Source organism: Coffea arabica, chromosome 5e (genome assembly GCF_036785885.1).
Source record: "Coffea arabica cultivar ET-39 chromosome 5e, Coffea Arabica ET-39 HiFi, whole genome shotgun sequence".
NCBI classification, from domain to species: Eukaryota; Viridiplantae; Streptophyta; class Magnoliopsida; order Gentianales; family Rubiaceae; genus Coffea; species Coffea arabica.
Window position 1 is genome coordinate 2,562,498 of NC_092318.1, and position 72,089 is coordinate 2,634,586.

General features: G+C 35.1%; 3 protein-coding genes, 2 long non-coding RNA genes and 1 other non-coding gene across 7 annotated transcripts; 4 read left to right on the forward strand and 2 right to left on the reverse strand.

Annotated features, from left to right (window-relative positions):
- The first annotated feature begins 3,718 nt into the window (after positions 1 to 3,718).
- On the forward strand, positions 3,719 to 5,859 carry LOC113708031 (uncharacterized). Its single transcript, XR_003452406.2, has 3 exons — positions 3,719 to 4,318; positions 5,301 to 5,422; positions 5,579 to 5,859. It is a non-coding gene; the product is annotated as an uncharacterized lncRNA (long non-coding RNA).
- A 21,912-nt stretch (positions 5,860 to 27,771) lies between these two features.
- Positions 27,772 to 27,878, forward strand: LOC140007123 (small nucleolar RNA R71). Its single transcript, XR_011814680.1, has one exon. It is a non-coding gene; the product is annotated as a small nucleolar RNA R71 (small nucleolar RNA).
- A 3,443-nt stretch (positions 27,879 to 31,321) lies between these two features.
- Positions 31,322 to 32,383, forward strand: LOC140006819 (uncharacterized). The gene has a single exon (XM_072049473.1). The coding sequence runs from the start codon at positions 31,322 to 31,324 to the stop codon at positions 32,381 to 32,383; it is 1,062 nt and encodes a 353-aa protein (XP_071905574.1).
- Positions 32,384 to 34,143: 1,760 nt separating this feature from the next.
- LOC140006426 (probable 2-oxoglutarate-dependent dioxygenase AOP1) lies at positions 34,144 to 36,828 on the forward strand. Its single transcript, XM_072048275.1, has 3 exons — positions 34,144 to 34,858; positions 34,975 to 35,296; positions 36,441 to 36,828. The coding sequence occupies exons 1-3, from the start codon at positions 34,485 to 34,487 to the stop codon at positions 36,678 to 36,680; spliced, it is 936 nt and encodes a 311-aa protein (XP_071904376.1). The 5' UTR covers positions 34,144 to 34,484; the 3' UTR covers positions 36,681 to 36,828.
- Positions 36,829 to 36,937: 109 nt separating this feature from the next.
- Positions 36,938 to 37,557, reverse strand: LOC140006428 (uncharacterized). Its single transcript, XR_011814034.1, has 2 exons — positions 37,483 to 37,557; positions 36,938 to 37,305 (listed from the first exon to the last, which is right to left on the reverse strand). It is a non-coding gene; the product is annotated as an uncharacterized lncRNA (long non-coding RNA).
- A 27,748-nt stretch (positions 37,558 to 65,305) lies between these two features.
- LOC113722633 (caffeic acid 3-O-methyltransferase-like) lies at positions 65,306 to 68,235 on the reverse strand. Of its 2 annotated transcripts, none has more exons than XM_072048277.1 (4): positions 67,672 to 68,235; positions 67,169 to 67,479; positions 66,743 to 66,819; positions 65,306 to 65,784 (listed from the first exon to the last, which is right to left on the reverse strand). In XM_072048277.1, exons 1-4 carry the CDS (start codon positions 68,124 to 68,126, stop codon positions 65,488 to 65,490), a joined length of 1,140 nt encoding a protein of 379 aa, XP_071904378.1. In that variant the 5' UTR covers positions 68,127 to 68,235; the 3' UTR covers positions 65,306 to 65,487. The 2 variants fall into 2 exon arrangements, with proteins under 2 accessions (XP_071904378.1, XP_071904379.1); XM_072048278.1 differs by having other exon boundaries at positions 65,321 to 65,784; positions 66,743 to 66,807; positions 67,672 to 68,219.
- Between the last annotated feature and the right edge of the window lie 3,854 nt (positions 68,236 to 72,089).

Consider the following 72,089-nt stretch of genomic DNA (forward strand, 5'->3'; position numbering starts at 1 on the left):
CATTAGCTAGTACCATTTTATGCACCATTTATTTATTTCTTTGTTGCCAAAAAATAATTATTCTAACTTTTTTTGTGTTAAATGTGTTGAGCACCAATTGTTTCAATGAGTTTTAGATAATAGAAAAAGAATGTTTAACAGTTGGAAATGGCTACACATAGAGAATACAAGGCTGAATTTATTTTTACTTGCTTGCTTCTTTAAAAAGCTTTTTGATTGATAAATTGTGTCCTAATTACTCCCTCTGTTCCATTTTGGTAGTATTTTTTTGTACATAGTTTAAGTAAAGCTGCTTAACTTTTAAAAGAATAAATCTAATCTACTATTTTCTTAAAATACCATTAAACCAATATCAGAAGTTTGACTAATCACCATACCTTTCTCTCTTTCTCTCTCAACATCTCTCCCTCTCTTGCTTATTTTGAATTCTAGGGTTAGCCATGGCTGCCCTTCATCCTTCGGGTGAAGGGCAACCTATGCATCCATTACCATCAAAATATTCCTTCACAGATATAGGGCCTGTTTGACAAATAAATTTTCGGCTAAGTTTGTCTGCTACAAATTTTTTAATAACTTTAGTTATAGTAATTTCAAAAAACTTCTCAAAGTTTTTAAAATATGTATTTCAAACTATCCAAAATTTACACACTTCAAAAAAAAATTTCACAATTTTTTTTACAGTAAAATTTTAAACAAACAATCGAAAAACTCATTTGCCAAACAGAGCCATAATCTCCTTTTCTTCTCCTACCTTAACGCCAACTCCTTGTCTCAAACCTAGTGAACTTTACAGGGAGGAACCAACATTATCCTTTTCGGGGGAAGATGTTCGGCTCCTCGCTGCTCCTTTCAAGTTTGTGCTCTTTGGAAAATTTTCCAAAGGTCGGCCGTCCATGGAAGGGCTCAGAAAAGAATTCTTGGCTCTCGGCTTTAAGGGTCCTATATCCTTAGGACTTCTTGACCCTCAACACATCTTAATCAGATTCGAGTTGGAAGATGATTTCGATAGGTGTTGGCTTCATGGATTCTAGTCTTTTCAAGGATTTGGCATGAGGGTTTTTAAGTGGTCTCCAACCTTTCGCTGGACATGGAATCGTCGATTGTCCCAATCTAGATCCGGTTGTTGTGCCTTCTAGTACATCTTTTTAACAAGGGACCCTTTTTTTCCCTAGCTAAATTGGTCTGTGAACCCTTAAGGCTGGACGCATCGACAACAATGCTTGCTAGGCCGGCAGTGGCAAGGATTTTTGTTGACATGGATCTACCAGGGCCCCTTCCTGAACGTGTTTGGATCTGGAATCTGTCCAATGGTTTTTGGCAGCGAGTTGAGTACGAGAATTTACATGATTATTGTGTGAACTGTAAGAAACTTGGACACCATAGTAGCGCTTGTAGACAATTTAGTAGTTCAAGGAAGCAACCTGATAATAAGGACTGGAATATTGGGGGGGGCGATGGGACAGCAGAAATTTGGATCCCAAAGGATGGTCACAATCACTCAGAGGAACGAAATCACACTTTGTCAGATAGCAACTAGCATCTTCAAATTTGGACAATCAATTGTGGAGGAGCAAACGATGCTGAAGGACTTAGTCCCGGACAATCAGTTGACACTAATGGTACAACATAATAGTCACAACCCTAGCTCGCAACAACCAACGAGTGACCAGCAATCAATGGATTTGAATCATAGCCAGAGCGCTTCCAAAAAATTAGTCTCAGTGGTGCAACGGCAGCACCAGACCAAAACCTTGGAAACTCCAATGGAGCAACCACAGAATAAAGTTGTGCACTGGCAGGTAATTCCATTGGAGCTGGGGCAGAGTGAAGTTTTGCATCAGCAGGCATCAACAGTGTTGTAGTGTGAGACATTGTAGTAGCCATTAGAACCACAAACAAAATCGCTACCACAACTCCCCTTGATAGATCACAACACCTTCGCTAGCTCTATTATAGATTACCAGAAGCTTTATTCTAAATGAAGAGGAAACCTAGACTCACTCTCGGATGTTGAGAGGCAGCAACATCAAAGTAAACCTCGTGAAATGCTGGTGGAGGACTTTATTCAATTCAAGAAAAAAGTAGACCACCTCGTTCCAATACCCCAGAAGAAGATGCAATTAGCCAAACGTGGGCGATGAAGGCGATTTCTAAACTTACCAAAGACTGTTGTAACCAGGCAATTTTCAAAGGTATCCATAGAATCTTCCTCCCAATTTTAATTATGACGAGTATTTTCGTGTGGAATATAAGGGGCATATTTGGTTGTGCCTCTTCGCGTCGTTTAAAGAAGTTAATAAGGTTACATTCAGTGTCGTTTTTAGTAATCTTAGAGCCTATGGTTGAGCCGGAACAATTAGAAGGTTTTACAGCCAAGTTTGGCTTCCATCTTGGTGTTAGTAACTTTTCCAATAAAATATGGGTCATGTGGAAGACAGGTTTTGCAGTAGATGTAGTAATTAATGCAGATCAATTTATTCATTTGGCTGTTGCTCAGGAGTCATGGATTTTGTTTCTTATTGTTCCTTTATATATGCTAAATGTTCACAAATTGAAAAAAGATCTTTATCGTCGGACTTAGTTTCTTTGTCGGGTGGCTTGGTTTCTAAGCCGTGGCTGATAGGTGGTGACTTTAATGTTGCTGCGTCCATTGATGAATACTTGGGCCGAGCACTACAGAACTTGAATGCAATGGTGAAATTTGCTGATTGTATTTCAATCTATGGTCTGAAACATATTACTTTGTCTGAAAGTTGTTACACTTGGACTGGCGTTCGTCATGGTAGGCGAGTGTGGAAGAGATTGGATAAGTTCCTAATAAATCTAGAATGGCAGCGCCTCTTTCTTAACTCAAAAGTACAACACCTTAATCGTGTAACTTCAGATCAAGTCCATTATTGTTGTAACTCCAGCCATGCTTGAGCTTGGGAACGCGATCATTTAGGTTTCAATATATGTGGGTTAATAACCCCAGCTTTCTCACTGTGGTTCGATGCAGTTGGGATCAGCCAGCTTTAGGCTACGGTATGGCGAGGTTTGTCATAAAATTGAAGAGACTTAAGTAGGTTTTGTGTGAATGGAATAAGGTGTCCTTTAGGAACATTTTTGATAACATAGCTAAAGCTCAAGAAGAAGTTAAACAAAAGGAATTACAACTAGAAGAAGAGGAAATAGAAGCAATGCATCTGCAATGGAGTCAGGCAAATGCTGCTCTGCTAAAGCATTTGGCGGCCAAAGAAGTTTCTTGGAAATAGAAAGCCAGAGTAAGGTGGTTAAAAGATGCTGATTCGAACACAAGATATTTTCACTCTGCACTTTTAGATAAGTGAGTTTGGCTTTCTATGTAGAAAATTAAAAGCTTGGAGGAGGTCTACATTGAGGGAGATGACAACATTGGTGCATCGGCTGTGGATTTCTTCAAGTCCTTGTTAGCAGATTCTTCATTGTTAAACAGACAGGCAACCTTGGAGCTATGAAACAATGTTCCTACCCTTGTAACACCTCTACAGAACGACCAACTGATAGAGGAAGTCACTCTAGAGGAAGTTGAAAGGGCAGTGTTTGAATTGGATGGGCAAAGTGTAGCTGACAGCGATGGATTTGCAGGTTGCTTTTATACTCATTGTTGGGAGATCATTGCAGAAGATGTCTTCTGAGCTGTTCGAGAATTCATGTGTGGAGGAGTAAATTCTTAAGTTGTGATGAAAAAATAAAGTTATTCTACAAGAGGTGTAATTTTTGAAGTTAATTCCAAAAGTGTGATCTTCGCATTTGTGAAATGCGAGTTCAGATACTTCGCATTTCACAAATGCGAGGTCAGTCTTTTACGAAAAAAAGAAAAATAAGCTCGCATTCTACTCAGTCTGAGCACAAAGCCAGAGCTCCCAATCGCCATTCAAATCTGTCTCACTCTCTCCATCCAGCTCACTCCTCACTCTCTCCTCTTTTGTTGAGCTTCCATCTTTCTCGTCAGGCGAAATCTTGGTCACAGCTTGGTCGTCGGAATCTCGCGGCCTTCTCGTCGGAAGCTCTTCTCTTTTGTAGAGCTGTAGCCGTTCTCATCAGGCGAAATCTGGGCACAGCTTTCTCGTCGGAAGCGTCGGAAGATCTCGGCCATTGTAGAGCTTGGACCCTTCTTCGGAACCCATCTCTGCTAGGCAGTTGCGCCTCTCTCCCCCCTCCCAATTTGCCACTTTTACAACCACAACAGGACTCCCCAACCAATTTTGTGTCCCATTTGCACTGCACATTTTCTTTTCACTTGGCAAATGGCTTTCAAATTCGTGACTGTGCTCTGTTACTTAGAAACAGCATAAGGGTATGAAATTTTTTTTTCTGATTTTCTTTTATTTTTCTGGGGTTTTTCTTTTCTGAATTGAATTGGCTTTTCTGATTTGGCAATTTATTGGGTGTTGTTGTTGTTTTGGCTTGTTGTATTTGCTTTTCTGATTTGGCAATTTTTCGGTTTGTCTCTTATTCGTGGCCGTTGGTGTAATTTGTTGATGCATTTGGTCTCCTGTTTGAGGACTGTTGCGGCTGCATCCACATACTTTTTCTTTTATTTTGATTAATTTTGCTGGAGGTTAGCAGTTAGCTATTGCTTTCATGTGGAGGCAGCATGGGATTAATGTGGATCAATATTGTACTGCAGAAACATGAAAGAGAAAAAAAGGAAAAGCAGCAATCAATATTGCATTGTAGAAACATGAAAGAGAAAAAAAAGAAAAAGCAGCAATCTAAGAACCATAGCTAGTTAATGCCAAGTTCTAAGTAGCTAGCTAGCCTACCAAAAAAATAAAATCTTTAAGAAGCCATGCCGAAGCTGCAAAGAAACTTTGTCCTGGCTTTCTTAGTTTTTAGTCTAAAACACCCTGCCTCAAAGATATTAGTTGTCGCATGTGGTGATTGCAGTATATGTTAGGACTGTTGATATGTGTAAATTGCTTAATTGGTTTATAGGTTTGGACTTAGTTAAAGTTTTCCTTAAGCATTTGGTCTGATAGGCTTCATGAAGTTGCCCAGTTCTTTTTACAGAAATGGAGCAGAGGATCTGCCTAATTGCTGGGCTATCATGCTATTACAATGTCTACACATTTGACTGCTATGTGTTTTATCATAGTCTACGGTATTTGAGTAACTTCTGGTATAATTTCTACTTTTACTGCTACTAGGGACATCTGTACTTGGAAGTACTGGCACCCTCATGCTATCCATGCTAACTTTAGGATCCATCACACTTTCCTGCAAACTCTGATATGTATGTATTAAATGGTAAAAAGGATTCTCTTAAACATGTTCAGGGCTGGGGCTGGAATTCAACTGCATGAACCATGGAAATCAATGCATCTGCTCTTGTTGAATGTGAGTGGGTTATGATATTAAACAACAATGTTCGAGATCATCTCATGCTGGTCTGATAGAGGTATTATTTCATTCTGGAGTAGTTCTACTTGTTTCTCATTTTCATTGACTCAGATGTTGCAATTATTGGTTTTTTTGTGGAGTATGGCTAATTTTGAAAATGGTAGTTCTACTTGTACCATAGTCTTGTGCTACTAATTTTAATTTATTTTTCCAGTTGCAGAGGATGGACACTCGCTTGGCACGTATCGAGGATCATTTAAGCATTACTCCACCTCAGGGTGGAGCTGCAGATGAAGATGACGATTGAAGCTGCACCATTACGATCACTATATTATTTGTGCATGGATTTGCTTGCATTTTGTTCTTAATCTGTGGAATGTTGGATGTTTAACTTGATTTTACTTTTTCTGTTTTTTAATTTACTAAAGACTTGTGCTTTTGCAGTGGTTTGTGATTATTGGCTGACAAGTTGTTGGAAATATTGCTTGGATTAAATGTTGTCTATTTTGGGTTTGCTAACAGGGAGTTTAGTCCACTTTTAAGAGGAGACTCTATCAAAATTTTTTCAAAAAAAATTTATATATATATATTTAATCATAATAAATTACAATAAACAAATAAAATGTTTTTCAAATATCCTAGTGAAATAAATATATGTGGTTTGGGAATTTTTTTCTCATTTAATTTGAAAATGATTATTATGTGATTATAATTTTTATATTTATAGGAAAGTATATCTTTTAATCTATAAGATACATTTATATTTATACATTTATATTAATTATACATTTATAAATATATTTATATTATGTATTATATGTAATATAATATATTTATACATTTACATATTCTTCTATAAATATATAAATATATTTATTTATAAATATTCATAAATGTATTATAAATATAAAAATTATAAATTATAGAAATACGCAAAAATATGTTTTAGAAATACGTGAACAAAATAATCCAAAAAACATCTACAGCAAATTTTTTTATATAGTTTTTCAAAAACAACCCCAAAAACAATTAATCCAAACGGACTTGTATTTGAAAAACAAAATGCTACAGTGCTATTTTTTGAAAAACAACCCCGAAAATAGTTAATCCAACGGGGGCCAATGTCATTTAAGAAATTTAACTTTTCCAATATATAATAGCAAATTTGAGAAATTGATTAATCAATTATTAGTAGTATCAATAACAAAAAAATAAAATACTATTCTTGTTCATTCTTATTTTTAATTTCACTGCAAATAATAATTGCTAACTTTTCTTTTTTATGTGGTATATAATATGTTACTTTTAATATAAGGAATTAAGTAGCTACGAATTCTCAATTAGTTTATAGATACTTAAATTATTGAATTACTAGATTAATACACTTTACAAAAATTGTTGACTTACTACATTAATACACTTTACAACATCAGCTACATATATTTTTTAATAACAAAGAGTTTATGATAAATTATTAAGAATGAATTTAACAAATAAACAAATTAAAAAAGTAATTTAAAAAATATTGAAATTTTTTGATGCAATTTTCTAGGAATTCGTATTTATCGGATGCAAGATACAGTCCAACCAAAAAGCTTGCTAGTTTGGTTACGATTTATTGCCCCAAATTATTATCAACTATTGATGTCAATATTAAGGGATCTTTTTTTTCCCAGTTGTGATGAATTTAGAGCCTTAAGTAGTAAAATTTGTAGAAATTTGCATTGCAAATTGTAAATCATTTTATAATTTGCAGTGAAATAATAAAGCAAGGGAAAATGGCATTACAATTGAAGCAAAAACAAAAATTTTTTAGGCAAAATCTAGAAGCCAATGTTGGAAAGAACCTTAAGATGGTACATAGTGAATACTTGTTCACTAGTTTTATCACTCGCATGATGAAGCACGCACGGCTTGTTACTTATGATTATTGTTTGAGCAATAATCATAAGTGTAAAATTGCAGCTTGCTCGCTCACTGGACAAGGAAGCTTCTTTGGTCATTGCTGGGCGGTTACTTACCTCGCATTTATGAAATGCGAGGTCTGCTTTTGTTTTTTTTTTTTTTTTTGTTTTTAATTTCGGTGGTAGAATAATTTAGGGAGACTTCACATTTAGCAAATGCGAGCTCAAAAAACTCGCATTTGCTGAATGCGAAGACCTCAAAAACAGACAACCATACACAAAATACTCCCTTTGTAGAATTTTTTTAAAAATCATCATAATTTTAGAAATTTCTCTGTGTGGAGTTCCACTACCTAAGGGTATTGCAAATACTCTGGTGGTATTAATTCCAAAGAAGGAGGTGCCTACGACATTTGCAGACTTCAGGCCAATTAGTCTTTGTACCTTTATCAATAAGGTCTTCACTAAAATTCTTAGTAATTGAATTAAAATCGTTCTTCCCACTCTCATCTCACTAGAACAATTCAATTTTGTCAGTGGAAGAGAGATCTCAGATAGTATCTTACTTGCACAGGAGATGGTTAACTCAATTGATAAAAAGGTCAGGGGGCACAATGTAATACTCAAGGTTGATATGATAAAGGCATTTGATCGTGTCTCATGGCGTTTTTTGTCCCAATTGTTGGGCTATTTTGGCTTCCATCCTTATTTTTTCTCTCTGGTTATGAATAGCCTCTCTTCCACCTGGTTTTCAATCCTTGTCAACAGGAAGCCATATGGATTTTTCCAAACAAGTCATTGAAACAAAGGGATCACCTTTCTCCTTTTCTTTTTATATGGTGTTAGAGGCGCTTAGTAGAGGCTTGAAGAGCTTAATCTTGATGGGAACGGTGCAACCATATGCTCTTGGCTGTGGCTGCATGCCAGTGTCACACGTAGCATTTACGGATGATGTTGTAATTTTTTCAAGAGGAGACCGTCGTTCGGTTAGCTAGGAAACGACTAATGGCTCGGTAGACGGGGTTTCAGTAGATGGATCTCCCCTTTGTTGATTAGGAGCAAGCTTTTCAAAGGTAAAGGTAAGAAAGAACACTTTCAGCAGTTAGTTGAGAAGATGAGACAAAAGTTGGCGGGCTGGAAGAACAAGTTGCGGTCAGCTGGTGGCCAGATAATTTTAATCAAAAATGTTCTGACTGCTATACCATTATATGCTTTTACAGTTTTACAGCCACCTAAGAGTGTGTTGGGCTAGTTGGAGAGGATTATGTCCTCTTTTTTCTGGGGGGAAGCAGATGGACTGGATAAAAGACATCGGATTAAATGGAGAAATCTGTGCAAGCCAACACAGGAAAATGGTTTGGGGTTGTGCCAACTGGAAGACAGTGTGAACGCTTTTGGGTGCAAACTATGGTGGAAGTTGCGGTCTACTGAAACTTTATTAGCTCGGTTCATTCACTCTAAATATGCTATTGCTGAGAAGGTTTGTCACAGGTCCGAGGTTTGGTGGAAGAAAACTTGCAAGTATTAATAAGGGATGGTAGCTCCTCATTCTGGTACGATAATTGGTTTGGCTCCGGTCCTCTTGCTAGCCAAAAGGTTCAAGTGCCATTGCCAAATGTTCGTGTTCGAGATTTGTTGCAAGATAACGACTGGAACTTAGGCCAAGTAGAGTTGGTTCTCACACATGAAGAAAAAAATGCAGAATTTACGGTCTCATACGTAGCTCTCCCAGGGTAAGAATCTGATGGTCTAGTGTCCATCTGCAAATGGTACGTTTTAGGTATCCTTAGCAATGGAAATGCTTCAGCAACCTTCAAGCTCAATGATATGCAGGAGGATGAGCAGGCGAATGCCATCAAAGGTATCGGTCTTTATGTAGAGACTGATTAATTTCATCCTGCCATTTCCAGATATCCTACAACAATTTGGTTTTAATCTCCCCTCGAAGTTTGCATTCTGTGATAATTAGGACAATTTCGCCCACTGCTTACTTGGATGTCAACTGGCAGTGCAGGTGTGGAAGAGAATAGAGTAGAAATTGGGTATGAAAGTACCACCATCAAAGGATATTATGCTTCATTTGCAGAATTGGTGGATGCACTCTTCGGGGAGGTCAACAATGGCTGAGCTGACGCAGATAGTCCCCTTATTAATCTACTGGGAGCTGTGGAAAGCAAGGAACAAAGCCATTTTTTATGATTATAAAATGATAGTTGGTCAAGTCTTTCATCATGTGCTTGAGTTGTTACATTTTATTTCCTTGGCTCACCTCTTTGTCTTGGAAAATTGCAGTGGAAAGGGTCTTCAGCAGCTGGGGTTGTAGCTTTCCTTCACAGTTTCTAAACCCAAAAATGCTTAACTCTAGTTTGGTCCTTGCCATCACACCCTCATGCAAAACTAAATATAGACGGCTCGTTGCTAGGGAGTCTGGGAGACTTGAGGGAGATAATATCACTCGTTGGCGTCCCTCCCCGTGTGCAAGGAATAACAGTACTATAAAAATTATACTATTCAAACTATGAATCTAAGCAATTAATGAATAAAGTAGATTATACTCATTGATAATAAGTACATTAAATAAAATATTCTTAGAGAAATTAAAATTTAATTAATTTTTAATTGAAAAGTGGGTCCTAGGTTGGGCTCAGGAATGAGCTAATAAACGAGCTCCTTAGTAGCAAACATCATTGGTTCGATGTTTCGGGTGAAACCAATTCACTAATAAAAAGCATTTTCTAAGTGAAGATCTGCACGAATTGAAGTGAGACTATATTTTAAAATGAATGAAAAACAGACTATTAAAATGGGACGAATAGATTACTTTGTATTGATATTAATAAATGAATGGTGTAATAAAAGATTCCATGAATTTTGTTCCAAATTTATAAATTTTGTTCCACATATTTCTATTTATATTAAAAGAAAAATAAAATGGCCTCTTGATTAGACCTTGACATAATTGATATGTACTAACTGACGTAAACAATTGCTATAATAACAAAACTCTGTTAGAATATTAAACAGAGTTAGTTATAGTGAGTTATAATTTGTTTAAAAGGTTGTACACTATTCAAGCTCTCCCTTATCAATAGCCATTCCGCATTTGTTCTTGGCCATTCTTAATACCTTTTTTTTCAAAAAAAAAAAAAATTTATGGAGGAGGAGAGCGGGATAGTAAAACGTCTCTGCAACTGTGTTTTAAAACTTGTACTAAATAGTCCAGTCTGACTAGTTGAACCAAAAACTAGCTAGGCTTCCTATTCGTGTCTCTTTTAAAAATTGCACCTCAAAAACTCTGTAAATCCCAATTTTACTAATCTTGTCATTTTTTCTATATTTTTTTCATTACTAATTTCTTTTTTTTTCTTGTATTTTCTTCATCTCTAAAGCCTAATTTCATCTCTCCAACAATCAGGTGATAACATATGCAAAATCACGAGGGAAAAGTTTCAAGAAAATAGCAAGAAAGAAAATGGGAAAATAGATTTATAAATCTATGCATTGCTATCTTTTTTTTTTTTTTGGCAAGAGAAAGTTGCTTTTATTGATATGTACAATATAACCTTACAAAGGGATAAACCTCCTACATCAACAAAACTTCTAGTGCAATATCAGCACTGTACAGAATAGGTAAAAAAGCTAACAACATTAAAAGCTAAACCTATTAATCAATCTTAGTCCAAACCCCACTCAAGCATCAATTGCCAATTAGTCTTAGTCCTTGGGGCTTTGGATCAAGAAAGCGCAGACAGCCAAATCACTCTAGTAATATTCTCCATAAATTTCAATGTTCCTACAGATGAATGCTGAAATATCCTCTTGTTTCTTTCTTGCCATATATGCCAAACAGTGGTTGCAAAAACATGAGGCCTGATTTTAGACACAAAGGAGCTTGAGCTAGCATGTTGAGACCATCACGTTACTTCTTCATCCCATGGTAAAGAGCATCTATATACCAAACAAAGTCTCTGTAGTTTTTCCAATATGCAACCAGAAAAAGTCCATTGGAAGAATAGATGCTCAATCGTCTCATTTTCTTGATTGCACAGAACACAAATTGGAGAGACATTTGCTACTCCCCATCTAGCAAGTCTACCCTTAGAAGTTTATGTTGTACTGCTAACCACAGTACAAACGCAAATTTTGGTATATGGACACTCCTCCAGATAAGCTTGAATCAAGATACCTTAGTTCCTGTGTGAATCAATTTTTCGTTAGTAGACTTAACAGAAAGTACTCCATTTGCTGTTGCTGTCCACCTTACGCAGTCCTACATATGGGATTGCAGTAATATTGGAGCACAGTCTTTAAGCTCTCGCACCTTAGCATTAAAATGTCTTCCAATAGCCCAGATCTATTCACTACTCATAACCAAATCAACCACTTTTAGATAGCTTAGATAGCTTTAGGTCTCTAAGCAAAGATTCAGGAAATTTCAGGTAGAGGGGTCCCAAAGAGAGCCAATTATCAAACCAGAAAGGAGTGCCCTTTCCAGCGCCAATATCAACACTGATCAGAAGCTTAGCAGTGTTTCTGATTTTAAGAATCTTCCTCCAAATCGAGGAACATTCAGTAGGTATTTTGATTTCCCAGAGGCTGCATTTATTCAGCTTAACCGAGTGGATCCACCTCACCCATAAAGTGTCTTTTTTGTTTGTACATATATTCGAAATCAATTTGAGCATCAAACATGTATTACACTGAACAATATTTCTAATCCCCAAACCTGTTTCTTCCTTTGGTCTACAAACATCTAACCACTGATCGACAAATTCTTGCAAGCGCATAGGGTCAATCGTAGTAATAATTTACCTGAAATATTTTAAGGTCGAACCCACAGAAACGAGTTAATTTTCTACTTTAATTATTCTAACAAAATTCAAATTTAAGGAGTGTATTTTCTACTTAAGCAATAAAAGAAACAATCAATTTAAATAAAGTAGTGGTGAGAAAACAATAGACGTGAGTGTAGGGTTTCAGATTTTAATTCAAAATTTGAATCAATTATCTAGTTAATTTCTTACCAAGTTATGAATGCATCACATATCTATATTTTAGACCACCTCTCGATGCATCTAAAGTATGTTTAATTAAATCCTACGCCTCTCTTAATGATCATAAGATTTCAATTAAACCCATTAAAATTCTCAGTGATATAGGTGCGTCACACATACTCTAACCTGCTCTCGTGATTAGTCTATCTGTGTTTATCTATCTAGCGCACAGTTGTATCTCCTTTCTCAAGATAAATAAATCATAGTAAAAAGCAAGAAATTAAACTAGAAAAATTAATCAAATTCCTTCATTAAAACCCTAACCCTAGAAACAATTTATTTCAACATGATTTAGAAGTTACAACCACGAATTTAAAAAGTTGCTACAAAGATAAGAGAAAGAGTAAGAAAACTTTTCAGTTGTTTGCTCCAATCTTCTCCTTGCGTGCTCCTTGATTCGCCTCCGTTTGATCTTGATCTCTCAAGAATAAATTATGAAAAGATGTTAAAACTAGACTAGACTAATGTTTTCCACCTAAAAACCCCTATTTATAGTTTCTTGAAGGTATATCCTAAATAGGGTAGGAATAGACTCAATTGGATTCAAAAAATCGTGTTTTCGCACATTTATCCAATGAAGACCAGCCCAATGTCTAGTGCCTGTCATTGGACTGAGCTCAAAGCATAAAAGGATCTGGAGATGTTCAGCGTGAAGCCATTTGCGAAGTCTAGCACCGATCATGGATTTGACCACGGATCAATGCGGATCCACACGTGGATCACTTTGAAACCTCAAAACACCATCAAATAGGCCAAATCAGTTCTTGCTCAAAACATAAATTGTAAACCTTTAATAAGCTTTCTAACGCCACAAGAATCATGTCATTTGGAGATCTGGACGCTGAGATATGCCTAAAAAACTAATACCTGGTCATAAGAGCATTGCAGCACAATTGTACTTCAGTAATTTGGACTTTTGATTATAAAAATGTGAGAACCAAACTTTGAGGTCTTCATAAAAGTTGTAGAGAATTCTCTTAACTTAAAATTAAATCAAGAATCATCTTAATATGATTTCTGTAACTCAAGTTATCACCAAAATACTGAAATATGTCATTCCTGCGAAACCTCTATCCCTTGACTTTGTCCTCTTTCATTGCTACTGCACACCTTGTTTTTAGTCCATTTTCTCAGTAATTGAGCTTTTCACCTATTAGAATAATATATGTGAGGACCCGAAAAATTTTTTTTTTCTTGTTTTATCGAATATTATTGGTTTATTTAAATATTTATTCACCCGTTTTCTCCGAATAATTTATTCCCCCTATTTATAGTTTCTTGAAGGTATATCCTAAATAGGGTAGGAATAGACTCAATTGGATTCAAAAAATCGTGTTTTCGCATGGAACAATGTCTCTCTTACTGATCAAAGCATAAAAGGATCTGGAGATGTTCAGCGTGAAGCCATTTGCGAAGTCTAGCACCGATCATGGATTTGACCACGGATCAATGCGGATCCACACGTGGATCACTTTGAAACCTCAAAACACCATCAAATAGGCCAAATCAGTTCTTGCTCAAAACATAAATTGTAAACCTTTAATAAGCTTTCTAACGCCACAAGAATCATGTCATTTGGAGATCTGGACGCTGAGATATGCCTAAAAAACTAATACCTGGTCATAAGAGCATTGCAGCACAATTGTACTTCAGTAATTTGGACTTTTGATTATAAAAATGTGAGAACCAAACTTTGAGGTCTTCATAAAAGTTGTAGAGAATTCTCTTAACTTAAAATTAAATCAAGAATCATCTTAATATGATTTCTGTAACTCAAGTTATCACCAAAATACTGAAATATGTCATTCCTGCGAAACCTCTATCCCTTGACTTTGTCCTCTTTCATTGCTACTGCACACCTTGTTTTTAGTCCATTTTCTCAGTAATTGAGCTTTTCACCTATTAGAATAATATATGTGAGGACCCGAAAAATTTTTTTTTTCTTGTTTTATCGAATATTATTGGTTTATTTAAATATTTATTCACCCGTTTTCTCCGAATAATTTATTCCAATCATTTTAAGTCCATTCGTATGGAACAATGTCTCTCTTATATTTTTAAAATGTCCTGTTAGCAAATTTGATTTTCGGAAGTTTGTTTAAGTGAAGAATAACGAGTATACGTGTTTCGAGGCGATATTTTAACCGAGAGTACAATTACCTTGGAGAATTAAGAATGATCAATAGTAGATTGAGAAAACTTAATTGAGGAAGTAGAAGTGAATGGATTCTAATTAAGTTACCCCGTGATCGCGTCGAAGGTTTTCGAAAATCACACCGCGCGGCAAATTGGAGACTTAAGGAATCAATGTGTGAGTACTCATGGTTTATTTCTAAGATAACTATTTTTATGATTAATTACCCTAATATTAGTTACTTCTATTATCGTTACACAAATTTCTTTTAAATTTCACTTTATCGTGCGCGAATTGGAAATTCGCGTAAATTGAGCCGGAGCGGCTAAGTGGAGATTTAAGAAACTTAATCTAGACTACTAAGAGCGAATAATTATAATGTTTAAGGAAGTGCATTAGAGGTTTAGTGCACAAGTGAAACAAACTTGAGAGAAAACAGAGACGAAACGCGCGCGTACGCGTACTATTGGAGAGTTGACTTTTGTGCACAAAAGCCACCAACCACCAAGCTTTTCCAAGAAGCTTCCCATATCAGATTTTCACTCCATCTCACTCTGTCAAAGCAGCCGGCCACCCCAAGGAGAAGAAGAACCAAAAACCTTCATCATCTCACTTCAATTTCTTGCACCATTTCACTTCAAATTTACCATACAAACTCAAAACGACTTGGAGACTGTCTTGGACTAGGAAGAGGGCTTCATTCTCACGGTTTTCTTGGAGCTTCAAGGTGACCAAAATTTCTCAGTTTCATCAACCAAGAGGTAGTAAATCATCCAACATTTGAAACTTGATTCTAGCGGGTTAGATTGCACTTGGAAGCTTGTAATTTCATGTGGGTAACTTTGGTTGGTTGAAAATCATGTGAGTGGGCTCTATGAAATCCCACAATGAAAATGGTGGACTGATATGATGATTTTGAATGTTATTTATGTTGATTAAGTGTTAAATTAGTGGATATAAGTTGAAAAAGTAGAAGGAAAACAAAAGGAAACCAAAGGAAGGAAAGAGCCGATTCTGCCCTGTTGTGGCAGAGGTCTTGGTTCGATTTTTTGTAATTAAATGACCTTGATTATGATGTAAATATGTTGTATAGGTTGTGTGGAAAGTTTCCACCAAAAATCACTTGATTTGGTTGGGTAAAATTTGCATTTTCGAAAATCCTTCAAACCTGGAAACGGTGTACAGAGGTACTCTGGCAGCGAACTTTGAACAAACATAACTCTTTGCTCCGACGTCAAAATCGAGTACTGTTTGTGGTATTTAAAACTAGACACTTCTAGTTTTCTAACAGTATAAAATGTATCCCCTGATTCAACTTGAGTGAACCGTACTAGCTTTTCAAAATTACCTGTTCTGTTTTACGGCTGTGTTGGAGAGACAGTGAGATGCTGGAACTTGTTGCTTGAATTTGAGTTAGCTATGGACTGAATCTTAAAATGTTTCCTTCTGAGAAATTGTAGCCCTATGAATGTAGTTTCCAACTCCATCAACCATGCAAAATTCCAAGTTGAATTGACTGAGTTACGGCCAAATAACTGACTTGCACCAGAGAAAAAAAACCATAATTTTGGGCTAGCCGATGGCTTAGCTTGAATTGGGGCTTGTTATTTTGAAAATTTTGGTGTAAATCACCTACCAAATGTATTTTGGATGTTTCTTAGACCTTTTTTTCATAAATGAACCAGATTTGAGTAGATTTCATTGGCCAAATGTTCGGGAAAGGAAAACGGAAGCATAAGGCAGATTTGCCATGGAAATTCTGGAAAACTTAGTGGTCTTGTTAATTGACCTTCCGAACGAATTTTTACATGAAATTTGACAGAGGAATAGCCTTTATATAGTAGTGTAATGATACCAAATTTGGTGCCATTCCAAGTTTATTTTGATGCCCAACTGAAGTCCCAAAACTTATGCTTCAAATCTGGAAATTTTTGTGCAGTAAGAAATTTTGAACCAATTTTGAGCTGCTACATCTTCGAGCTCAAAACTCTGTTTCTTGTTCTGTTTGTTGTGTTTTAAACTTGGATTGTAACTCTAATTGAATTTCAAATTCGAGAGGCTATTTCACATTCTGTGAATTTTGCTGAATTTCCAAAATTTGCCAAAAACCAACCCCGAATCCGTCTTGGAAGTACAAGTCAGCAACTTCAAGCCAAAATTTGAATGTCTTCCACTTAGAATCATGGAAAAGTTCCTTCTAAAAAATTTTAGCATTTCGGAACTAGTTTCCAACGGTACCAAGTTTTCTAATTTTGGACCTACGAAGAGTGAGATATGATTTTTCAAAAAATGCACCTCAAATCTGAAATTTTCAAACTTGACGGGAATTGAGTTTTTGGAGACTCTTCCCTATCCTCCAATACTAATTGACCATTTTGGACTTGTCTTCATGAAGGAAATCAGTGTTTCCTTGTGTTATTAAACACCACTTTCGAACCTTGAATTTTGAGCAATTAAGGCTCATTTTCATAATATTCTCTAAGATTGTACAAGTATGCAATATTCTTTGATAATTGGGGGTTCTAAATGATAGTGTGTAATAGATAACTATTGTTTGTTCAGGCATTCAAGAGGACCTCACAACAGACGCTTAAGTATTTGAATCATGCCACACACTCTCCTTTTAACTAAGTGAGTGTCAAGTGTATATGAACTTGTTACGTGCTTAATTGTTATTAGTAATTAGAGATTTTGAAAATGTTGAGTCGAGTGTGTATTTTACCGCACTTGTTCTCATTTGAATGAATAATGATTGAATTGATTGAAATGAAATGAATTGATTGAAATGTATTGAATGGATTGAATGAAATGAAATGGTATGCTATGGCTGCATACATCGCTGGAGTGAATCTTCTCGACTCATAAATGTTAAATGGGGGACGCTCAAACTCATAGGCCGACCTTGGACTCGAGCCGGCATGGGTTTGGTCGGGAAGCTTGGTGAGCCGTGGGAATGAAATGATAAACTTGATCTATTGGAGAGATCTTGCTTGGCCTACTCGTGCAGTAGCACCTTTAACGCAGTCCGGGCCCGGTAGGGGGTTGTAAGGTGGAAGGACCTGTGAAGTAAAGTAGAGTTCTACGGAATTAAAAATGTCGACTCGGGTAACGGAGTGTCATCATGGGAAGGTATTCAATCGAGGTTGGCGAATCAAGTGAAAATTAACTCTTGAGAGCTACCATATCCTTGAATTGTTTCTATTTAAATTTCACTTGAATTGTTAATTACTCGAATATTATTGTTTTACTTGTTGAATAGGATTGCTACTTGGACAACGTGCTTGCATGTGTGTTTTTGGCCTCACGAGCAATCACTCACCCCGTAGATTTGTTTTCCTTAATAGGAACGGACTTGGAGTGAAACTCGAAGAAACCCTTGGGATGTACTTTTGTGTTAGGGTTTCAAATGTAATCGATTAGACATCTTCTGGCAGTGGTATATTTTGGGAAATTAATGTATTTTGAAGTTGTGGTGTAAGATTGAATATTTATATATGGAAGCATCTGCATTTTCTTACTTTGTCTTGTCGTTTTAGTTATCATTGTATTAAGCTTGAAGGAGAATTGTACCGAGTCCTGGCAAGAGTTGGACAGGTGTCCCGCCGATACCCTTTGGTTCGCTTTAAAGAGAAGTGGGGGCATCACAGTTGGTATCAGAGTTTAGGTTTCAGATCTTTGTAGTGTATCTTAGGCTTAAAAGTTTAGAATACCGGACTGTGGAACTAGTTTGAAAATTTAGTGACAGCCTGTAGGGATGAAAATCGGAGCCTAGGTTTAAAGAATTATTTGGGGAGATATTTGAGAGACTTTACTCTCGAGAATAGTGACTGGATAACTTAGTTATTCCTTAAGTGATATTGAGCGAGTTAGCAGGTTTAAGTTTCTAATCCGAAAATTGTGGTTGTTTTGCAGGGATGGAGAATGGAAACGGGAACCCTGCTACTAATGGGAATGGTCATGCCAATGGTCATGTAGAGCCTCCTAGGTTTATTTACTACCAAGCTCTTGGTGGAGGAGCACGTGTGCGTTACTCGCCCGCTGATAAGTATCCTCGTTGTCCGTGTAGGTTGACATTTGCATACCCGAACCACCTTGTACTAGCTCTCGACGACGAGCGTCGTCAGTTGGTGAACACCAACCGAGACTTACTTCAGGAGATGGACGAGCTAAGACAGATGGTGAGTGCTCAGGGTGAGAGGATTGCTGAGTTTGAGGAGGTATTGGCTGGCGAGATGGCTACTGCTGAGGTCACTCGCGAGGAGCTCCAGAGGACTAGGGTTTGACTTACTAGGTTAAGTGAGAAAGTTCGAGATCGGGCTTCTGGGATCCTAGCAGACACTAGTATGTTGGTTGATAAGGTGATGGACCTTATTCAGAGTTCGGCTCAGAAGGAGGATCCTGAGGAGGAGATTCCACCTGGTAGCCCTATTGTGAACTAGATCCAGAGTGATAGACTCTTTTGGCTGATATAGTTAGACTTAGCTGGGGTGATGCTAGTGCTAAGGCCATTGTATTTTGTATAACTGTGTTGCCTACTTTTGAGACACTTGACTTTACTTTAGTCATATGTGACTAAAAGTACTTTTGTGGCACCTGTGTGTTATATTTTTGTAATTTCTCCATGACTTGCTAATTGTATGAACTTTGAAGTGTTAATGAATATAAATTATTGTTATTTCCAATGTTTCTTGATTGGCTCTTGTTTTGAGTATTTTCTCGCGTGATCACTTTTATTTCTTGCACTAGGTACCATTAGAATTATGGACGGACGAAGGAGTGGTCGGGGTCGTGGGTGAGGGTTTAGACAAGCCCAACCTCAAGGGAATGACCAGGGATCGGCAATTAGACCGACCCAGGGACAGGAGAATGTAGAGGGTAATCAAGTGGCTACTATCATCAATAGGATGACTGATATCCTTGAACGCTTAGTTGAGAGACAGGACCCAAGACCACTTAACCAACCTGTAGAACAGGATAGAGGGGAAGATAGAGCCTTGGAGAGGTTCCTGAAATTTAACCAGCCTAAATTCACTGGTGAACCTGATCCTGAGGTAGCGGAGAATTGGCTGGAGAGGATGACCAATATATTCGCCGCCTTAGACTATACCGAAGATAGGCGAGTGAATTTTGCTGCTTTCCAATTTGAGAGAGTAGCACGTGCTTGGTGGGACGTGATAAAGGGAAAGTGGGAGAGAGCCCAAACCCCTTGGACTTGGGAGAATTTCACAAGGGAATTTAATGAGAAATGTTTTCCTCCTCTGATTCAAGAGAAGCGAGAGGATGAGTTTATAAAATTGAGACAAGGAACTCTTAGTGTCACGGAGTATGAGGGGAAGTTTACTAAACTTTCTAAGTACGCTCCCGAATTGGTGATTAACGAGCGGAAAAGGATAAGACGTTTCGTACAAGGGTTTAATGTAGAAATCCAGGAGGGCTTGGCCGCAACCCAAATCTCTACATTTTCTGAGGCACTAGAGAATGCGCAGAGAGTCGAGAGTGCATGAATGCAAGTTAGGGACTTCCACAATAAGAAAAGGAACTTTTCTAGTCCTACTTCTGGACAGGATAGTAAGAGTACCTCACCTTCTAAAAGGGAAAAAGGAATGGAAGGAGTGGAGATACCTAGTACAAAAAGGGGGACTCAAAATAGAGAAGGTCCTAATGGACGGGGTCAACTGAGAGGAACACTTTCTAGTGGTTCGGCAATGACATCTCAAGTTAACTGTGGTTACTATGGTAAATCAAATCACTCGGAGAATGACTGTTGGAAAAAGTTTAGGAAGTGTTTGTTCTGTGGTAGTACCGAGCACCAGCTCGCGACTTGTCCAAATAAGCTGAAGGTAGGAGGTAGCACCCAAAGACCAGAAAAGTCAACCTCTAAGCAGACCAGTGCTGGGGGAAGTCGACCTAAGGTACCTGCTTGGGTTTACGCACTGGACCATCAACAGATACCCAATGTGACTGAGGTGGTTGAAGGTGCGATCCCTATTTTTCCACCGTTTAGCTAAGGTCTTAATTAATTAGGGTGCAACACATTCTTTTGTAAACTCTAATTTCATGGGTGGATAGACTTGAAACCAATTAAATTACCATATGATTTGGAGGTTAAGACGCCTACGGGGGAATGAAAGTTCGATTGCTAATTGGATAAATAGAAATTGTGAAATATGGATCGGAGAGTGTAAGTTAGTGATTGATTTGAAGAGCATAACTATTAAGGGAATGATATTATTTTAGATGTGAATTTCGAAATTCTTTTAAGGAGGGGAGGATGTGAGGACCCGGAAAAAAAAAATTTCTTATTTTATCAAATATTATTGGTTTATTTAAAATTTATTCACCTGTTTTCTCCGAATAATTTATTCCAACCATTTTAAATCCATTCGTATGGAACAATGTCTCTCTTATATTTTTAAAATGTCCCGTTAGCAAATTTAATTTTTAGAAGTTCGTTTAAGTGAAGAATAACGAGTATACGTGTTTCGAGGCGATATTTTAACCGAGAGCACAATTACCTTGGAGAATTAAGAATGATCAATAGTAGATTTAGAAAAGTTAATTGAGGAAGTAGAAGTGAATGAGTTCTAATTAAGTTACCCCGTGTTCGTGTCGAATGTTTTCGAAAATCACACCGCGCGGCAAATTGGAGACTCGAGGAATCAATGTGTGAGAACTCATGGTTTATTTCTAAGATAACTATTTTTTATGATTAATTACCCTAATATTAGTTACTTCTATTATCGTTACACAAATTTCTTTTAAATTTCACTTTATCGTGCGCGAATTGAAAATTCGCGTAAATCAAGCCGGAGTGGCTAAGTGGAGATTTAAGAAACTTAATCTAGACTACTAAGAGTGAATAATTATAATGTTTAAGGAAGCGCATTAGAGGATTAGTGCACAAGTGAAACAAACTCGAGAGGAAACGGCCACGAAACGCGCGCGTACGCGCACTATTAGAGAGTTGACTTTTGTGCACAAAAGCCACCAGCCACCAAACTTCTCCGAGAAGCTTCCTATATCAGATTTTCACTCCATCTCACTCTCTCAAAGCAGCCGGCCACCCCAAGGAGAAGAAGAACCAAAAACCTTCATCATCTCACTTCAATTTCTTGCACTATTTCACTTCAAATTTACAGTACAAACTCAAAACAACTTGGAGACTATCTTGGACTAGGAAGAGGGCTTCATTCTCATGGTTTTCTTGGAGCTTCGAGGTGACCAGAATTTCTGAGTTTCATCAACCAAGAGGTAGTAAATCATCCAACCTTTGAAACTTGATTCTAGTGGGTTAGATTGCACTTGGAAGCTTGTAGTTTCATGTGGGTAACTTTGGTTGGTTGAAAATCATGTGAGTGGGCTCTATGAAATCCCACAATGAAAATGTTGGACTGATATGATGGTTTTGGATGTTATTTATGTTGATTAAGTGTTAAACTAGTGGATATAAGTTGAAAAAGTAGAAGGAAAACAAAAGGAAACCAATGGGAGGAAAGAGTTGATTCTGCCCTGTTGTTGCAGAGGTCTTGTGGTTAAATGACCTTGATTATGATGTAAATATGTTGTATAGGTTGTGTGGAAAGTTTCCACCAAAAATCACTTGATTTGGTCGGGTAAAAGTTGTATTTTCGAAAATCCTTCAAACCTAGAAACCGTGTACAGAGGTACTCTGGCAGCGAATTTTGAACAAACATAACTCTTTGCTCCGACATCGAAATCGAGTGCCATTTGTGGCATTTGAAACTAGAAATTTCCAGTTTTCTAAAAATGTAAAATATATCCCCTGATTCGATTTAAGTGAACCATACTAGCTTTTCAAAATTACCTATTCTGTTTTACGGCTGTGTTGGAGAGATAGTGAGGTGCTGGAAATTGTTGCTTGAATTTGAGCTAGCTATGGACTGAATCTTAAAATGTTTTCTCTGAGAAATTGTATCCCTATGAATGTAGTTTCCAACGCCACTAACCATGCCCAATTCCAATTTGAATTGACTGAGTTACGGCCAAAATACAGACTTGCACCAGAGAAAGAAAACCCTAATTTTGCGCTAGCCGATGGCTTAGCTCGAATTGGGACTTGTTATTTTGAAACTTTTGGTGTAAATCATTTACCAAATGTATGTTGGATATTTCTTAGACCTTTGTTTCATAAATGAACCAGATTTGAGTAGATTGCATTGGCCAAATGTTCGGAAAAAGAAAACGGAAGCATAAGGCACATTTGCCTTGGAAATTCTTGAAATCTTAGTGGTCTTGTCAACTGACCTTCCGAACGAATTTTTTCATGAAATTTGACAAAGGAATAGCCTTTATATAGTAGTGTTATGATACTAATTTGGTTCCATTCCAAGTTTATTTCGATGCCCAACTGAAGTCCCAAAGCTTATGCTTCAAATCTGGAAATTCTTGTGCAGTAAGAAATTTTGAACCAACTTTGAGCTGCTACATCTTCGAGCTCAAAACTCCGTTTCTTGTTCCGTTTATTGTGTTTTAAAATTTGATTATAACTCTAATTGAGTTTCAAATTTGAGAGACTATTTCACATTCTGTGAATTTTGCCAAATTTCCAAAATTTGCCAAAAACCAACCCCGAATCCGTCTTGGAAATACAAGTCAGCAATTTCAAGCCAAAATTTGAATGTCTTCCACTTAGAATCATGGAAAAGTGTCTTCTAGAAACTTTTAGTACTTCAGAACTAGTTTCCAACGGTACCAAGTTTTCCAATTTTGGACCTACGAAGAGTGAGATATGATTTTTCAAAAAATGCATCTCAAATCTGAAATTTTCAAACTTGACGGGAATTGAGTTTTTGGAGATTCTTCCCCATCCTCCAATACTAATTGACCATTTTGGACTTGTCTTCATGAAGGAAATCAGTTTTTCCTTGTGTTATTAAACACCACTTACGAACCTTGAATTTTGAGCAATTAAGGCTCATTTTCATGATATTCTCTAAGATTGTACAAGTATGCAATCTTCTTTGATAATTGGGGGTTCTAAGTGATAGTGTGTAATAGATAACTATTGTTTGTTCAGGCATTCAAGAGAACCTCACAATAGATGCTTAAGTACTTGAATCGTGCCACACACTCTCCTTTTGACTAGGTGAGTGTCAAGTGTACGTGAACTTGTTACGTGCTTAATTGTTATTAGTAATTGGAGATTTTGAAAATGTTGAGTCGAGTGTGTACTTTACCGCATGGGTTGAATTGATTGAAATGTATTGAATGGATTGAATGAAATGAAATGGTATGCTATGGCTGCATACGTCGTTGGAGTGAATCTCCTCGACTCATAAATGTTAAATGGGGGACGCCCAAACTCATAGGCAGACCTTGAACTCGAGGCGGCATGGGCTTAGTCGAGAAGCTTGGTGAGTCGTGGGAATGAAATGATAAGCTTGATCTATTGGAGAGATCTTGCTTGGCCTATTCGTGCAGTAGCACCTTTAACGCAGTTCGGGCCCGGTGGGGGGTTATATGATGGAAGGACCTGTGAAGTAAAGTGGAGTTCTACGGACTTAAAAATACCAACTCGGGTGACGGAGTGTCATCGTGGGAAGGTATTCAATCGAGGTTGGCGAAGCAAGTGGAAATTAGCTCCTGAGAGCTATTATATCCTTGAATTGTTTTTGTTTAAATTTTACTTGAATTGTTAATTACTCGAATATTATTGTTTTACTTGTTGAATGGGATTGCTACTTGGACAACGTGCTTGCATGTGTGTTCTTGGCCTCACGAGCAATCGCTCACCCCGTAGATTTGTTTTCCTTAACAGGAACGGACTTGAAGTGAAACTCGAAGAAACTCTTGGGATGTACTTTTGTATTAGGGTTTCAAATGTAATCGATTAGACATCTTCTGGTAGTGGTATATTTTGGGAAATTAATATATTTTGAAGTTGTGATGTAAGACTGAATATTTATATATGGAAGCATCTGCATTTTCTTACTTTGTCTTGTCGTTTTAGTTATCATTGCGTTAAGCTTGAAGGAGAATTGTACCGAGTCCTGGCGAGAATTGGGCAGCCGTCCCGCCGATACCCTTTGGTTCACATTAGGGAGAAGTGGGGGCGTCACAATATAAGAGCAAAATTAAGTAGTTTCTACTCAAAATAAAGCTCAAAATAACGTGGTTATCTAGCAACTTATGCATTTAAATGTACTATGATTTATACCCTATCAAATTCTCCCGCACTTAGTCTGTGCTTGTTCTCAAGTACAAGAATAAAACGAATTAAATACAAATAATGGCTATATTCAAGGTTATCATTACTAAAGCAACCATTCTATGCAAGTGTCGAAGTACTAATAGTAAAAACTAAAGAGACACTTCTTCGGTTAGCTTTTAACACCATCGACCCTTTCAAGTCCAGCTAACTAAATTAGGAATAAAAATATTTAACAAGCATTTCCTTGCAAATGGCCCAAGTATTAAGCAAAATATTAAACTTTTACCCACATGGATCCACATGCCAATCTTATTATCCACATATTTTTGTTTCTTTCTTTTCATATTTTTCTCTTTATTTTTCTTCAAATTCTCCCACACTTAAGCTTTTTCACATTTTAACAAAGGGAATACACTTAATTATTAGCCGTTTAAGCCTTTTGATGCGAATTCCAACATCTCCCAAATGGAAGAGCCTGGTTACTTAGCTTCCACCGCTAAAGAATCACATACTCATAACAATCATCACTTTTTGATGTAAAAGCCAACACTTTTAGGCGAAAATTCCCGGTTATTGGGCAACGACAACCAACGGAGTGCAGCCAAATTAATAAAATAAGCATTTAAATACAAATAAGAACACAAAAATCTGCTTCATATCCCAATAATATGGAGAACAAAGATTAATAATTAGGCCAAATTCAGAAGAAAAATGCTAGAAAAATATTTACAATACCTAGAAAAATTAGCCAAAAATTGAAAAGGTCTCAAACTTTCAAATATTCACCAAAGAAGTACTCTAAAGCAACACCATGTAACACTTAATAATTCATACACATATCACTTTAACAATAATAATACTCAAAATATAAGCCATTGCCTATCAGGGAATCAATAATAAAACTTTGAAAAATTTTAGCCCAAAATTTTAAAAATTTCACTTCACCCATTTATTCCTTCCCCCACATTTAAGACAACATTATCCTCAATGTTGGGGATAAAATAAAGAAATAATAACAAGAAAAGAAATGAAAGTGAAACTTCCCTGATAACGAATGGAGTGCCAAAGACCAAATGGGGTGAGAGAAATTACTAATTACCATCCAATAGTCAAGCTCAGGAAGCATCCTACCAACCTATGAAAAGACAAGAAAACACTACAAATAAGAGTTAAATACACCACCAAATAACTCAAACTAGAAAGCAATAAAATTTTAAGGAAATAAACACCACCATTAATGTTAAACAAAAGAAAAATATTAAATAAAATTAAAAAGAAAATCGGGTTGCCTCCCGAGAAGCGATAAGTTTAACTTCTTCAGCCAGATAGGGTCACATATGATTGTGGTGGATAAAATGGTTCGGATGATTTCACAGTTTCCTTAGCATGTGCTTGCAATTTTGCATAATTTTTTCGCATCTCCATTGCACTTTCAAACGATTGAAGAAGAATATGTACGATAATTTTGCAAGGGGATGACCTCTACATCCTGCTCTAATACATATTTTTCACTATACAAATCGTTAGAAGTAGTAATATAGGAACAAAACTCCTCGTACGAAGGCTATTTTAAGAGTTCAAAGACATTAAATTTTTCTTTCTCTTTACCAATACTTAAAATCAATTTTCCTTCAAGTAAGTCTATATTAGCCTCTTCTATAGCTAAAACCTCTCTACCAAGGATAATTGGCATACAAATATCCTCCTCCATGTCAAGAACAAGAAGATCAGTAGGAAAATAAAATTTACCAACTTTAACTAATAGATCGTCAACAATACCAATAGGATAACACACTGAACGATCAGCCAGTTGTAGAATCACTTGAATAGGCCCCAAATTGGCAAACTTTAATTTCCTGAAAAATGATAGAGATATCAAATTAACACAATATCCATGGTCACACAAACATTTATCAACAATAATATGTTCAAATTGACAAGGTACATTAAAACTCTCTGGATCTTTCATCTTGATAGGAAAACCATTTTGTAGCATTGCACTGCATTCCTCAGTAAGAGACACCTCTACAAAGTCTTCTAACTTCTTTTTATTAGACACTATTTCTTTCAAGAACTTTACACAAGCAGGTATATCAGCAAGAATTTAAAAAAAAAAACATGTTCACTTGAAGTTTCTTGAGCAAATCCACACTTTTGATATTGCTCGTCAATTGCCTTTTTCTTAAGCCTTTGGAGAAAAGGGATGGGCGGCACATAAGCTTTCACCTCAAGCACCTTCATACGTTGATTATCTTCCCCTTGATTTTTTCACATGAACCATTCCCCGAATCCCCAGTTTCTTCACTTTTAATAGCAATTCCGCTCCTCCTATGCTTTGCACTTGGTTTAGTCTTGGATTTAATGACAAGATCATCCAATACTTTGCCTGAACGAAGAGTCACAACCATAGTAGTTTCTTTTGGGTTCACCTCAGTGCTACTAGGCAATTTCCCTGGTGCCCTTTTAGTTACTACCTTTACTAGTTGACCAACTTGCCTTTTAAGATTTTGAATGGAGGCTTGTTGAGATTGAGCAAGTTTGTCAAACTGGTCCATCTTTTGGTCCACCTTTTGCATGTATTGCAGCATCATTTCTTCAAGGTTGGACTTTTTCTCCTATGCAGGTTGAAAAGGATATTGAGAAAGTTGCTGCAAATTTTGAAACCCAGGTGGTCCCATAGGTCTAATCCATAGATCCTTTCATGAAAAGTTAGGATGGTTTTTCCATCCTTCATATATGTGGTGGAAAAAGGATCATTCCTTGGCTTCAACTTCTGCCCCCCATGGAATTAACATCTTCTACCATGGAGAGAGGATCTCTATTATAGTAACTAGCACCAGAATACCTATACATGTGAGAATAAGCACATGATTCTTGAGATTGAGCTACCCAATTAAAGAGTTATTGCATTTGATGACTCAATTCAACTACCTGCCCAAATCCCATGGCACATTCACTTCATGCACTCCTACTCTCTTATCCCGAATTGGTTTTTGTTGAGAATTGCTAGTTAACAATTCATAGAGACTAACAAATTCCTCCAAGGTTTTGTCACCAATATACCTTCCTGCTGCAATATCCACCATATTCAGGGTTATTAAGGTCAACCCATCATAGAAAAATTACACTTGCAATGCCAATGAATAGTGGTGGTGAGGACATTGAGAATGTAGTAGCTTAAAGCGCTCCCATGCTTCATGTATTAGCTCTCCTTCCATCTGAGAAAATATGCAAATCTTGTTCCTTAAATCGATGGTCTTCTGAGAAGAGCAGTACTTGGTCATAAAGATGTTATTAACATCTTCCCATGTCCTCAAAGATCCTTCAAGGAGATGAAGTAACCAAGACTTTGCACGATCCTTGAAATAATAAGAGAAGCACCTTATTCGTAAGTCATCTTCTGAAACTCCACTAACAAAGAAACAACTCTAGATATGCCCATAGAATTTAATTTCTTGATTGCATTAAAAACTAGAAAAGCCCTATTCTAATCAATAAACACACTACCAGGGTTTATTTAAATTAGATCATATATTTCCCTAATATGAAACCAATCACGCTAGTCGCCACTAATTTAAGAGAATTAAACAATTACGGATTTAACTATCTTAACTAATACTAGATTGTTAGGTTGAATTAAATATCAAACCCTTGCTATTCAAATAACAAAACAAGTATGCGAAATTAAATCATGCGAATACTAACGAATAAAAGAAACAGATAAAAATAATTAGATCTGATAGTAGTAGAGAACAAAATTCTTGGTTAACCCTTGACTAGAATAAGAAATTAGCCACTCATCGTTGGGAGGCAATCCGCACAATTTCATTGAAGGAAATCGCATACGCGCCTGACAAAAGAAAAAAAACTAAAGAAAATACGAAAAGCAAAGCGCTCCGTTGTTCTTGCTTGCTGCTAAGACTAGTAGTATCCCCTCTCTTGGGACCACGGACGAACTTTTAAAGTCAAGAAAAGCAAAGTCCCTTCTCCTCACGTTACTACTTTTCCAAATAAGTACTACTACTACTACTAGTACTTCTAATTTCCTATGAAAGAAATATTCCCTAAATTGATAAAAGATAAATCAAATCGTTTTCCAATACAATTTGGAAATATGCCTTTTTAGGTTTTCAACTTGAATTAGGAAACTATCATGCCTAAATCCCAACTTCTCTGGACTTGCAGGCTAGCTTTAGGCACGACTAGAGCAAGGGATGACAAGTTAACCTTTGATTGTTTAACTAGAGGGAGGTCTAGTTCACTGCAAATTCGAATAAATCAAACGAATGACTAGTTATTCTTTTGGGTAATTTATGCCCATGGTCCAAAAAAAAATATGCCGGTGCCCAAAAACTTTGTCTCTATTATCCCCAGGCCCCCGGAACTAAGAAAAAATCTTGCCTCTATGCCTTTTATTATGTCTGAACTGAGGACTTCCATTTTCTCTGTTCGTACTAGTGAACACTACTAGAAAATAGTGTAAACGTGGCACCAAAAAAGTGCTGTAAATATGGGGGAATAATTTCTTTGGCTTGGATGTTTTGAGTTATAGAGTTCTAACCATTCGAATGTATTTTGGAGTAGTGAAGTTGATAAACAGAAGATGATGTGGTCTCAATATGAATCAGCAGTGAAGTACGGGCGCTTATAAAAATTTGTCAATTTGTAATGGCTTTTTTAATTTTAATTAACCACATAAAAATGATTCATCCATGCAAAAGCGTCACAACAATTACAACATATTATTTGATCAATGGCCGCCCTAAACGACTGTAGATTATTAAAAAAATCTATGGAGATAAGATAATTGAGAGTGTCCCATGCATCGAAATTGATCTGATAATAAAGATTAATATTATCATTTTTTAATATTATTTTAGTGGAATCTTATAAGTCGGAGAGATCACGTCGTGTACGTAATCTGGTAAGGGACACCATTGGAATAAAAAAAAATTACGGAGCACTAAGACAAATAATTAGGTTACAACTTGACAAATCTTTTTCATAAACTATGATACAACCAATGAATGATGTGCAAGTAACAGAAAGCTTGAATACTTATCTTCACCCACTGCAATGTTTAATTGCTTGTTTAGAATGTGCATTTGGACGAAATCTAATCCAATCCTTTCACACTCCCCATTTTCTTAGTATCAATCACTAGTTGTCGTTTTTCTCCTTTGGTGCAAGTAAATTGACAACACTGAAAATTTAAAAACTTGCGTTGCAAGCTACCTTTCGTGGCTTTACAATTGGCATATTTCTAGTAATTTAGGTACTGTTTTTAGAAGTGATTGGAATGACATTACGTTCCAGCTACCTTTCGTGGCTTCTGGTTCTTTTAAAGTGCCGTCTGCTGTATAGATGTTGTGTTACTTTAGATTACTTTTAAAGTGTCCCCCGGAATTGAGGAAAAGTGTCTTCATAACCCTAAAAAGCAATAACAAAGCAAAAAATAAATAAAGAAAAGAGACACCACTATATTTATGTGATTCAAGAAAGTACAAAAAACTCAAGAAACTGTTCTAGAACCAAAAGAACTTAATACTAAAATATAGTGTCCTAAAATATCAGTATATTTATAATTACTAAAAATTATAATCTTAGAGTTTCAAATATATTGGTAAAAATGGCAATCATTTTTTTGAAAATACAGAAGAAATTAATAATTTAGATTGTAAAAGAATTTGTGTATCCCCTCTATAAAACTGGCCTTTTTCTTTTTTCTTTTTTTTTTTTTTGATTGTAAACGAATATATCAGTTTATCAAGATAGCTATAATAATGAATCTGTCCTCTGTTAAAAACTTTACAACCCAAATTTATAAATGCAATTTGGAACCTATGAGGGTCACTAGATTTGTAAAATTATATTTAGATCATCAAAATTTTGTGAATCTAATTCCACATCATAAAACTAAAAGATACCTTGATCATTGATTTTGAGTTCAAATTCTTATATTTCACTGATAAGTTTTGGGATGACTTGAACTTTATGCTATTAGCATATAATGCTAGAAATAAGTAAGTATCTTGATCGTAGACCATTGGTGTGTTTGGATACATAATTTATTTTAAATATTAAATTTGTTGCATCATAAACACATTCTCCAACCTTTTTTATATTTTCAACCATCTTCTTTTTTCGCATTAATCACAACACAAAAAAAGTAGTATGGTAATTATTAAAGTATTTTTTAAATAATTTTATAAGTCAGGTTTTTTAATGTTTTCATTGCATTTCCTTTTGTTTCTGCAGAAACTGGAACATGGGCTGCTGGGGCTTTTATACCTATGGTAGGTAAGATTAAACTAAAATTGAACAGGAGAGGTCCTGTCTTTTACACCTATGGTAGGTCAGTTTTTCACTTTTCTTCTATCCCATTTAATAATGCTAGAAATTATTAAGTATTTTGGTTGTAGACCATTGGTGTGTTTGGGTACATAATTTTTTTCGAATATTATTTTTATTGCATCATAAACATGTTCAACACAAAAAAAAATGTAGTACGGTAATTATTAAAATAATTTTTTCAACTGTGTTAGTAAATGGAAAGATGTACCAAACACCAAAGAAAATTGGAAAATTAGTGTCACCTGAAATCTCCTTCAAAGCATCCTTGAAGCTAGTGGGTGTTTTATGGGAGATTAGTGATATTACAAAGGGTGAGATTAGGCAGACCCGACCCACGTCTATGGTATTTGCTTCCATTTGGCACCCTCTGATACCTTTGAAAGTTTCATTTTTCATGTTGAGACTACTTCTGAGGAGAATACCGACACCGGATAAGCTTCGTAAATTTGGTTTCCATTTGCCGTCAAAGTGCTTTTGCTGTACTGAGCCTTCCGAGGAGTCTATTGAGCATTTATTCTCCAATGGACACATTGCGTCATTCCTTTGGAATTATTTTGGAGGGTTATGTGGAATAAAATTCTCAGGATCTTTTCTACGAGCACGCATAGTAGATTGGTGGTTGAATTCACAGGATTCCGAGTTACGAAGGATTATTTGCCGTATTCTTCCTAGTGTAATTTGCTGGCAGATTTGGAAGGCAAGGAACAAAGCAATGTTTGAGGGTGTCCAGATGCAATCATCGGCCATTCGCCAAGCCATCTTCTCAGAAATCCAATCCATGGTAGGAATACATTTTAAACAATTGATAAGACTACAATCCTTTTGTCAATTGTATGATTGGTCAAAGGCACCTGGGGGTACGGTTGTATATCAAGGTATCCGCTGGGAAACCAAAGAGACAGGGAGGTATACTCTTAACACGGATGGATGTGCTAAGGGTAATCCAGGAATAGGGGGAGGTGGGGGCATACTCCGGGATTCCACTGGATTACCAATGATTGGTTTTTCGGCATATCTGGGAGAAACTACATGTCTCCGTGCAGAGGCTTGTGCCCTTCTTATTGGTCTTCAGATCTGTATACATAACGGTTTTGGAAACATATGTGTACAATCAGATTCATTGGTTTTAATTGGGATCATTCAACGTCGTACTCAGTGTCCGTGGACAATTCGAAGATACGTCAACCAGATTTGGCAGTTATTAGATGATCCACCTAGATTCACGCACTGCTATCGGGAGGCTAACACAGTTGCTGATGCTTTATCTAATGTGGGTATATCTCATCCAGATAAACAAATTGAGGTTTACGATACTTTCAGTAAATTCCCAAGGTTGGCTCGTGGGGCAATCCGTTTGGACAGAATAGGGATACCTTCAATCAGAAAAATGAGGATTATGTAAGAGGAATATTTGGTTATATTTTTCATGAATAAAAAAAAAAAAAAAAGTATTTTACAACTATCAAAAAAAAAAAAAAAAAAAAACAAAGGGTGAGATTATTACAAACGTGTATGAAAATCCCCTGGTGGCCAATTGTGGCGTCTAAAACACCAGACGCATCGATTTTTAAAATTCCGACCATGCAGCTGGAAATCAATCCGGAACAAGATGAATGATGCAAAATCTTGAACAAATGGATTGATTAACTTGTTTAGTTAATTGAAGTCATGTGCACCTTTTGTCCAATAACATTTTCTTCTTTTTTTTCTTTTTCCCTAAGGCGCGGTGCATCAAGGCATTTGCTTTCAGCAAAACTCAGATGAACATCATGCATGTTCTATTTATCAAAAAAAAAAAAAAAGAATTGTATTTGGATAGTTGATTATTTGGAATAATTTTCTGAAAAAAATATTGTAGTACTTTTTTAATGTGCTGTATGTGAAATAAAAGATAATTAAAAAATATGTTGATGAAACAAACAAATAAATTTTGACAAATAATCTACTATACAAACAAAAGTATTTGGAGGTTGTGGCAACAGACGGGATATTTTTTTTTCCCCATTACAATCTCAGTTGGGAATAGTTCAGCATAAATTATCCAAACTGACCAACTACTTCCTGCAACAAGAAAATGCGATTTAATCATGTGATACAGACGTTAATCACTAAGCAAGATTAGCATGCTTGAGGGCCTTGAAAATGTCTACTTGTTCAGTGGTCTTCTATAAAAACCAACCGTGATGAGATAATTATCAAACTGCTAGTGCTGATTAATGTACATTTACCTTGTTGAAAAAGAAAGAATTATACCTACTTTGCTTGAATTTACATCTGACAAATGTGTAACGTAATTGAAAAAGAAATTCACTAATTTTCCTTTCAACTTCAATTGTATAAGTTGAAATGTATAGAACTTTAGTAATATTTTTATAGTTTATTTTTTCACCAATAAATTTTTTCCCTAATCATGTAAAATAAGCGGGATGTTTTTCTCTATCTAAAAATATGTAATTGTGGAGATAAAATTTAACAAGACTTGTAAAATGAAATTAATTCTTCTATTAATATTTACATATTTATTATATATTTTTCTAAGTATATAATAATTAGTATCTAAAAGTACTTTATTAAATTAATACACACAGGTTCAACTAGTGACCCAATTCCTGTGCTGGACTCCTTATCATGTCAAGTTTAATAATTATGCATTCTCCAACTAGAAAATACAACTTAATCATGAAATACTCATGTTCATCACTGAATAAGATTTGTATCCTTGTGAGCTCTCAAAATATCTACTTATTTTGTGGCCTTAGGTAAAAAGCCCATTGTGACGAGACAATTGTCAAACTGCTCATTATTATACTTTTTTTATATGATAGATTTTATACTATAATTATTTGTACTCTACATTAAGAAATACGACACAAGTTTAGTATCCTTGTGAGCTCTCAAAATATCTACTTATTTTGTGACCTTAAGTAAAAAGCCAATTGTGACGAGACAATTGTCAAACTGCTCATTATTGTACTTTTTTTTATATGATAGATTTTATACTATAATTATTTGTACTCTACGTTAAGAGGAGGGGATCTAAAAAGATCAAAGGAAACTCGTCGACCCTGATGAGTGCATAGGCACCCACTAGCAAAATATTTCTAATAAAATTTGGATATTAGAATGTAAACCAAGAATTTGATCCTTAACCTACAATCAAATAAAACTTTCTTGACGGCCAACTACTCTGTTACTCTAGCAGCAGAGTAGTTGGTTTGTTGATTAGTGTTATTGACGTACTCTGTAATTAGTACTAATTAATGTACACTTCCCTTGTTGAAATTTGAAAAAGAAAGAAGAAAGAAGGAGACCTAGCTCACTTGAATTTACATCTATAAATATACTACGTAATTGGAAAAGAACTTAGCTAGTTTGCCATATTATTCTGAATTGTTTAACCTCTTGGCTCTTCAAATACCAGCATTGGCTACCCCTTATTGCTAATTGATCAGGCTAAATTGAGCTACGGGAAGTGCGTATAAGGAAAGAGGCTGCCTAAAACCATGGAATGCGCTTCAAATATCAGGCTTCCGGTCATAAATTTAACGGAGGAAATCCTAAGATCCGGAAAAGATTCTTGGACTGAAGCGCGAAACATTGTCACACGGGCATTTGAAGAGTATGGCTGTTTCATAGCTGTTCATGATAAGTATCCTTCAGAGGTTAGTGATTCCTTATTCTCTGAGCTGCAAGATTTATTTAACCTGCCGTTGGAGATTAAAGTCCAAAACACTTCTCAAACTCCCCTCTCTGGTTATGCTCGGCCAAGACCCAACGTGAACCTCTACGAAAGCATGTGCATTGAAGATGCAACAAATCTTGAAGCAGTCGAGAAGTTCGCAAATCAGATGTGGCCCTCCAAAAATAACCATTTCTGGTAAACTTGTTTCCATTAATATGTAATTCTTCTTATAGTTTATTGCTACTATGCATTATTCACATCCGAAATGCTTACCTTTTTTTTTTTTTTTTAATATGCCCTCCCATGACTAGTGAACTGTTTCATTGCTATGCAAATCAAGTAGCAGAATTAGATAAAATGGTGAGCAAATTGGTGTTTGAAAGCTATGGTGTGGAGAAGTACCACGAATCTCATGTGGGATCAGTGACTTATAATGTTAGATTCATAAGGTACAGGGTACCCGAACAGAATGAGATGAATGTCGGCGTTCCTCCTCATACTGACAAGAACTTCATAACCATACTTCAACAGAATGAAACTGATGGTTTAGAAGTTCAGTTGAAGAATGGAAGCTGGATTCCTATTGATTTTCCTCCTTCCTCCGTAGTAATCATGGCTGGAGATGTATTCTCGGTGAGATATTTTCTTTTTTTGTCATTAAATGTGCAAGCCTGGATCATATTAAACTTGATTAGTTACAACATTGCAATCCTCTAAAAATCCATGTTTTAAAATTCCATTTTCCTTTTCAAATCATTTCCCTTTGTCATGAATATACCGGGACAATTGTTATGTGTTTTTCACCTGAAACTAAAATGAAAACAAATATGCAAAAGAAAGATTAGACAATAACAATATATTAATACTCAAGTGTGGAGGGTTGAGACACGGATATTTTTGTTTCTCTTTAAAGTGATTCAAGCCTCTATAAAAGAATCAACTCTAATGCAATAGGTTTTCTAACTTGTCATTTCCAAGATACACCATTTCAACCATAATTACTAACACTCTCTTTAGACTACACAACTAGGAGAGTATACCTTTATAAATGCCTTATTAATTTCTTGTCTAACTATGATACAGAAAATAATGAATTTAGACTCAAAAGACATAAACTGTAGCAGTAGAACTTTTCTATCTCAACTATGCATATATATATATATATATATATATATATATATATATATATATATAAACATAACCTATATTCCTAATAAAGTACTAAGTAAATGCTGAAATTATTGGCCATTCAAAACACATTCAATTTTATATTGTAGGTTACAAAAAACTTATTGTAATTGAAACATCATAATTTCACATTCTTTGGTCAATACCCATTCAATCCAAATTTGAATTGTAAGTTACAATACCTCGAAGTAATTGAAAAGTCATAATTTCATATAATAAATCTTCAGGAAAAACCATTCAAACACCTATAAATTTCAGAAAATTTCAATAATTTATTTCCCTTGTAACATGCACATTTAATTATTTTATTAAAATACTACAACATTATGTAAAAAGCAAAAAACAAAGTTAAAAAACTTTGGTTCAATTAGAAAACTTGATTCAATAATGGCTTCGCCATACATTATCTAAGTTGGATGTGTTATGGTCAAATTAGAACGAAAAGGAAAAAGGCCTCACAGATGTTACTACCTTAATCATCTAGAATATTGGCATGGCATTTGTGCCATAACTTTCAGTATTTTTGTTGTAAATGCTGACTTCTCTAGTGGATATTAATACATTGATTGTATACATTTTTGAAATGCAGGCGTGGAGCAACGGTAGAGTGCATTCCCCATTTCATAGAGTAACTATGAAGGGAAAAGAAAGGCATTCGATTGCACAGTTTGCCTATTGCAAGAAATTGGTAGAGACACCAACAGAGCTGGTTGATGATGAACACCCCTTATTATATAAGCCATTGGACAATTTTGGTTATCTCCGATTCTTGAGCACAGATGATAATTTGAATACTCCAAATCCACTGAAGGCCTATTGTGGCGTCTAAAACACCAGACGCATCGATTTTTATGGATGAAAAGCTTTTTCTTCTTTTAAGTCGATGTTTATTCTCCTCCCCTATTGTGCCCACTTTTTCTTGAAAATGTTAGGGGAGTAGCTTTCTCCAGGATTAATCTACGAAATAATTTATTTTAGTGTGCTATCTGTTTTGTACCTGGAAGAAATAAATAAGGGAAAAGAAAGAAATTGGAGGGATACAAATAAATAAAATTTGGCAAGTAATCTACTGTTCAATCAAAATGATTTGGAGGTTGACGCATCTGATGAGATATTTTTTTTCTTCCCATTTCAATCTCAGTTGGACATAGTTCAGCATAAATTATCTAAACTGACTAATTACTTCCTCCAACTGACAAATACAACTTAATCACGTGATACACATGTTAATCACTAAGCAAGATTACCGTACTCGGGGGCCCTCAAAATATCTGCTGATTTGGTGGCCTTTTGTAAAAAGCCAATTGTGATGAGACAATTGTCACACTGCTAATTAAGGTGGAAAGTTCATTCAAATAATACCCTATCCCAAATAATACCCTATTTCAAATCACATTACTTTTCTGGCCACGGCAGCAGCAGCAATGCAAGGAGGTCAACTGTGTTCTGTGGGGCTGCACAAAGACAAACAGCAAAATGATGCACTGAGCACCGGAGAAAGCCGATTTTGAGTGGATGAAATAATGCAATACACTTTAAAATTATAATAAAAACCCTCTTAAAAATGTGTTCATCGTCTAATGGGGAAAGAACTTAGCAGCATGAAAATACCAGCGGTGGCTAGGCCTTACTGTTAAATTGATCCCCCGGGAAGTGCATACAGGGAAAGAGGCTAAATTGAGGTCGGACCCTCGTCCTGCAGCTCTTCTCCGCTGACAAACTAATAACTTTTTGTTGTCCACAGTCTTATCTTTATTTTATTGGCTGCCGACAGTTTATCTTCTTTCTCATTGGTCTGATTGAATTCTCCTTATCTTCTTGGAATCTGTCTTTTGTATTATCCGAGACACCTTTTGAATTATACTCCATTTCATTAGGTCTTGTGCAAATGGTCCATCAAACGGTGCTGCTGTGTCTGCGTCCTTTTGTCTTGTTTTGAGAAAGTTTACGTACTGTTGAACCATCTCCGGATCCTTCAACGTGCTCTTGAAAAAATCATTTACAGTACCAAATTTTGTAGATATATTTATTTAGCTGTTGGAAGATTCTTTTTTTTTTTTTTACTTGCTATTGAAAGATTCTTTGAAAGGTCCTTTTGAAACCTCTTTAATATGTCATTTTAACTTTTCTCCGGATTGAAGAAATTTTAGGGATAATTTCACTCAACTCTCCTGAAATTTTAATAATTACGGAGACCTTTCTTGATCCAATCAAATGACTAAAATGTCCTTCATATAATATTTAATTCATAAAAAAACATTTAAAGTCAAAAAATACTTCTTATTATTCTATTTGTCATTTCCTAATCTCAAAGAACAATTTTCATTAATTTTCTCGAGTCATATGCTCTAAAGTCTAAATCCACATTCCACGCCCTCAACGGGAGCAAACGAGATCGTATTCTCAATACACTAAGCATCGAGCTACGCTGCAAATTCCGTCTAGTTCAATTTCTTCACGGGCCTACACAAGTTTTTGCCGTATGCTATAAATCCACATCCTACACCCTTGATGGGAGCAGATGAGATTGTAGTCTTCTCAATACACTAAAAATGCATCGAGCTAGCGCTGCAAAATCCGTCCAGTTCGATTTCATGGATAACCCAAAGTTGCAAAAACTTCCTGTCATCAATTCCATGGTAAAGGGTTTCATGTGAATTTATACTACTTGAAAGATCGATAGTGTTAGTAATTGAACCAAATTAGCCTGCATGTATTAAACGTGCAAAGTGTTTAAAGTAAAATTTCACCTCACGGAAAGTGTCTTTGTAAATTTAAGGGTCAAGAGTCTACTTGTCATACGGTGGGAGCAAATGCTCGTAATAGGAAAAGAAAATGCTTACAATTGGCTTTGAATCTGTTTCGAATTACAGTTTGTTCTCCCACTGAATTGTGAAACAATTCTTAGCATCATGGCTGTTATACCAGTTTGGTGAAAAAAATAAATAGATGAAAAGAATCAACTATGGAGCAATTCTAACATCATTATTAAGTTGCAAATTGACTTTATTTGGCCCACAACATTTTTTACCTATCATTTGAGTAACTTATATTTAGAAGTATTTGCTTAGAGAGATTTTTTGGGTTGCCCCAACTGAAAAATATTTTTAGCTCATTGTCTAAAACAAGGTGAATATTTTTGGGTTGGGAGCAAAATTAAATAAATTGAAGAAACATTAAAAATGCAAGGTGAAAAACCGTTCTTATTATAATAAACAAAACAGTTGCACACCACAAGAAAGAGGAAAAATAAAACAAGAATAAGTATGCCCTCTAGAAAGCGTCCTTATTTTTTAAAACAAAAATCTAGATAATCAAGCTTTTTTTTTGCAGGCATGGAGCAACAGCAGAATACAACCTTGTTTTCATCGAGTTTTAACGAACGCGAATGCAAAAGGATTGTCATTGGGGGATGTTGCTGCGATATGTTTAGGAATCAGAGAAGAGGTGTGGAAAGTTGCTGCGGTATGATTGTGACCACAAATGATAGGAGAAGTGTGGGTGATGGACACCTGTAAAGGGCTTCTTTACCTGCAACCTGGAGGGCTGTTGGGTGTTGGGGGATTACAACTGCAAATGTAAAATGTGGAGTGCCTAAATTAGGCAACTTCCAAAGTGAAGGGGTCGTACGCTGAAGTAAGGGCAGGGAAAAAAGGCGCGAACCTTGGCGGATAAACTAAACACAGTATGCATAGTAGTAAGGAAGAAGCGCGAAATCGGACGAAAGCATTGAAAAGTGGGGTTCTTTTAATAAACACCGATGTGTTTATTTTGTATGCTTTCCGATAAATGAAGTACCCAATTTAAGAAAATTGGGTACTCCTGACCGTATGATGGACGAAAGCCATAAAGAGCTGGTCGTTTATAAGACAACGGGTTTAACTATACTTTTTTTTCCGATAAATACATTTCTATTTAAGGCACCTTGCTACTCTGTTCGTGTAACGGTCCAAAAGACATAAAGAGCTGGTCTTTTATTCAACAACGGGATTATTTTCATTTTATCTGATAAAGACATAAAGGTGTCTTTAAGGCACCTTGGGTATTATGTTGTTGTAAGAGAGAAAAGCCATAAAGAGTTGAAAATTTTAAATTGAAACACACGTTTGAATATATGAATGGGCCTCTACGGAAAATGGGTTTAATCTTTACTTATAATGGGGGAAAGCCATATAGAACTGGTTTTATTATCGAAAAATGCATTTCAATATAATGTTGTCAGATAAATAAATATTTATTTAAGGAAAATGGGTACTCCATTCTTATAATTTTTTTCGATAAATACTTTTATACATTTCTATTTATTAGTAAGAATTACTATTTATGTATAAAAACTTACTATTATTTGAACTAAACTTACTCTTTTAAAAGTAAGTTTGGGATATAAAGTAGTAATCTACTTATTTAAAAATTAAGTTTAATATTTATTCCAATTTACCTTTTGAGGTATAAAAGTTACTAATCTATTAGGCTTAAGGGTTTGTTTGGATTGCGATTTATTTGTCAAAATATATTTGCTTACATTATCATTACAATTTTCAACACACCTTTTTATCTTTCCAATTACCTTTTTATCTCACATACATCACATCACAAAAAGTGCTACAGTAAAAATATCTCTAATAATTCACAATCCAAACAAACCCTTCCATAATTTTAGGTATTATTCTATTTAGGTGAATAGGTCCAACAATAAATCAAATGATCGCTAAAAGTGCAACAACATGTTATATTAGGTAAACACTATTTCGCTACCATAACTATCATTTAGTATATCTATATGTATTGCTGAGGGGGTTTTGGATAGGGAGCTTCCAAAATTGTCAAAAGTTTGAATGCTATTTTAATAGAATTTTACATTTTTATAATTAAAAAATATTTATCTCTTAACTAATCATGTAACCGCTCCTACAAATCCTATAATTATGCTCATATTTTTCCCACATTTCCCGCACGTTTTTTTCACTACCCCGTAAAATTCGAACTCCTAAACTTTAACTAACAGATAATAACCACCCCTATAACATGATATCTGCAAATTTCAATTCACATCTCACATTTATTACTAACACTTATCATATCACTGATAGTAATAACTAACCGTTAATTTAAGAAATTCGCAACTACGAAAGTCAAATATCCAAAATTTAGTAGCCTGTTTAAATTACAATTTTCACAATTCAACGTATCTTATTGTCATAATATATTTTACTCTCACAATCATTCACAAATTATAAAGGGATTAAAAAATAAATAATTTTTAATAAAAAATTAATTCAAAGGTAGTTAATTCACACATACACACACACACGCATACATATATATACATATATATATTTTTTTCATAATATAAACTAAAATTATAAAAAATTAGGAGGGCTAACTTTTTTTTACACAAATATTTACACAATATGAATTAAAATTTTTAAAACTTTGAAAAGAAGGGACCTATGGCCCCGATTAGCCCCTATTAGTTTGGGAGTGTTTGGATAGCAGATTTTTTCAAATAATATTTTACTTATATTATAAACACATTTTTCAATCCATTTTTTTATCTCACATACATCATATCACAAAAAGTGCTATCATAATTATTTCAAATAATATTTTAAATAACACTCTATCCAAACAAATTTCAATAGCGTCTTAGTTCCAAACCTGCAAGATTACAAAAGAGAAAATAACTTATCACAAAATGAATTTTACACTATGGTGATCCCACCCAAATGTAGTTATTTCACGCACACACGTACATATATATACTTATATATTCTCATAATATAAACTAAAATTATAATAAATTTGGAGGACCAGTTTTATTTTACACAAATATTTATATAATTTAAAATTTTTAAAACTTGGGGAGGAGGGCTATGACCTCCATTAGCCCCCATTGGTTCCATTATTGATTTCAACAGCATCTTAATTTCAAACCTGTAAGATTACAAAGAAAAAAAATAACTAATCACAAAGCGAATCCCACACCATAGTGATCCCAATGAAATATTTTAAAAAGATTCAGCAAGTTCACTTCAAAAAAATACAAGTCTTGCTGAACTTTTTTTGTAGTACGAATTCTTCAAAATTCAATAGAATTAATTAAACCACCAATATTAATTTTCATACTAAAAGTTGATTGGTGTAAAAAATATTCGCACCTTTGTACAAGATTATCAAATCGAATGCATAATATTGGTAAGTATTTCATTTTAAAATCAAATAAAACATGCAATTACATTTATTTCTATCCAAATATCATTCATTTTCTAATATAAATTATTATTATCATTTTAGGATTCATCTTTCGCAAAAACACAATTCTTGAATGATTTACAGTTTTTGTCATATTTTGAACTATTGTTAGTCAAATCTTAAATTTTAATTATGTTGGTATAATTTTTTTAACTTTTTTCAAATTAAAATGGTATAATCTTTTAATTTATTTTAATAATGTAAGCGCCGTGCGTAGTATGGATATTCACACTAGTTGTCCTCGTATGACCGAGCCTGAGAGTTTGAGCATGTTTTGGTTGAATGTTATAATTCAAAATTGGGGGTTTGGAGGGAATATGTTATATCCATTGTAATCAAAATTCAAACAAATGTGGGAATAAATCTGGTTGTTACAACGAACTATATAAAGTGAATTTTTTTATTTATTTGCACAATGCTACCTTATTTTTACATGCATCAAAATGGATTGATTACAAGTTGCATTTGCTTGCCTTTTGCTAGAATTTTGGCTAATTAACAAATTATACTAATTGTAGAAAAGTAAGTTTGTAATCATTTTCAATTTTTAAAAAGTTTGAAAGTTTGGATAACAATAACAACAAATCTTCCTAGTTACATGTAGAATATCACTTGTTTCTATATCACAATTTTTATAGTTTAACACCTATGAATATAATAAGATAAAATTATTATTTTATAATACGATAAAATTTTATTATTTTCTAAGGTTATGTGAATGGTCAAAATATTTTTCACAGAATATTTTAAAATATATAAGTATAAAAGAATATTAAATTATACATATAATCATATATTATACAAGTATGTTACGAGTACTTACTAACTAATGTACTAAGTTTTAATCATTTATAAAATATTTTATTGTTATTTCAAATAAGCTTCCTAGTATTGATTTAGTATAAGTCATAAAAGATTGAGTGATTTGAGTCAGCTACTTCTGTGTTAATTTTGACTGTGGTTAACAAACTCAATGATTTAGTCCGTCTAACTTAGGTTAGTGGGAAAATGGGTCACAGTTGGCTAGAATAAAATTATAATAAATCCGTTTTTCAATAAAAAAAATGAACTCTTTATGACTTTCTTCCATTATAAGAACAGAGTACCCATTTTTCTAAAAAAAATTATTTATTGGATAAAATAAAAATAAACCCTTTTTTCAATAAAATCCTAACTCTTTATGCCTTTCCTCTATTATAAGAACCGTGTACCTACTTTGCCATAAATAAATTTATTTATCAGATAAAAAATTATTTATCGAAAAAATAAAAATGAACCCGTTTCTCAATAAAACATCAGTTCTTTATAGCTTTCCTTCCTTATAAGAAAAGAGTATCCATTTTGCCATAAATAAATTTGTTTATCGAATAAAATAAAAATAAACTCTTTTTTTCAATAAAAATCAGTTCTTTATGACTTTCCTCCATGATAAGAATATAGTACCCATTTTTCTAAAAAAAATATTATTTATCGAAAAAAATAAAAATGAACCCGTTTTTCAATAAAATACCAACTCTTTATAGTTTTTCTCTATTATAAGAACAGAGTACCCATTTTTTCATAAATAAATTTATTTATCGGATGAAAAAAAATATATTTTTCAATAAAACACCAGTTCTTTATAACTTTCCTCCGTTTACTAAAACAAAAAGAGTATTAACGACAACAACTTTAGCAAGAAGTAGAAAGCTTGACACTATTAAGAGACTTATAGCAAGGAAAAGGACAATAATACCTCATCAAAAATTGGAGCCAAAATGAGTGCGGGAAAGCTTCCCTCCAAATGCTGATTCGAGTGGGCCAAAGTTTCATGTTATTGGTGGAAAATCATGGGTGCTTTTTTGTGAAAATTTCAAAATTTTGGTCCCTTTCAATTTTTAGCAGAGTCGCGCATTGAAAATTTTTTAACCATTCTCGGCACAGCACTTGTCAAGCGTAGCACCACATGAATTCCAAGCCTTCCATACTTGCAAGGCTACTTTTTCAAATATTGTTCTCAGATCAGAGCCCTCGAAAGTTCAATCGCAACCTCCTCCGCACCTTTCTCCTTCTATTTCTCTTTCCCTTTCTATCAATTTTCAGTTTTCCGTAGACATATGGTTCCCCTCTTCCTCTCTAGCACCCAGATCTAAATTTATACAATCATGGACACACTTTAAAGACCCTTCCGATGCAATGGCAGACTTCAAGGAAAAGCGATGGTGTAGGTTTTTTAAGTAGATATGTTATTTTCATCTCTGTTTTGTCAATTGCCTTTTTCTTGCATTTTTGGTCAATTTAACAATCGCAAGATAAACTTTTTGAAATTGTAAGCATCTACTTCAGTGGATTAGAATGAATGGGCATCTCGGTTGGAGTAGAGAAATGGGTCTTACTGGAAGGCAAAATGAAAACTGCCCGTCAAAATTTCAGATCTAAGATTTCATGTAGTCTCCAACATATTTTCATACTAGAATTCTTCCTTCCACGATTTGATTTTTCCCTACTTTGTCGTATTGTTCAATCTCCTCTCTTTACCACTCTCGCTTCCATTCCTCCGAACCTCTCGTTGCCCAGCCCTAATTGTCCCCTTTTATTGTCCCAAACCCCCTGTATCTTACACAATTTTTGAATGCTAAACACTGATTATGACATGTTCTAAGATTGAAGCCTTATTTATTCAGTGACTTAACTGAAATTTTGGATGATTTTCTACTCCGATTGGTGATTAGGATTGATGGTATAGGTGATTTTGCTTGTCTTTGGACTGGTTTGTAGTGCTTCATCATTATCTATTGTTTTATGTTTCAGTGTTGTAGGACCATTCGTGAAGCATATTTTTTCCCTTCCTTTGGGTTAATTCTAATGCTTTTATTGCGCTGCATGTGATTCTCTTAGGTGATAACTTCTCCTCCTCCTGAATGTTTGTGCAAGTTTTAATGCATTTGATTTTTTTGCTATTTGATGATTTAATTTTATTGTTTATTTCTTAACTAAAGATCTAGAAAATAGAATATAGTTTTCTTTTAAGTGAACATACTGGACAAAAATATAAAGATTAGAAAAAAGGATCTCATTGGCTATTTGCACCTCAGAAGCCTTTTTGGCAGTAAAATGTAATTCCTTTTTTCAAGTTCATTTCATGCTTTCTAAGTTCGAATGTTACGCTTGCTTAGCTACTTCTCAATTTTGAATGAACTGCAATGGGTGAATGCATTTACGATTTTTGTGTTAAAGGAAACAGTCTTGGCGTTACTTTGCAATTGATTTCATGTTAATTAGGGTCATAATGATTTCTTCATCTTAAGTACATGCTACCAACTTGTAGTTTGAAATTCAGTTCACATTTTGTACTTGTGGTTAATAAAAGTGATCCTTAGCATTTTTTTAAAGTCCCTCATTTTCATTTCTTTTCATGCAACAATATAAGGATCAATGTCCTAGTTGATATATTAGGCTAATGCAGGTTTAATTTATCTAACTATCAATGTAAATTTCTGTTTAATACTTTTTTTTTCATTGGACTCTGTAGGTTGATGGTGGATTGTAGTAAACCTGGCTATGAAACTCTTACAAGCTACTTCGATTATGGATTTCGCCAATTAATGCAAACATGATACTCATTGTATATCGGCACATGGTCTATCTTAGCATTTGTTATTCCTGACAATTTTGGTTGTACATATTAAAGCCTAATTAGGATTTGATTTGAGTATCTTTGTGCTTTGTACTGTTGATAGTATTGATTGTAATATATTGTTGCTCGTTTTGTATTTATAATGACAAATTGGTTTCTTATTTCGTATAAAATTTTTGTTATATCTCAATATTGACATTAATGATACCTCTTGCTAAAAAAATGGTTGAAAAAAAGTAGCAACTACAGTCACAAAACTGTTTTTGGCAACTTTCTTGCAAGAAAATCATCTAACTGCATTTGATCGTCTTTAGTAAGGGGTCGATGGTTTCCAATAAAACACCAGCTCTTTGTGGCTTTTCTCCATAAAGTTTTTATTTTTTTAACGGAAGTAATTTATTACTTGGATAAAATCAGAAACTCCATTATAAGAAAAGGTTTGGAGGGAATAAGTTGTAAGCGATCCATGACAATTACCGTCCCTACACATATGTGAAGGAGCAAGGGCCATGACAATTTGCTACATAAATTTATTTATGATAAAATGGACACTCTTTTCTTATATGGAGAAAGGTCATAAAGAGTTGGTGTTTTATTGAAAAATGAGTTTATTTTTATTTTATCCGATAAACAAATTCCTTTTTACCTTCAAAATGAGTACTCTGTTCTTATAATGGAGGAAAATCATAAAGAACTGGTCTTTTATTAAAAAATTGGTTTATTTTTATTTTATCTGATAAATAAATTTGTTTATGAAAAAATTGGTACTCTGATCTTAAAATGAAAAAAAGTCATAAAGAGTTCGTCTTTTATTAAAAAAATGAATTTATTTTTATTTTATCTGATAAATAAATTTGTTTATGAGAAAATGGGTACTCTGTTCTTATAATGGAGGAAAGCCATAAAGAGCTGGTCTTTTATTAGAAAATGGATTTATTTTTATTTTATTTCATAAATAAATTTAGTTATAAAAAATTGGGTACTCTGTTCCTATAATGGAGAAAAGCCATAAAGAGCTGGTCTTTTATGAAAAAGTGATACTTTACAGAAAGTGACCGCGATTTGGTTTTTGAAATAATCCCAAATAAAAATTTAGAATGAATTTATTTGTTTTGAAAGTTATATAACGGTCGTTAAAACTCCAGAGATTGACAAAAAAATTTTGGGGTTGCAGAAAGGCAGAGGGAAGAAGGAGAAGAATTGAGCTTTTTGTCCGTTGCAATTGTTCCATTAAAAATGACTCCATTCGATTTTACCCATTTTTTGTTGGGTAAAATCGTTGGTTCTAACGATCAATTTTTCATTTCCCGTCAATTGTCCTTAATTGACCAAAATTACGAAACTTTGATGATGCAATATGTTTGGGGTGAAACTTTGAGAATGAAATTGGTCAACCATCCAAATTTTGAGGATGAAAAATGCATTTTTTCCTATAAGATATTTAATCAAATATTATTTCTTGTCTTAATTTTAGTTATGACTATACTACATATTTATTAAATAGACATACCTTTATAATTAAAGTTAATATTTGGTATTTTAGGATGCCATATATTTAAATAGATGAAAATTATTTTGAACATAACATATTAAAATAATTTTATTTGTCAATCATTTTGGCCCTTCCTCCAAGGAAAAAATATTGGTTTCGTCATTGCCTAGGAGAAAATTGGAGTCTATTGCTAACAAAAGATTGTGAAAATTTACCTTTATATCCTAATTATTTGAAAAAATCCAATAAAAAAATTTTGTAAAAGAAACCTTGTTTCTTACCAACAAATTAAGTAACTAATAAAATCACCTTTAATATTACTTTAACATATTTAATTTATGTTAAATACAAATTTTACCTGTTTCTCTTTTGTAAAAATATAGGTGTAACACTTTTTCAATTTTAGTTACAAACATTTATGTAGTTTACATAAATATAGTGATTCAGAGTAAAATGCCCATAAATAGCTTGTATTTTGTTCATGTAATGCTTAAAATTTTCATAAAGTGCCGGTACATTATGGGCGCAATCTTTTTTACTTTCACATATTTAAAATTTGTAAAATGCAAAATCTACCAGTTTCCCTTTCGTAAAAATCTAAGTATAATACTGTTTCAATTTTAGTTACAGACATTTATGTATTTTACCTAAATATAATGATTCACAGTAAAATATCCATAAATAGTTAATATTTTGTTGATGTAATGCAAAAAATTCATAAAGAGCTGGTATGTTATGGGCAAAAACTTTTGTACTTTCACATATTTAAAATTTGGTAAATACAAAATTTACTAGTTTCTCTTTTGTAAAAATATTAGTGTAATACTTTTTCAATTTTAATTACAAACATTTATGTATTTTACATAAATGTAGTGATTCGGAGTGGAATGCTCATAAATAGCTAGCCTTTTGTTCATGTAATGCAAAACAATCATAAAGAGCAGGTATGTTATGGGCAATATGCTTTTTACTTTCACAAAAATCAGTTTATGTTTAATACAGAACAATCAATTTTTCTTTCGTAAAAATATTAGTGTAACAGTTTTTCAATTTTAGTTACAAATATTTATGTATTTTACATAAATGTTATGCTTCAGAGTAAAATGCCCATAAATAAAAAGTATTTTGTTGATGTAATGCCCATAAGTAGATAGTACTGCTTACGCTTCCTTTTCGGTGTTTTATTCGTAGGCCCATTATATTTATGTTAATTCCGTCACACTCCCATACATTTCGAACTTCTGCAGTACGCTATTCACATTTCCAAACCACGGTTATAGGTCACCACTTGCCTTTTTACAAATATTCATTCATTGTCCGTACCTGTCAGGTTGCTACGTGCCAGCTTCTTTCCCATATATTTTACTTTCCACACCTGTCTTTGAATTATGTGAATACACTACAGAATTTACCTGTCATTGGGGTTGTTCTCTTGCAATAGTGGGGTCATACACATCCTCAGGAGTTGATTGATGATGAACATCCACAGCGCTTTAAGTCATTTGATAGCCTGGAATTGCTCGATTTCTTTCTCGAAGAAATGCGAATGGGCCTGCCAACTGATTCTACCACCAAGAAATATTGTGGTCTTTGACTTTTAAAATCTCTCTCAAAATCTCACACACACACACATACATACACACACTAGTGAGTAGGCCGCATATCGATCAAGCTGGCAAGCATCAGCATTTTCAACCAGCTGGTCATAGAGTCTCTGAAGTTCTCTCACAGCGCCTAACTACAAATCCATTTCAGAAGGTGTTTGACTTTTAAAAGACAACATAGAAGACTCTGACCATACGCTTCTCACATAGCACTGAAATGATTTGCTTAAACATCATCCAAAATTTCTTTCTTTAAAAACCTATGTTCTTTTGAAAGCTATATCTATTTGGATTGCTATTTTTAAAATTTTTTTATATATAAAAAAATATTATAGTGATTTGATGTATGTGAAATAAAAAAGTGATTGAAAAATTTATTTACGAAAAATAAAAAATAAAAAAATTGTCTGATAGAAAATCCCAATCCAAACAAGGCCACGAAATAAAAGTACAAGTAGCAAAATTTTTACCTAACATCTATTTAACTATTCAAATTATATGTAGCCAGTACGTCTGAAAAATGCAGCACATTTACACATGATATGAGCAAGCTAAGATATCATTTCTAGTTTGCCATTATTGTTACAAGCTAACCAGAAAGAATCTTTTGAAAGGAGAGTAGCTCAACCAGGTGTAGATGCAACAAACTTAACAAGAGTACAAGCGATAGGATTACTATTCTTAAAAGAGCAAATTATCCGGATGACCACTAAACTTATGTAATCGTCGAGTTTTAGTCACTAAACTATTAAAAGTCTGGTTTTAGCCACTCAAATGTATAAAGTTATGATTCAAAACCATTCCGTTAGATTTAGTCATTAAGTTCAAGAGGGAACGTTATTCAAGGGACAATTTAGGAAGTTCATCAGCAAGAACAGCTTCGTAGACAAATCCATTGTTCCCCCTACGAAGCACATTGAACTCCTTGAAACCATTGGTGGCATCCTTCAGTTCTAAAAGCCGAAACACTTGGGCAATCCCAGGACATTGGACCACACACGGAGGAGGATTTGGATCACATTGGACCACACCCAATGGCTACATTGTCAACCGAGCCCGAACTTCCAAACGACACCGTTTCAGTGGCGAATTCTCCCATAATACTAGAGTTATCTCCCTACGGCGCTTCATACGTACACGGGTCAGCGTTGCAATTTTGGTTTGTGCCCAGGGAAGTACTCCTGCGATGCACAGGATAAAGGACTATAAGATGAAGACCCAGATGGCTCAAAGATCGGGTCGGATTAGTTAAAGCATGCATCGTAGGGCTGGCATTGGAGCTAGTTGATTTGGCTACCCGTATCTGATACCAGGTAGAATTCTTTCACGGGTTGGCCCACTCCGATCCGAGCTAAGCACTCTCCCTCAGAATGAGTCAGTGGAGTTTCCAGGTCCTCAGATTTGGATAACCATTGGACCACAAATCTTAAGATCTTTTCGAACACACAAGTTGGTCAGATCTGGCTCATTGAGAATGCTGGTGTCGAAGGCCAATTTTCCTTCACCACAAGTAGCAAGGCTGCATGCCACTGGGCCTTTGGTCCAGTGGTCATCCCAAGCCTTCTTAGACTTGGTGGTGCGGGAGGTCAAGAGTTCGAACTTTGCCTCCCACAAAATTTGTCACAATATGTGACGGTCTTCATTGACCAGTTTCGATGGAGTTTCTACTCACATCGAGTCCCCTCCCCCTCCCCCCTAGAATAGGCTAGTTTAGGTTATAAGAATTCTATCGTATCGACAAAAAAAAAGTAGCAAGGCTGCATAATCCGGGACTGCATAACTGCAATGGAGGATCATAATCTAAAGGTGAAGGACCATTTACGAACCAACAATCAAGTACTAGATCAGCCTCCCTGATGCCATAGGTAACAAAATATATGGAAGCAAGGGCAAGAAAACCAGAACTCTTTGGAACCAAAGACGAATTAAAGTTCCCCCAACTTTCAACTCCGTGATCATCTTCTCGAATCCCACAAAAATGTTTTTCTCCAGCTACCACCAAAACGAAGCAAATCTAGTAGAATGCCAAAAGAATCATTATTACCCAACAAATGTCTCCCTGATTTGCCCCTTTCTTTTGTCTTGGGAATCGCATGGGCACTCAGATCTGACGTATTTAACGACTAAATCTAACGAAATAACCTTTAGTCTTAACTTTACATATTTCAATGGTCAAAACCAAACTTTTAATAGTTTAGTGACCAAAACTCGACGTTGCAAAAGTTTAGTGACCATTTGAATAATTTGCTCTTCTTAAAATCCTTGCCTTGTGTGTTTAAAACTACTAATCATTATGCATTCTATTACCTTCAAAGGAATTAAATCATAGTGTGGTAATTCCGTTAACCAACCTAGCAAATATCTCCATCCACAAGTTCACCAGAGGCGATTCTTCGCTAGTATTCTACAAGGGGCCCTGCTCCGTCTATTTCTGCAGTTGAACCAAAATAATCCAATAAACAACAAAAACTAAAACTTCATGTCCATTAAAAATGCCACTAGAAGAATTGCGAACCATAAATCACCAATAAGGTATCAACCTCCATTAGCTACTCTTGCAGCATCAGCATGCAAACCTCTGGAGAACAGGTAAGATGGATGGTAACATCTGCAAATATCTGCATATCGGTGTAGACTTTAGGTTGCCTTTCACTCGTATTGACCCAAAAATGCTGTCATTTTGGAAATCCGATAGAGACAGTATCTGCTCTGTACCGAGAGGCTGATTTGAATTGCTTGATGGACCTAAGAACTACTCTCATCTCCAAATCAGAACTCAAGTAAAGCAAAAAGGGGATAGCTGCCAATCCAGTTTTGCCAAGGAAAGAGTAAAAAACCCCTGAATTTCGCCTCAGAGCTGAATCAAGTTGCTGTGAGAGAAATGATACGTTGCAATCAGAATATTCCCATTTTAAAGGATCATAAAAAGACAGACTTTTGACTGTAGCATCTACTTTACTCAATACAAAAACAGCATTTCCCTACCATGAAGTTCGATAACATTAATCCATCAAGTAACACTAACATTGTGCAAAAACCATCGACTTCAATCATTAACCACTCATAATAGGCACAAAGAAATCTCAGATTCTTCAGACAATAAAACAGAAAGAATATTGAAAGCATCAACAATCTCATCGTCCTATTAACATATTACATCCAATATCAAATTAGAGGCTGAAAAAGACAAGAATCACGTCTTTTGCATACAATCCTCCCTGGTCAAAAAGATTGAAGAGATTAAGAGAAAAGGTCAAGGAACACACCTGATTAGATAAAATGAACAAAACCCAGGTGTAAAAACCTATGAAGTCAAAGGCTGGATTATTGTTAGGCTTTTTAAAAAAATAATGCACCTTCTTGTAAATTGGATTTCATCTAAAAATTTTTCTAAGGCTTGTACATAAAATTAACAAAATTGATTAAGCAAACAGGCTGCAAGGCTTTGTCAAGTTTTTTTCTTTTTTTTTTTAAGTACCTCGCAAACAGCCCGGCAGCCTTTGAGAAAAGTTTCCAGCCTAAGCCCGGCAACTTAACATTTAAAAAAAATATATTCAAGCAGGTTGTCAGGCTAACAATCTTAGCAGCCTTTTAGAAAAATTCCTAGCTGGCTGCTGAAAAATTTTTTTTGCCTTGCCTATCGAGCTAATTAGCACGGCAGGCATAGTTCTGTATCATTTTCCTGTGAAATCAATATTCATGATTTTTTTTTCAACAATAAACAAAGGAATTAGTGGATATAACGTACTTATAAATAGTAGAAATGCATATTATTCTATCCGTTTTTTCAACACTTGATACAAAGGGAAAAAAATCGTGGCACAACAATTATTATTATTATTATTTTCAATGCGATTCTTGATCTTTGATCTCTCTCTCTCTCTTAGTGTTTTGAAAATCAGATTGGACCGGCCGGTTCGATCAGTTGAACCGTGAATCAGCCATAGTACCGGTCCGGTTCTATACTAGAGTTTACTTTATCAGAAAACCGATCAAAATCAGTCAAACCCGTTAAAACCGGTGAACCGGCGGTTTCCAGTTTTCAACATTCCTCTCTTTTTTTTATTTAAAGTTTTGCAAAATACAACTACCAAGGTTCGAACCACCTTTGTGATAGAAGACAATGTAGTAACCATTGTACCACCACATTCTATTAGTCTTTTTTGATAACTTATTTATATAGAACAAACATCCATCTTTCTTTTCTCCATTTTTCTTACAAAATCTCATCCTCTCATGACTCTTTCTTTTTAATCTTCAACTCTAATATCGGTTTTCTTTGAATTTGTCTGTTTGTCTCTAAATCATTCAAGACATATAATGTTTAAACATATCAATGTCCCTAACATAATAATACAAATGGTTGTACACTTAAGAATACAAATCCTGTTAAATTTTATCTCCATAACTACATTTTTTCAGATAGAGAAAAACATTCCTCTTATTTTACATGATAAGAGGAAAAAATAAAAATTATTAGTGAAAAATAACTATAAAAATATTACCAAAGTTCTATACATTTCAACTTATACAATTGAAGTTGAAAGGAAAACTAGTGAAGTTGAAAGGAAAACTGCCGGACTTAGTCAAGTTGAAAAAAAAAAAAAAAAAAAAAAAACCTACCTGGCAAGTTGTGGGGCTGACAGCCCGTTAGCCTTTTACAAAAGTTCCCAACCTAAGTCGGCAGCCCAACATTGGCTGACAGCCCGGCAACATTTTAGAAAAATTCCCAACTCTTGGCAGCCCAACATTAAAAAAAAAAAAAAAAAATTGCCTTGCCTAGCAGTCATAGTTCTATACCACTCTCGTATCAGGTTAATATTCTCGATTTTTTTCTGCAATAAACAAAAGAATTAGCTCAATATAACGTTCTTATAAATAGTAGAAATGCATATTATTCTATTCCCTCTTTCAATACTTAATATAAAGGGAAAAATTTGTGGCACAACAATTTTTTTTGTTTTGAACGCGATTCTTGATTTTTTATTTGTCTCTCTCTCTCTCTCTCTCTCTCTCTCTCTCTCAATATAATTAAGCTAATAAATCCTGAATGTGTTTCATTTCTCTTTAAATTATTAAAATGTATGTCTTCAAACTAAAATATTGCATTTAAGATAGAAAAAAAATATGATTTTTAGCATTTACTTCGACATACTTTTGTACTTTGTAATATATAATTCAAAGCTGATGATAAGTTGTAAATTTAAAATACAAGCTCCAGCGGATTTAGATATACAGTAAAACTTTTATAAATTAATAATTTTGGGACCATGCAAATTTTATTAATTTAAAGAGGTATTAATTAACCAATAAATTACTAAATTTATTAATCTGTTGAATGTATGACAGGTTGTCAGCCTGTGCAATAATAAAAACCTGCTCAAACTAAAAGTAAATTTCTGTAGATAGTGGTAAGCAGGGTCGAATCCACAGGGACTGGGAGTACTTGTTCCTTTCCAAATTCACAGTGACAAGGGGGTATTTTTATATCAGGGGTAAAATTTAAACAATTCAACTAAAAGTAAAATAATAAAAATAAAATAGCCAACTAGAAATTAAATAACAATGTACTAAAATCAAATGAGTGATAATTAAGGATCTAGCCAAGGAATAACTTCAGCAATGGTGCACCTAATTGATCATTGAAATAAAGGCAATTCCTTGGCTAGATCCTTAATTATCACTCATTTGATTTTAGTAAATTGTTATTTAATTTCTAGTTGGCTATTTTATTTTTATTATTTTACTTTTAGTTGAATTGTTTAAATTTTACCCCTGATATAAAAATACCCCATTGTCACTGTGAATTTGGAAAGCAACAAGTACTCCCACTCCCTGTGGATTCGACCCTGCTTACCACTATCTACAGAAATTTACTTTTAGTTTGAGCAGGTTTTTATTATTGCACAGGCTGACAACCTGTCAATTTTTGGCGCCGTTGCCAGGGACTGGTGCCAGATTAATTTGTTTCCTTTTGAGTTCATCTTGTTTTCATTTTTTATTTATTTTTCTCTTATTTTTTTTGATATAGTTTATGGCTTCTAACACTCCGTATTTTGGTGATATACTGGATTTTGTTTCCGGGAAAGGCGATGCGACTAGTTTTTTCGCTAAGTCTGCATACTCAGAGGCACTAAACTCTATTAGAAAAAGAATGGCTGCTGCAACCTGTAAAATTTGTTATGCCAGGGATTATTCAACCGGTATGTGCCCCGAATATCAAGATAATCTGAGTGTCCCATTCAACAATTATGGAGATTTTTCACCCTGATCTCAAACGTGGTATAACCCTAATCCAAACGGGTATGATCAAGGATGGTGGGATAACTCCAATTATAATTATACAACGGGGCCAATGAATTTTTAGCAGTATGAGTCTCAAGAATCGTCATCTATGTCAGGTATGTCTCTTGAAGAAATAGTTGAACCAATAGCTACTAACACATACCAATTCCAACAGGAGACACAAATGAGGAATGAGATGATGAAGGATGCAATGAGTTATCTGGCAGATCAACTATGTCTATTGACATCCAAAATAAATCGATTGGCTTCTCAAATGGAAGAATTGTCCTCGGAAACCATTGTTGATCTAGAAGAAAATGAGAGTGCAATTTGCTTGACTAGTGATGAGGAGATGCAAGAGTGTCAAAATGAGAAATCTACAGATGCAGTTGAAAAAGAAGCCAAAAAGGAAGAAATGGAACCCCAACCGCAACCCATTCAAGTGAAAGAAACATCTCCTCCACTCCTTCATCAATATTCTCCTGACTCTTACTCTTCAATTCCTGTTAACGAAATTGACTTTATTATACCAGACAATTTTGAATTTCATGATAGGAATAAATTAAGAGTGGCGATGTCGAGATATCTTGAACCAATAAATGCAAGTGGGGGAGGAGTGAATGGAGAATGCAAATTATCATCGACTCGTTTGGCGCCATTCACTAGTCCATGGAAGCCCGTAACTCGTATGCTCAAGGATTATTCTATTTACGAGGGTTATCAGGACTATATAGAGGATGAAGCATTAAGACGAGCCACACGATTTTATCCTCCATGAGCAAAACATGATAATGTCTAGCCAAAGACATTAAAGAAAGGCGCTCATTGGGAGGCAACCCAATTATTTCTTTTAATTGTTTGTTTTGATTTTGTGTGATAGTTTAAATATGTTTTCCTTGAATTTGACTGATTTCGGGTTTCAATTTTCGTTGTTGATGATTTGTAGGTGTTTTTCTGTCATGACGCGCCCGCGTCATGACGTCTGGAAAGCTCACGGTCAGAATCGTCAGAAGGGGTTCCTGCTCTCATGACGTGCCCGCGTCATGTCATGTGGAGAGCTCCAGATTCTGTGCCTTCATGACGTGCCCACGTCACATTCGCGGAAAAAGTAAGTATTCAAAAAAAAAAACTCAAGAACGGTTATTGATTTTCGGTTAATCTCTAATTTTGAATTTCGAAAATAACATTTGCAAAAAAAAAAAAAAAAATTTATTAAAAAAAAAAGAAAAAAAAAGGAAAAAAAAAAACTTTTTTTTTCTCTCTTTTCTTTCTTTTCTTCCTTTTTCTTTCTTTCTTTCTTCTTCTTTCTCTTTTCTTTCTTTCCTCTCCCCTGTTTCTTCTTCCTCTCGCTCGATTGGACCCATCGAGCGCTGCCGTTGATGAAGGTTGCCAGCCGCCCCCTTCGCTGTCCGCGCGCCAAGTTTCGCCACGCGACGCGGGCCACGGACAGAGCCCGCACGCCACTTCGCGCAGGCCCAGCTCATCTGAGCTCCGCCGCCCGCGGCTCCACCTTCGACCGCTGCTGTTCACGACACCAAACGCCGCACCTCCTCCCTCTTCGCCGCGCGCCGCCACTGCGTGGCTCTCTTCCCCCTCGGTCGCAAATGCTGCCCATGCTGATGGCCGCGCGCCGCCCCTCTGCTCTTGCCGCCAGCCGCGGCTATTTTCTTCCACCGCTGCCCAGTCCACCAGTGCCCCACTATCGGCTCCTCCTCGGTCTCCATAATCGCGCGCCACCCCTCCGTCCCTGTCTCCTCCATAGCGGCTGCCAGCTCTCTCACCCCACTCGTTCCTTTTTCCGGTGGAGGTATTTGAAACTTGCTCACCAATTTCTTAGTATTGATGGGTGCTGTCTAGGTTCGTAGACAATTGGTTTTGTCGGCCGTGGGGGTTATTTCTCATATTGTGTGGTAAACCAGTGGTACTGGTTGCGTTATTTGTCCAGATTTTGGTGATTACTTGTTTGCTATCTTCTTGGGAGTATGTATTGCGTTTTTGGGTAGGTTTGAGTTGAATTGGTTTGGCTAGTTGGCTGAATTATTATTGCCAAATTTCTAAGCTGTCGTAGTTGCATTTGCTGGTTTTGACTTATGACACTGCCTGGCCAACTGGAGCCATCTGTTGAGATTTTGGGTGAACCTACATACTGCAATTGTCTATTGATATTTGGGTGATCTGGTTCTGCTACTGCCTGTTGATTTGGAAAACCTGATTGCTTGATTTACTTGTTGAGATTGGTAGTTTTCAGTTGAATTGTTGGGGCACTCGAGCTGTTGGTTTCTATTATTGATTTGGAGGGGCTTTGTCAGTGATTTAGGTTGTCTGTTTGCATTGTTTCTTACCTGTGTGTGCATCAGTGGCACTGGTTGGGATATTTTGACTAGCATTTGTTATTTCTATTTGGTTGGCTGCTGATTGGGAACTAAGTGCTTGTCATTGTGTGGCTATTATCAAATTTCTATACTGCTATTACTGGAATTGCTGCTTTTGAGTTAGGAAATTAACTGTCTACTTGGAGGCTTTGTTGAGATTTTGGGTGGACAGAGTTTTGCATTTGCTGGTTGAATTGAGTTGAGATGTGTCAGACCTTGGCCGCGTACTTCTACCACATCGGTTTTCGTGCACCGTTTCCGCCTATCCTTTCGCCACTCGTGAGGGAAGTTTCGTTGCCCTCTTCGCTTTAATTGCTTTAATCCCTCCATTGAGGACAATGTAGGATCTAGGTGGGGGGGGACAGCTATACTAGTTTTTCTGTTTTTTTCTAGTTTTTAGATTTTTTTTTCTTTATTTTTAGTTTGTTATTTGTCCCCCTCCCGTTCATTTTCTTTCTTTCTAGTGATTGGCTCGTAAGTGCATGCCAAGGTTTGATGTTGGATTATTGCATCTATTTCTACTTTTACCAAGTTTTAATAATAAAAGGGTACCAAGTTAATGTGGTTGAATCCAAAAACATCTCTTTGGTGAATATCAATGATTGTTTTACTCTTATAATTTTTGGTTAACTTTCCTAGGCATAGGGAATGATTATTGGCAGTTTCATGTGAATTGGTTCGGTTATTAACTTTAGTTCTCCATGTTTGAAAATGAGGCTAGCTGATGCAAGTTTTCTTTTGGTTCTTGTGTTATATTGAGTTTTTGTGATTTTTAGCAATGCATAAACTTGATTGTACTCCGCTATTAGTTACCACTGAGTAACCGGGGATCTGCACCTAAAAGTGTTGATTCTCGCGTCAAAAGGTAGTAATTCCTATGAGTACGTGGTCACGTGGCGATAGAACCTGAGTAACCGGGCTCCTTCATCTGGCCAATGTTGGAGTTCGCGTCAAAAGGCTCAAATGGCTAACGACTAAGTCTTTTGTTACTATTGGGAAAAGAGAAGAAAAAAAGAAAAGAAAAAAGAGAAAAGTAGAAAAATGTGAAAAAAAAGTGAAGGTTGTGTTAGTGTATAATAATAGTCAGCTTGCCGATTTATGGATTCAATGTTGAGATTTTGGTTAATAGTTGGACCATTTGCTGATAAATGTTGTACATCATTCCTTTTTCTTAGATTAGTTAACCTGAAATTAGAGAAGTTTGTGGTTTAGAATCTAACCGGAGTGATGTTTCTTGGACTTGACCATTGATGCTTGAATATTATTTTTCTTGATATCTTGGCAATTCGTTGGATAGAGCAATAGCCATTGTCAAATATTGGTGTTTGTTTACTGTTCTTATGCTTGAGGACAAGCATGATTTAGGTGTGGGGGGAATTGATAGGTTGCAATTTTATCATTTATTTTATTATTAATTTTCCCTATTACCTGACCTGATGTGAATTAATTATTAGATTCTACTCATTTTTCGTAATTTATATTTATTTCAGGGAGTAGAACAAAAATATCACAATCAATGCCAATTTGACAGTTATCAAGAAAGAGTTCAAGCAGCAGACATCTAGGGACATTTTTTGGAATATCAAACCACAACCTTTCTTGGTAATTGGCCCGAAGACAGCATTAAAAAGAGGAGGCCGAAGTCTTCTTTTTGGGGGGCTTGAGTCTTCCTCCCCCTGGAGAAGCCGCCGCACATCGAAGAGAAGACTAGCACTTAGCATTCTTGGCTTTTCTCTAGTAGTTTTCCTTCTCTAGTAGCATCAAGGTCCTCATTACTCAGAAGGAAAACTACTAGAGAAAAGCCAAGAATGCTAAGTGCTAGTCCTCTCTTCGATGTGCGGCGGCTCCCCCAGGGGGAGGAGGACTCAAGCCCCCCAAAAAGAAGACTTCGGCCTCCTCTTTTTAATGCTGTCTTCGGGCCAATTACCAAGAAGGGTTGTGGTTTGATATTCCAAAAATGTCCCTAGATGTCTGCTGCTTGAACTCTTTCTTGATAACTGTCAAATTGGCATTGATTGTGATATTTTTGTTCTACTCCCTGAAATAAATGTAAATTACGAAAAATGAGTAGAATCTAATAATTAATTCACATCAGGTCAGGTATTACGGAAAATTAATAATAAAATAAATGATAAAATTGCAACCTATCAATGTACTTACGATTCAAAGAAACACTCATTTAATCAACTAAATTTTATTTTATTTTATAAAAATATAAATTATTTTATTAATAAAAGGAGTTAAAAGTCTGAGGATTATAAATCCATATCTATTTGATTTGTAAGTATAATTTAATTGGATAAAAAATTTGGATGATCTTCAAATATTAAGTTGGTCAACTTTTAACCCTCCAACTATTAAGTACATCCCTTTGCACCCTCAAACTAGTAAAATGGTATATCCTTACCCTTTTGGCTAGAGATAATTTTAGAAACCTCTCTTGCAGTTTACGTTAATAGCATTTAGGATCTCTAAAGTTTCAAAATTATCACTAACCTCCCATAAAACTAGGGCTGTAATCGAGTCGAATCGAACTCGAGTATCGCGATACTCGAGCTCGACTCGACATATAGATAGGGTGCTTGAGCTCGAGCGAGTAGTATTATTGAAGCTCGAACTCGAGCTCGAAACTTGCTCGCAATACTCAGCTCGACTCGTATGGGCTCGAGTCCATTCGAGTCTTATCGAGCTCGCTCGAGCTCGAGTTATTAAATTTCATTTTTTTGATAATTTTTGAGCGAAAAGACATTATTACCCTTTTAAAATTTTTATATGACTTGAAACATTTCGTAAATTCGACAATTCTTTTGGGTATAAGGGTAATTTTATAATAATAATATATTACATAATTAAAATTAAAATATTAAATAATTAAAATTAAAATACTCGATAGGCTCGTCGAGCCTTCGAGCATCACATCTGGATGCTCGAACTCGACTCGATAACCTTATCGAGCTGCTCGAAACTCGACTCGAACTCGATTTGATCGAGTTCGAGTCAAGCTCTTGACCGAACTCGCGAGCAGCTCGGTTAGATTACATCCCTACATAAAACTATACCTTTGTAATATCTCACTCTCATATTATTAAAAAATTCTTAAAATAATCTGTTACCGAGAGAGATATATTTTTCTCCCAATTCTACCCTCTTGTATTGTTTTATTATCCCTTAGCATGATCGTGGGATGATGGGAGAATCGCTAAGTTCTTTTCCAATTACATAGTAGTACACAGTACATTTGTGAGACATCAATTCGAACTAGGCTGGTCTCGTTTAAATACCCTCAAATATAGAACATTACACTGCTCTTCCATTTTAGGTATCAGGTAGATGTGATGCGACCGAATGTACCATCGGTAGGGATTTGGGGTTGAAACGATGGGTGGCGGCCGTACGAAGCGATTTGTTGGGGCATTCCTTCAGGGTTCAGACTGGGTTAATGAATGCGGCCTCTTTTTGGATTTGACTCCGGTCATAACGAGTTTCCAGACAAACCACATGAACCACATGAGCAGTCTCTTTTTGGATTTGGCTGGGTTATTACATGATAGTCATAAATTGACAGTAAAATTTGAGCATATTAATATTTTTTTATTGATAACGAAATTTAAACACATGATTTTTATGAAAAAATAATCCATTTTTATTGCTGTTTATTATTTTCTTCAAAGGTAACATTTTAAACTTTGTACTGATTTCTTGTCTTTCTCGATATACTGGTTGGACATGTATGCTGCATGGGTACCTTCCTCAAAGGTAACTTTTATATCTTTTTCTTTTTTTGCGCATTTATTAATTTATCTGTTTATTTAGTTGACAAGAAAAGGGAAACTTCCCCTGTTTGAGTGCTGTCAAAAGTAAAGGGAGACATGATAATAATTCCGTGGAAAAAAGCCAACCTTATGAAAACAGCATTTGCAAAGGTTAACCGATTGAACACCACGAAGGTTAACTGATCGCAGATTGGATTGAGACCCAAATATCTTGAACAACACTTCAACCTAAAGATACCTCGAAAATTAAATAAATAAACTTTTTTTAGTCGAACACGACTCAATAATTTCACAAGTTATTCGTACCCGACATGAATAATCCGTTTGTTTAACTTCTTTTTTTTTTTTCTTTTTCATTTGTCTTCTCACCTTGAAAGTACAGCGGACTTTTCTATAATAGAGTTTTCATAAAAATATAAAGAGTTGCAGTCTGTTCCTAGATTTCTTGTATGGTGCTTGTAGCAATTTTTTCGTTTTCCTTTACGTACAAAAAAGTATGAATAAAAATAAAACTATGACACTTTGACAAATTATTCATGATTCCGTTCTCGAAATACTAATTTATAGCTCTAATTAATCACAACTCACTCTCATGATAGATTGGCTATTACTAGCATTAGATTCCTCTACTCTCGTAGTGAAGATTTAAAACTAATTCATTTATTACATGAAATGTTCAAGAAAAATCCACTTAAGTACACTTCTACTCTTATAAGTCTACTCCTTAAATTCCATTTATTCCCTTTCCATTATTGTTACCAATTTTCATTGATTAACAATAAGTAAATGACTTGCAATTGGTGATCAAACAATCATAAGAGTTAAAGCATGAATAAATAGATAAGATAGTACAAGATGCAACAAGAGTAAATTACATTCATCGCATAGTTAAGAAATCATTAGTTTCATTTGCTCTCTAGATCTAGAGTTTAGTTCAACATAAAAAATAAAGTAGATAAGTACAAAGATTCATTGCAACAGCTGATATTGATCAAAATAAACAAAAAGCTAAGAAAAGTTTAGCCAAAAGGTGACCGTGTCTATACTCTCACTATTACATACATGATAACTAATATGAATTTGAATTTTAAATCCAAATTTTACATATATCTTATGTATCTTATCCTAATGGTGTATATGCTTTTCAGTGTAGATAATAATAATTCTTATTATTTTAGTGCAATTTATTTTTACAAATTGATTGTAGTAAACATGATTGAGGTGGAAGCATTCAAACTGGCAATGCTTTGGTTTCAATTTTATTACAATTTGACAGAAAGTATCTTTCCTTCTGCCCTGGTTATGTTCGATAAATGCCTATAAGAAACGCGTTTGTATTGAGTAGGGTTCTGGCCACGATGTCCAGATTGATCGCCGCCACTGGTGAAAAAGAGCAGATAGAGAGAGTGAAACAAATTTTTTCTTTCTTCCTTCCCCTTTATTTTTTCTTTTAATTCTTTTTTCACTTTGACAAGACCCTTACGGGTTACGAGTCTGCATCAAACCAGTCAATCTCTGATGCGTGTGAGCAGCCAATTGGAGGGGAGAAAGCAAAAAAGCCCGAGCAGCCACACTATTTCTTTGATGCTTAAGATTATTCCATAATCGATATGCATCCAGAAAATTGTTATGATCCAAGTTTGAAATAAACAACTATTGAAATATTAAGTACATAACAATTTAATAAGAAGCAAATCACAAGCATAAAAAATAAATGAAATACAATATTTAACGTGATATGGTTTCACCATTGAATTTATATCCATGAAAAAAAAATCCATTCTTTATTATGAGAGTAATATCTTATACTCCCTCCCTTTTTTTATAACTGACGTTTAAGAAATTTGCTCTAATGTACTTTTATCTGTCGTTTTATTATCCCCATACAGTATTAATTATTTTTTTCACAATTTTACCATTTTATCTTTCTTTTCCAATACAGGGTTCTTAATTACTACTCCTAGTAATTATTGCTTCTCTCTTTGTAACAACCCTAGTAATTGGATAATTAATGAGGGTACAAAAGGGAAATAGTGTACAAATTTAAGTAATGAAAAACTTTTCTTAATTGGTGTGCAAAATCTTAAACGTCAGTTATAAAAAAAGGGAGAGAGTACAAGAATACAATTTGAATTCAAATCCAACCCTTATATACCATCTCTCATCTCCCAAGAATCCTCTCTCACCACCCATGTATAAGGTTACATGTTGCTTCTTATGTGCCCTTGTGTGTCTCTTTATAGTATACCAAACCACCTATTTATAAAAAATAATATTTGGCCAAAATCCAAATAATAACAGAAAAACCAATTCTAATTCCTAAACTTACATAGAATAGAAAATAACTTCTAATCCTAAATGAAATAGAAAATTCCTTGAATACTATTTCAATTAATTAAAATCAATTAGAAAACTAGTTATCGTCACACAAAACAAGAAACTTGTCTAAAAGAAATTAAGCCAATTTTCTAATAAAAAAAAACCCGAGCAGCCACACTGTTACTTTGATACTTGAGATTATTCCTTAATCGGTATGCATCCAGAAAATCCAAACATCTGTACACAAAATTCTTTTAATTCGTTTTTCATTTTGACAAGACCCTTTGTGGGTTACGAGTCTGCATCGAACCAGTCAATCTCTGATGCGTGTGAGAAGCCAATTGGAGGGAAAACAACAGTAAAACCCGAGCAGCCGCACTGTTACTTTGATACTTATTCCTTAATCGGTATGCATCCAGAAAATCCAAACATCTGTACCCAAAAACGTTAATGGCATGATTTTTGTGTTTAATTTTGCCAGAGACTTTGTACTCACCTAAAATTCAATTGGGTTTTGGAGACATTTAATTAGGTAATATTGTGCATACTTTATAGCCATATCAATTTTCTTGTCTCATCACTTATCACGAAACTAAAAAAGGCATAAACGAGGGAAATCAGTTTATTTGAAAATAAAGAAGAAATTAATAATTTTGATTGTAAAAGACATTAATATTGGGTTTGTTTGGATTGCAAGAGTTTCGAATAAAAATCTTAAATTTTGTTTTGCTTGCATCATACACACAAATCCAATCACATTTTTATTTTACATACATCACATTAAAAAAAATGTTACAGTAATTATTTCAAATAAATATTTCAAAAAACCTCCTATCCCAACAAACCGATTGTATATCCCATAAACTGGCCTTTTTCTTATCTTTTGATCATAAACAAATATATTAGTTTATCAAGACAGATATAATAATGAATCTGTTCTGTGTTAAAAAATTCACAACCCAAATTTATAAATGCCATTTGGAACCTATTAGGGTCACTAGATTTGTAAAAATATGGTCAAAATTTTGTGAATCTAATTCCACATCATAAAACTAAAAGATACCTCGATCATTGATTTTGAGTTCAAATTCTTATATTTCACTGTTTAGTTTTGGAACGACTCGAACTGCATGCTATTAGCATACAATGCTAGAAATAAGTAAAAGCAAAAGAAAGAAGCAGGCAGCAAGGAAAATCCCCTACCGAAATTGCCCCTAAGGTTGCACAAAATCGCCAAAGAACCGACAGAACACATGGTGACGCAACTTCTACTGTTCCTCTGCGCTCGGGGCTTTTAATAGGTAGAATAGTGCACTTCTACGTAAATGTCTTGAACCACCAAGCCCTTGGGCTGGTGGCCACCACCAAGCCGCTTGGTGGGTTGGGAGGCAAGGGTTCAAACCTTGCCTCCCACCAATATGCCATTCTTGTGGCTTGCTTCAAATCCAGACGGGTGCGTCGTGCACCCGTTTGGTCCGGTGGTGGTTCTGTCCCCATCGGTCCCCATAGGCTCAGTTGAGCCTCCCCGTAGATAGAGTAGGAGTAGGAGTAGCGTTGACAATTGACAAAAAAAAAAAAAAAAAAAAAAAAAACGTAAATGTCTTGTATTAAAAAACTTTTTTTCACGTACACTAATTTAATTCATAAATGTATTTAATTCATAAATGTAATTCATAAATATAGTAAGTTATGGATGAAGTAAAGTAAAAATACCCAACGACACCTAACTCAATCATACTTGCCTGAACTTCATCATAATTATCATATTCGGAAACAAAACAATATGTAAATTTATTCTTACGAGGTCAATGTTGCAGTTTTTTTTTTCCTCGTTGTAGATTGCAGATGGTCACCATGACATTAGCAATCACTCAACATACAGCATTTAAGGTTTTAAAGTACAATGCCCCATGAACTAGTCATCTACTTATAGAACTCCATGACCCACAAGTTACATACAAAACATTTCACACTTATGCCTTTAAATCCAGCAGCAGTAGCCAGGGCAAGAAACTCTGTTTCATATCTCTCAATTCCTCCCTTATATTGAGTCACCACAATAAGATCTGCTTGGCAAGTAGCTTTGTCGCGTGCACTATCATCAGGAATCACGGGAAGAATTGCATCAACAGCTATTACCTTTCCATTGTCTGGTAGAGCCTTGTAACAATTTTTCAGCAACTTCAAGCAATGATCATCATCCCAATCATGAAGTATCCACTACAAAAGTATTGATGGATGTTGTCTGTGAGTATTCCAGACGAAAGGCCCTCCTTTTACAAAGAATCATAAGAAGATGACAGACTTTATGATTTTGAGAGTTATAGATCACTCACAGCTACTAATATTTCTAATGTTTCATTATCCTATCTCTTAATCTATAAGTATTCACCTGATCTGTAGATATTTTCCTGAAGTGTGTTTGGACAGGAGATTATTTGTCAAAATTTATTTGCTTACATCATCATTACAATTTTCAATATACATTTTCATCTTTCCAATTACCTTTTTATCTCACATACACCACATCACAAAAAGTGCTCTGATTATTTAAAATTCCATATGGTATAACTAAAGTTAGAGAGAGTGTTATATACATGTGTAAGCATGGTTCAAAGTCGCGGTCGCGGCCCGGACCGTTCCACATCGGTCTCGATATATCAGTCGCAGCCTCGGCGAGACACGAATTTTTAAAATATTTAATATTCTAAAAATTGTAAAAAAATATGATAAACAAAGATAATTAAAAAATTAGTAAAAATAATAAAAATTCAAGTTGACTCGGGATAACTCGGAGTGATTTGGTGTGACTCGGCCGTTTCAACCCTTCACAGTGACGTTTCGGTGAGTCAAGTATTTCGAAATCGTATTGTCCCGGTATTGTATCGGGAGGGACCGAAACGGTGACGACTCGGCCGAGTCTTTGAACCATGTGTGTAAGTAACCTTTAAAGTTAAAGCGTCTGTTGCCTAACAACTAACTGTTTATTGATTAAAGTGGTAAAAATAAATGCAACTCAAATAAGAAGTTGGGTAACTTATTAGTCTGTGAAGATCTGCATAATATGGTTCAAAAGAGAAGGACTGTACATAATTAGATTGAAAAGATCTGCAGAATATTGTTCAAAGATAGCATTTGTTGTGACTTCTAATAAGATTTCCTTCAAAGCTGAACTTACCTTCATAAAAATGGCATCCCCCTGTGGAACACTTTCAAACATGTCTCCTCCAACATGTTCAACTCCTGCAAATTTACCTTATTAAGAGTAGAAGCTAGTGGATTATATATTTAAAAAAAAAATCCTATTCTAATGCAGTGGACTTATGGAATAAACAATTCTTCTTTTCAAACAATAGTTTGTGGAACAAACATATTGAAACTTCTTTAATTCCGAAAAAAAAAGTTATAAAACTTATGATGGTAAGTGCCTTTCTTCCCCAAAACTAACTCATTCGTTTTGCAATTTAACGGAGATTATTTTGAAGTGCCTGCATTTGTTTCTTTATTTGTTCTCACATGCTATCTTGAATTTGTTAATTAAAGGGTAATGAAGCAAAAGAGCAGACATAACTGAGCAACAAATGGAGAAGAGCAAAAATTATACCAGGATAGGCTGGTGCATGTTGTATAACATGTGGCAAATCAAAATTAATACCCTTGAGACTAGGGTATTTAGTTGTGATTATATTGAGGTTCATTCCAAGACCACCACCAACATCTACCAAAGTTTTGAGGTGCTCAAAACCTTTGTACCGTTCAAGCATTCTGTTTATGACGATAGCTGTGTGGTGGATCATTGCCTTGTTGAATACCTCATTGAATCTGGGGTCGCTTCCAAGAAATTCAAATGCATGTGTACCATGCGCCCTGTGAAACGGATCTCCCCCTTTGCGAAGTGCATCTTCTAATTGGTACCTAAATTTTGGGTCCAAAAGCATATTTTATGGAGGCCTTTTTACAAGCCGAATTGTTCTTAAATACATGCAAGGAAGAAAAGCATCCATAGAATTTACACGTGAACTCACAACGAAAACTATGAACAAAATTATTCAACTATAGGAGTTTTTGTTTTTATTAAACGGGATAAAAGAAAAGTGAAAATCTCACCAACTGTCAATGAAGACCTTATCTTGAAGCAGGCCCAGAACGGAGCCTAGTGAACCTCCTCCCTTTGTTTTGTTCTGTACAAAGAACTTGGCCACCGGCGCCAATCCATACACTCTTGTCGGCGTTTGGATATCATGATCGCCATCCACGTCGGTGGCAACGGAGCAGGTGAGCACCGAGTAGCTTGCCAGTAGCCGCAACATTCGATCCAGCATAGCAGTGGCATTTGGGTTTTCTGAAGACACGTTAGCCGCAATTTCTGAAGGCGACAGTTGAGCACCGGGACCAGCTCTGGCGATGATCTCGAACACATCGAGCCGGATGGCAGCAAGCAGCACCATGGGCTGCGCTGCGGAGGTAACTAGCTGCATGGCGTACGAGAAGTGCTCCTCCTCCTCTTCTTCTTCTTCTTTTAGTACAACTTGGTTCTTGGTTGTTTCTGCTAAAGAATCCATATTACTACTACACTTCAAAAGATCCCACCAGCCTATTAATTGCAGATTCTACTGTATGTTCAATTCAGAACCAAATTATGTTCACTGAATTGTGGATTCGCCCTGGTGACTGAGCTTTCGCCTTGTACCAGTATTTAAGGAGACGGAGCCTCTAAGCTTACGTACCATTGGTGCAAATGTCCCAGCAGCCCACGTTCCAGTTTCTACAGAAACAAAAGGAAATGCAGCAAGAAATTTAAAAAAACGTGACTTACAAAAATTATTTAAAAAATATTTTAATAAGTACCATACTACTTTTTGTGTTGTGATTAATATGAAATAAGAAGATGGTTGAAAATAAAAAAAAAAAATTGGAGAACGTATTTATGATACATCAAAATTAATATTTAAAATAAATTATGTATCCCAACACACCAATGGTCTACGATCAAGATACTTACTTATTTCTAGCATTATATTTTAATAGCATGTATTTCAAGTCATTCCAAAACTTGTCAGTGAAATATAAGAATTTGAACTCAAAATCAATGATCAAGGTATCTTTTAGCTTTATGACGTGGAATTAGATTCACAAAATTTTGATGATCTAACTATAATTTTACAAATCTAGTAACCCTACCAGGTTCCAAATTGCATTTATAAATTTGGGTTGCGTATTTTTTGACAGAGGACAGATTCATTATTATATCTGTCTTGATAAACTGATATATTTGTTTACGCAAAAAAAAAAAAGAAAAAGGCCAGTTTTATAGAGGGGATATACAAATTCTTTTACAATCTGCCTAACCCCACTAGCTTTGTAATATTATTATAACAATTATTTAATTTGAGGGTATTTTGTAATACTACAACTATAGTGTGAATTGTAGCTCTGCTGCAGTGCAAATAAAAGTTATAGATTTACCAAATAATAATAATAATTTTTGTAAGTCACGCTTTTTTAAAGTTCTTGCTGCATTTCCTTTTGTTTCTTTCCGAAATTGGAACGTGGGCTGCTGGGACATCTGTACGAATGGCACGTAAGCTTAGAGGCTCCATCTACTTAAAAACTGGTACAAGGCGACAGCTCAGTCACCAGGGCGAATCGAGTGTGTTGGATAGTAAATTATTATATTTTATTTATATATATTAATTTATTTATATTATTATTATATTTTCAATCATTTTTTTATTTTACAGATACACACATATATATATATATATATATATATATAAAATGTTACAATACTTTTTTCACAAAAAATATTTCAAATAATTTACAATTCAAACGCACTCACAATTCAATGAACTCATAATATATTTGGATATATTATATATAAGGAGTGTCAGGCAATCCTTTTTGCTTTTTTCTTTTTGCTCGATTGGGTATTTTTGTTTTTTTTTTTTATTTTAAATTTGCAATCACGGCTCGTACCACTCAAAATAATCTTGACGTAATTGATGTGTACTAACTGACGTGACGTAAACAATTGCTATAACAATCCTTTCTGTTTGAATATTAACCAGAGTTGACTATAACTATTCAAGCTCTCCCTTATCAATAGTCATTCCGTATTTGTTCTTGGCCATTCTTAACACCTTTTTTTTTAACAAAAAATTTTATGGAGGAGGAGAGCGGGATAGTAAAACGTCTCTGCAGCTGTGTTTTTAAACTTTTACTGAATAGGCCAGTTTGACTGGTGGAGCCAAAAACTGGCTAGGCTTCCTTTTCGTGTCTCTTTTAAAAATTGCACATAAATCCTTTTTTACTATACTTTTTTCATTACTAATTACTATTTTTTTAAATATTTTCTTCATCTCTAAAGCCTAATTTCATCTCTCTAAAAATTTGGTGACAACATATGCAAAATCATAAGGGACAAGTTTCAAGAAAATAGCAAGAAAGAAAATGAAAAATAGATTTATAAATCTATGCATTGTTATCTTTTTTTTTTTCGGGCAAAAGAAAGTTGCTTTTATTGATCTGTACAGTACAACCTTACAAAGGACAAAACGTCCTACATCAACAAAACTTCTAGTGCAATATCAGCACTGTACAGAACAGGTAGAAAAACTAACAACATTAAAAGCTGAACCCATCAATAAATCTTGGTCCAAGCCCCACTCAAGCATCAATTGCCAATTAGTCTTAGTCCGTGGAGCATTGGTCCAAGAAAGCGCAGACAACCAAATCACTCTAGTAATATTCTCCATAAATTAATGTTCCTATAGATGAATGCTGAAATATCCTCCTGTTTCTTTCTTGCCATAAATGCCAAACAGTATTTGCGAAAACATGACGCCTGATTTGATTTTAGACACAATGGAGCTTGAGCTGGCATGTTGAGACCATCATCTTTCTTCTTCATCCCATGGTAAAGAGCATCTATATACCAAACAAAGTCTCTGTAGTTTCTCCCATGCGCAACCCCAGAGAGAGTGCATTGGAAGAATAGATGCTCAATCGTCTCATTTTCTTGATTGCACAGAACACAAATTGGACATTTGCTACTCCCTATCTAGCAAGTCTATCCTTAGTTAGAAGTTTATGTTGGACTGCTAACCACAGTACAAACGCAAATTTTGGTATATGAACACTCCCCCAAATAAGCTTGAAATCTGATGTATCTAAGTCTTGTAATATCAAGTTTACAAAATGAAATGAAGTTTTGATGTTTCGACACAAAAAAAAAAAAAAAAAAAAAAAAAGCTTGAACCAAGATACCTTAGTTCCTCTGAGAAACAATTTTTCCATAGTAGACTTAACAGAAAGTACTCCATTTGCTGCTGCAGTCCATCTTACACAGTCCTGCATATGAATGAGATTGCAGTAAGATTGGAACAGAGTCTTTAAGAGCTCGCACCTTAGCATTAAAACGTCTTCCAAAATGGTTCAAAGACTCAGCCGAGTCGTCACCGTTCCTATATCGGGACGAGATGACTCCGAGATAATTGATCCCGAAAATTCGGGCGAGATGTGTACCAGACGGAAAGAAACGACCAAGTCGCCTTGAATTAACTAGAATTTTTATTATTTTTGCTAATTTTTATTATTTTGTTTATAATACTTTTTACAATTTTTAGAATATTAAATGTTTCAAAATTTTGCGTCTTGTCGATACCGTGATCGATATGCCGAGATCGATATGAAAAGATCCGAATCACGACCATGACCGCAGCCACGACTTTCAACCATGCTTCCAATAGGCCAGATCCATTCACCGTTCATAATCAAATCAGTCACTTTTGGATAGCTTAGATAGCTTTAGATATCTAAGCAAAGATTCAGGAAATTTCAGGTACAGGGGTCCCAAAGAGAGCCAATTATCAAACCAGAAAGAAGTGCCCTTTCCATCGCCAATGTCAACAGTGATCAGACGCTTAGCAGTGTTTCTGATTTTAAAAAATTTCCTCCAAATCGAGGAACATTCAGTGGGTATTTTGATTTCCCAGAGGCTGCATTTCTTCAGCTTAACCGAGTGGATCCACCTCACCCATAAAGTGTCTTTTTTTTTTCTTTTGTACATATATGCCAAATCAATATGAACATCAAACAGATATTACACTGAACATTTCTAATCCCCAAACCTCCTTCTTCCTTTGGTCTACAAACATCTGACCACTTTGCCTTAGCTATAAAACGATCCTTTATCTCCCCTGACCATAGGAAAGAAGCTAATAGAGCATCAATTTTCTCAATACAGCCTTAGGGTGTATGAATACGCTTGTCCAATAAAGGTAGATGCCACTCAAAACAGATTGAATTAACTGCAATCTAACCCCATACCCGAGTTTCTTATTTGCCCAGCTATAAATTCTTTGCTGAATTTTATCGAAGATAGGCTAACAATCTTGATATCTAAGCCTAGTAGATATCAATGGCAATCCGAAATATTTCACAGGAAAGGCACTTCTGGTGATGCTCACTATATCACATCTGACACTCCTGATAAAAGAACATTACTCTTCTGCAGATTTGGTTTT

Bases quoted from the DNA above. Each gene is read 5' to 3' on its own strand.
- LOC140006819 (XM_072049473.1), top strand. From the start codon at position 31,322: ATGGTATTTGCTTCCATTTGGCACCCTCTGATACCTTTGAAAGTTTCA.
- LOC140006426 (XM_072048275.1), top strand. From the start codon at position 34,485: ATGGAATGCGCTTCAAATATCAGGCTTCCGGTCATAAATTTAACGGAG. The intron at 34,859-34,974 runs GTAAACTTGTTT...TCCCATGACTAG, and splicing joins TCCAAAAATAACCATTTCTG to TGAACTGTTTCATTGCTATG. The intron at 35,297-36,440 runs GTGAGATATTTT...TTTGAAATGCAG, and splicing joins TGGCTGGAGATGTATTCTCG to GCGTGGAGCAACGGTAGAGT.
- LOC113722633 (XM_072048277.1), bottom strand. From the start codon at position 68,126: ATGGATTCTTTAGCAGAAACAACCAAGAACCAAGTTGTACTAAAAGAA. The intron at 67,480-67,671 runs GTGAGATTTTCA...CCCAAAATTTAG, and splicing joins AAGGTCTTCATTGACAGTTG to GTACCAATTAGAAGATGCAC. The intron at 65,785-66,742 runs GTAAGTTCAGCT...ATACTTTTGTAG, and splicing joins GGGATGCCATTTTTATGAAG to TGGATACTTCATGATTGGGA.